Raw genomic sequence first — 72,089 nt, forward strand, 5'->3', positions numbered from 1 at the left:
TTTTCTCACGCATGCACAAGTGCCCAATGAAATTTTCACTGGGGGCCATATTTTTATAGCCACAGGGGTAAACCCAGGATTTTCAAAGGGGGGGATTCCTGAAAGGTCTCCCTCAGCAATGCACAATACAGTATATTAATATGGTAGGACATCATGCTGGGCACACATAATGCAATTTCCCATCTGACCGACAACAGGATCCATCCGGAGCCGTTTGGTTACAGATAATAATGAAGACAGCCAACACTGGTAATGAAGGGGAAAGTGAAGCGTTCACACAGCAGGACTCAGTATTGTGTTCATACCCAGGGCCGGATTTGTACTTTTTAGCGCCCAAGGCCCACTATCACCAGCTGCCCCTGGCCAATTGCATCCAGGACCATTTAGATTCCAGCTTCCAATTCTTCCTTCATCCACAGTCAAACACATGGGCATATCACGTGGTGGGAAGCCAGCCTCACACAGAGATACATAATCCTGGATCTACTGTTTACTAAAAGAGCCTTTTCATCCCCTGATTGAGTGTCAGACCCGGCCACCCCCTGCTATATACAAGCTAAGCAGGGTGGCCACAGACTGGGTCTGGCTGCTACTGCTAAAGGCTAGTGTCTATCTTTGCTTGTGCAGGGTGCAGAAATGGGACGTCCGGCTCCCGAGTCCCCACCGCTGTGAATGTTTGGCAGGTTAACTGCCAATAAAGACTGCTGCCCACAGCCCGCCCCTTGCATCCTGGTGCCCTAGGCCATGGCCTAGGTGGCCTTGCCAGAAATCCAGCCATGTTCATACCTGACTCTAAGTTCTCCAGGGCTGCTCCATGCTCTGTACACACACTGCTGCTCCATGCTCTGCACACACACTGCTGCTCCATGCTCTGCACACACGCTGCTGATCCATGCTCTGCACACACGCTGCTGATCCATGCTCTGTACACACGCTTCTGCTCCATGCTCTGCACACACGCTGCTGCTCCATGCTCTGCACACACGCTGCTGCTCCATGCTCTGCACACACGCTGCTGCTCCATGCTCTGCACACACGCTGCTGCTCCATGCTCTGTACACATGCTGCTGCTCCATGCTCTGTACACCTGCTGCTGCTCCATGCTCTGTACACCTGCTGCTGCTCCATGCTCTGTACACAAGCTGCTGCTCCATGCTCTGTACACCTGCTGCTGCTCCATGCTCTGTACACCTGCTGCTGCTCCATGCTCTGTACACCTGCTGCTGCTCCATGCTCTGTACACACACTGCTGCTCCATGCTCTGCACACACGCTGCTGCTCCATGCTCTGCACACACGCTGTAATCCCCCCCTGCGTTTGCCTATGAGCTACCCCCCTGAAATGGCTCCAATATTTTATGGGTTGTGTTTTTCTAAATCCGCCTGCTACAACGCTGCTACTAAACATAAAGGATATTGATAAAAGAGATGCGGTGACTATATTGAAAAATAATTTAAAGATGAGAAATATGCTCTTATTTAGAAAAAAAAATCAACATAAATACATCTTTGCAATATAGCAAGTCCATCCAGGCAAAATGAAACAATAGCAACATAGAAGAACTCAGAAGCAGATGTGGTGTGTGAGGAAAGGGGGGGGGGGGGGGTCTCTCCATGTGACATGACAGGTCCTCAGCAGTGCAGCCAGTGTCCCCCTGCTGTCATCCCATCGCCCCGCGCACAGTGCAGCGCTGGTAAAATGGAAGCGCATTGATTTAGAGGAGGCTTCTCGCTCTCTCCCCCGACCAATCCAATGAATGGAATATTAATAGCAGCCAATGGCCGGGTTGGCAGAGGGCGCTATATAAGCGCGATGGCAGCTCCATCTCACACACATCCCTCCAAGGTCTGGGGAAGAGTTGGCTCTGGAGTCATTCAGGGTCCTGATAGCAAATTGCCTCCAGTAACATAAATAAGCAGGTAAGTGGCCATCAGTGGGGTGGGGGGAGGCGAGCTCCTTGCATGGCATCAGGCAGGGGATGGGGGGGGCTGTCTGTCCATGTCAGCACTGGGGGGCTGTGGCTGCAGATAAGGCGTTGTGCAGATACACTGCAGAGGCTTGCATTGCAGGCTGTGCTCTTCCTGTATGGAGGCGGTGATGGGAAGTTTAGGGGCTACCCGATAGGGGGGTGCAGAGCAGCCTTCTGCCCTTGGGATGCCTCTCTGTCCTGCTGGGCGTTCCAGATCTCCGATCTGCCTGCAAGAAATGAAAATGCACACTCATCTCAATGCCACATGCTTCGGATCCGCACGGAGAGATGTGAATTATTAAACGCCCCTCTGATGTTTGCTCTGCTGCTTCACGCAGGAGGGAAGGGGAGCCCTGCGCCAATGCTGTCACACCGGCAGGAAAGGGTTAATCAACTGGACTGAAGTTGGACTGTCCTGGCTCAGCACTGCCCCCTACTGCCTATTCTGCTGTCACTGCAGCAGCCTTTTGGGATGGGGCCAGCAACTTTGAGATGAAATATGGCTGCAGCATAATGGGGGAAACCAATACAGTACTAAGAAATATGGAGGCTGATTTTTGCTGAGGCATGTGGAGGCTGTCCTATTGATCTCCTTTAAAACAGTACACATTGCTTGGCTGCCCTGCTGACCATATGCCTCCAATAGCTATAGACCCTGCACAAGCATGCAGATCAGAGATGTGTCTGACTGCATTTGCTGCATTCTTGTATCAGGTGTGTGATTCGGATACCACTGATGCATGGAAGTTCAGCAGGATTGACCAAAACACCTGGTATTGCTAAGGAAATGTATATGGCAGCCTCCATATCCCTCTCACTTCAGGTGTCCTTGAAGTCTGACTACACTACAGTAGCCATAGAGGTCAGCAGGGCTGCCAGGCAACCAGCATTGCTTTAAAAAGGAAAAACATTTGGCAACTTTCATATCCCTCTATTCACTTGCACTCTTTTTTTTTTTTTTTTTTTTTTCCCCTTCCTGGCTGTTATGCTGGTCCTCCTTCTTTTTAAAGGGAAACTCAAATTTGATTATATAAATGCCCTAAACGTACGTTGGTGACACATACGTTCTTTCAGCATTTATTATAATCTCTCTCCTTTTTTGTTTGGAGTACTGTTGACCTGAGGCTGCTTCCCTGCTGCTGAGGCCTGGAACCCACTGCTAATCGCAATCGCTAGCGATTTGTATGATCGATTTCATGAGCGTTTTCTAGCGATTTTAAAGTGTAAGCATTTTGCAGTAGTACTGTGCCTGCGCAGTCCGCTCCGGCCCACGTGGCGGTGATTGACAGTGCCGCTCGCACAGGTGCAGTACAGAGCGACCTGGAGGTCGCTCTGACGTCATCTCCGGGGACGGACCTGCGGCGAACGGCTGAAGGCAGAGCTGCGGAGAGGGACGTCCTGGGAGCTTGGAGCTGGAGGAAGCCCCTGGTAAGTAGCACTTATTTTCTTAATTATCCCCTGATGACTCCTTTAACTCTTGTCCTTTCAGTTAAGTTCACTTTTTTTTTTTTTTTTTTTTTTTTTTTTTGTTCTTAGTGTGCAGTCATTTCAAAACGCTAGCAAAATTGCTCTGTGCAGGTTTTAATGAGCAATTTACGCCAGCGTTTATATACTTTACATTGCAGCAATGCTAAACGTGGAAAATGCTGCATGTCCTGCGATTTGGTAACCTCTCCAGTGGAATTTGGCCCATCCATTAACATTAGCTGAGCGTTTAGGGAACTCGCTAGCGGTTTGAATCGCTCCCTAAACTCTCAGAAGCTCGCTCTAGTGGGTTTGAGCCCTAACTGATTGCATAGAGCAGTAGCCAGTGTTCAATGGTTTCAACACCTCGGCTAATTTAAAGGAACACTATTGTGAAAAAAGTAGGCAGTTAAAATATAACACATCTGACAGGTTTTGGGCCAGTCCATATCCTCATGGGGGATTCTCTGGGTTTTCTTTGTTTTCCACAGCATCTCCTGAACACAAGTTGCAAAGTCTAACTGAAAAAAATAGTGTGCAAGTGAGTAGGGAGGCTGGCTGGTATCCTACTATTTTCGCAGTTAAACTGTTGTTCAGGAAATGCTGTTGAAAACAAAGAAAATCTTGAAAATCCCCCATGAGGAGATGGACTGGCCCAAAACCTGTCCCATGAGCACGGATGCTTCCTACGCCGTCCTCCGTCTGTCTGCCATTCAGCCGCAATCAATAATCAACCCGATAATCTGGCTCAGTCATGCCAGTCGGCTCTTCTGGGCATGCGCTGAACCTCCGGACATAGTCACGCTATTTAATTTTGCATTAAGGCTGGGTTCACAGTAGTCAGCTGCTTAATGCATGCGTTGAGTATGAAATGCAATGGAGACTGGACATAAACTTTAATACAAAGCCTGCATGCAGCGAGTTAGAATAACACAATCAGTTACAGCACAGTACTGTGAACAGCCCCATAGAGTTGTACTGGCAGTGAGTTGACATGCAGACTTATTCTGCAATGCAACTGAGCACTGTGAACAGGGTCTCAATGTTTGATGCATTTTTTTTCCCACTCAGTGTACTAGAATAAGCAGTTTGCATGGCTGAACAGAGTGGTTAATACTAATTTTGCCGAATAGCAGCCGCCTTCAGTCATGCCAATGTGAGCGAGTGACTGTGTACACCTACCGTGTTTCCCCAAAAGCAGGACATCCCCCTTAAAATAAGACCTATCCCTTATTTTGAGCATGCTCGAAATAAGACCTACCCCTAAAACAAGCCCTAGTGGCTGTGCAAGTCCTGTCTGTCTGCCTGCCCCCCCCCCCCCCCCCGCCACTTTACCTCCTGCTGACCCTCTCCTCCTCCATAAAGACGCATCACAGTTCTTCACTGCCTGCCGACACACCATAATTCAAACCGCAGGACAGCGGTAAACTGGTGTGTATTTTTTTTTTTTTTTTTTTTTTTATATTTTCCCCCCCCCCCACCGTTGTTTTATTTCTTGCTGGCCCCGTTCTCCATTGCTCGCCGTCATTATTCAAATGATCAGCGGTAAACTGTGGTTAAGGCAGCTAGTTACACTGTAACAGCACTTCCATGAACAGGAAGTGACATCTGTTTACTTCCTGTTCATGGAAGTGCTGTTACAGTGTAACTAGCTGCCTTAACCTCAGTTTACCGCTAATACAGCGGTTTGAATTAGGACGGCGGGCAATAGAAAACGGGGCTACCAGGAAATAAAGCAGGGGCGGGGCAATCACCAGTTTACCGCTGTCCTGCGGTTTGAATTACTGGTATGTCGGGCAGTGGAGAGCGGGGATGCGTCTTTATGGAGGAGGGTGTCATCAGGAGGTAACGTGGGGGAATGGGGATCTTGCTAACAATATATAAGACCTAGCACATCTTTTGAAGGAAAAAAAATATAAGACTATCTTATTTTCGGGGAAACGCGGTAGGTGGCTGATCTGTGTGGTTGTTGAGCATTCGCTTGCTGGGCAGTTGAAAACCATCCCATGGGCAACTCAACTGCTCGCCTAATCTGATCAATCTGTTCGAATACAACCTGTACACACAACAGTGACTGTAAGGGCTACAAGAGACAAGGGATTCCTGGCACAAGCTGCTGCTGTCCATTACTCTTTAGAGTTGAAAAGTACACAGCATGCCTAGCAAAGGCTCCAGACATCCACTAATGCTCAGCATACATCCTGTACCTGTATGGAGACAAATGTGAGGCTATAGGAAGTGTTTGACTGGCCAACTTCCGGACTCAAGCAATGCAAAGAGGACTTGTGGCCAAAGTGCAGGAATTAGTGGCTCCCACTATATATTGTTCATGTAAGATGACTTTTGATTGGCTGATAGGAGCTACGAGACTTGGTTCATAACTGGTCTTTGTACTGTGTGGCTGAGCAAGTCCTTCATCTGCTGAACTTTAGCATCTTAGCTTATTAGGTGGACCTTCTGTGTGATCTTTTTCTTGCTGAGAAACCTTTACATTAATGCTGGTAGAGACTACTATGGCCCACAATCGGACCATCACATAGAATCCAACGTCTGTTGGGCTGCATCACGATGTCATTAAAGTGGACCCCTACCCTGGAACTGAATCTTACCTATATCACTAGCAGACAGCTGCAGTTGTTACCTGGCTTGTGGTGTGTGGGTTTTTTCTCTTTTAGAGGACCGTTAACCAAGGATGAACTTTATTCCAACCAGCAGCTGATAAACCAGTTGCTTGTCAGTCCGCTGATCTCTTTGGCTGCAGTAGTGGCTGATCACAAACCTGAAACAAGCATGCAGCTAATCCAGTCTGACTTCAGTCAGAGCACCTGATCTGCATGCTTGCTGAAGGGCTGTGGCTAAAAGTATTAGATACAGGATCAGCAGGAGAGTCAGGCAGTATTTAAAGGAAAAAATCCATATCCTTCTCAGTTTAGGTTTCCTTTAAGGCCTCTTTCACAGTGGGACGTTAGTCGCACGTTAGAAAATTTTATAACGCAGACTAACACACAGCAATACAACGCAGACTAACACACAGCAATACAAAGTCTGTGTGACATTCACAGTGCACATGTTACGTTGTGTGTAACGTGTAGCAATATTTAGACAGTGTTGCATGCTGTGCGTTTAGCAATACGTTTGCTGCGTTGTGTTGCACATGCTCAGTAAGGTTTGTAATGTAACGCATGCACCGTTTTCGTTCCATCACTGTGCGACGAAACCAGCGCACCAAACGCAGGGCTAAAGATTGTACTATAATGTCCAAGTTAGTCTTTCAATGCGTTGCATTAGGGGCACATTATGCGACCTTAAAGAGAACCTGTACTGAGTAAAAATATTTAACACCTGAGGTAACTTCAAATGAACATTACATAGTTACCTTGCCATCAGTACCTCTCAGAAGCTCACCATTTTCTTCTGACAATCCCTTTCAGATCTGACAAAATATTGTCAGAACTGGAATATATCAGTTGCTGTCAGTTATAGCTGAGATGAAAACTGATGTACCAGGTAATGTCCATGTTTCCCTATGGCTCAAGTGGGCGATGTTACAGTTTAGCTGTGTGCTGACCAGAAAGCTGTTATGGTTAATGGCCATTTTCAAAATGGAGGACAGAAAATTCCCTTGATCACAGTGAACAAACAGGACGCGGGACAGGAGAAAGACACTGAGGAGTAGACTACATGGAAGGTAAGTATGACTTGTGTATGCTTATTTTGACTTTAAATTTTCAGTTCAGGTTTTCTTTAACGTTGCAACGTCCCACTGTGAAAGAGGCCTAAAGGACAACTGTAATGAGAGGGTTATTGAGGCTGCCATATTTATTTCCTTTTACACAATACCAGTTGTCTGGCGGCCCTGCTGATCTATTTGTCTGCAGTAGTGTCTGAATCGCACCAAAAACAAGCATGCAGATAATCTTGTCAGATCTGACAATGTCAAACACCTGATCTGCTGCATGCTTGTTCAGGGTCTATGGATAAAAGCGTTAGACAGAGGTTCGGCAGAATAGCCACGCAGTTGCTATTGCTTAAAAGGAAATAAATATGGCAGCCTCCATATCAATTTTCATTACAGTTGTTCTTTAACGAAAGCGTTTTGGACATAGCTGCTATGTTCAAAAATGCTACGCTAGCTACTGCCGTGCCCGGAGATCAATGAATGGGAACACCGTTCTCATTCATTGATCAAAGTCATTGATCGAAGTCCCTGTATGAAAGACCGACACCGTCTATAAGACGGCTCTGTCATTTATAGAGCCCGTCCACGCATTAGTTTCATTTTGTGTAGTAATACTATGCATATGAAAGATAGGTGTGAGGACATCTTGTGGCCAAATAGTAAAACTACATCTGGATTTTTTTTATTTTTTTTTTTAACACAATTTTCCAGTCAACCTTGTAGTAACACTAAAAATGTGTGTGTGTGTGGTGTGTTTTTTTTTTTTTTTTTTTTTTTTTTTTTTTTTTTTCTTTACTAAGGGCTGGTGCACACCAAAACCCGCTAGCAGATCCGCAAAACGCTAGCAGATTTTTAAACGTTTTTTTTTATTTTTATGAGGCGTTTTGCTAGCGTTTTGCGGATTGCTGCTGCGGTTTTCAGTATAGTAGATTTCATATATTGTTACAGTAAAGCTGTTACTGAACAGCTTCTGTAACAAAAAACGCCTGCAAAACCGCTCTGAACAGGCGTTTTTCAGAGCGGTTTGCGTTTTTTCTATACTTAACATTGGGGCAGAAACGCATCCGAAATCCAAAAAAATGCCTCACCCAGGCATTTTTCGTTTCTGCAAAACGCCTGCCGCTCTGGTGTGCACCACCCCATTGAGATACATTGACCAAGCAGATCCGCAGCCGCAAGCGGATCTGAAAATGCGGAAAAAGCCGCTCGGTGTGCACCAGCCCTAAATGAAAGTAAAACAAGTGTGTGGCTAGGTTCACACCATGAGATTTTCTGGCAGATTTCCTGTCAGATCGATTATTTCTAACATGTCCGATCTGATTTTTTTCGATCGATTTCTGACCATTTTCCGTTCACTTCAATAGAAAATCGATTGGAAAATGCTCGGAAATTGATCGGACGTGTTGAAAATAATGGATCTGACAGTAAATCTGCAAGAAAATCTCAGTGTGTACCTAGCATAAAAAATGACTACATTGATTTAGCATAGTACTGGAGGGAGTTTATCTCTTGATTCCTGAGCTTCAGTATTGCCAGCCATGCTTGAGCCAGTCCCCTTGCTAGTGGCTGCAATCTTTCATGGGACTGTGGGAGACTAATTACTAATCTATTAGCTCTGTGCACTTTTCAGCATGAACTGCCTTCAAAGTCACCTTTTTGAGGGTTCTCTTCTATGTTAACCGTTTTTTTGTTTTTCCGTCTTCTCTCCCTAATCTTGCAGTGAAGTTCAATCATGCCTTTCGGTAACACCCACAACAAACTGAAGATGAAGTACAGTGTGGATGATGAGTATCCAGACCTGAGTACCCACAACAACCATATGGCCAAAGTGCTGACCAAGGAACTGTATGGAAAACTGAGGGACAGAGAGACGCCAAGTGGATTTACTGTGGATGATGTCATTCAAACCGGAGTTGACAACCCAGGTAAAAGGCAGATTGCGTTTCACTTCATCCACTCTGCCATCTGTTCTCCTTCATTACTCGAAGTGCTCAAATGCTAAACGTGACCCAAGAACTAGTTGTGTTATTAGGCTTGTGGCTTAAGAACTTGACCTTCCTTCCTGGTTATTTTGATATAAAGACGTAGAAAATTGGTCCTTGCAAGAAGTTTGTCTTTTTATGGTAAAGGTCACCAATGAGGTTTATATCGCTTTTGTTCTGACTTGCAAGGATGCAGGGACTTTTTTTTTTTTTTTTTTTTTTAGGTGAGGCCTTTTGCCTTCTCATACTGTAATGACCCTAAACCTATGACCTACAGTTCCTGACTTTTGGTGCCCTCAAGGAGCTTGGGTTCCTGGGCAATTACCCAGTTTAACAGTAAAAAACTGGCCCCACAAGAAGGGCTTAGCAGTGGAAGCAGGTCTGTACAGTAATATCAGTGTGGTTCTGATACAACCTGGACTCTGAGGAACTTTACTCCGGAGTTTCTCATGGGAGAACTTTCTTTTTTTCCACATCTTATTACAATATAATCTTGTTATGATAAACTATAGTTAGTATTTGGGTCCTAGCCTATAGATCCATTTGCAAAGTGAACACCGCTCCACTCCACCGCTTCCACTGCAGTGCTCAACCCAGGTTGGCAAGACAGAAGGGATGGTCCGCACTTGTCAGATTGAAGTCATCTTTATTAAGGACATATCCAGATTAAAATTCGACAGGCATCATAGCTGACATGTTTCGGACTCAAGCGTCCTTAATCATAGCTCAAACACAAATGGCAGTTTGGACACATAAATAGTAGTGTAAATGTGTAGTACCCGCCCCAGAACCTACCCAATTGGGGAGTGGTTACTTGTCAAGGGGAATGTGTCTGCAAGATGTCATAAACCGCCCACACATACAGATCAATACATCAAAAACATTAAAATGCATATATGAAAAACTTATGTATATACAAACTAAAAACTAGAGACCAGGAGCAGGTAGCCTGAAAAGCTCCCAAAGGAGAAAGAAGCAACCAATGACCGCCAGGACAGCTGGAAGGACAGTAGGGGGGAGCAAGACCAGTAACTTGATCATCATGAGTCTGGGGGTTAAAGAGCAGAATTCTATTTAGGTAATGGTGGCCAAATCCCATCTGGCATTTAGGCCATGCGGGACCCTAGTATTGAGCTTAAAGATCCACTCTGCCTCTTTTCTCAAAAAGTCTTTTATACAGATCTCCTCCCCTCTTAGACGGTGTTACTTTTTCTATCCCACAAAAAGAGAAGCTGGTCATGCTCCCTCCATGGATCTCACGAAAATGCCTGGCGACGTTGGTAATATGTGTGGTGTGCCAATGTGCTCCCAAGTAGTGTTCTGCCACCCTCTGCCTCAAGGGCCTGGTAGAGCACCCCACATACTGCAGGGAACATGCTCCACAGGAAATAAGGTACACCACATATCTGGTTCCGCAATTAATAAACTGTGAGATAGGAAAACTTCTGCCACTGGAGGCAGAGACGGCAGTTTTTAAATTTTGCATGGACGTGGCAATATTTACAAGTCGCCAAACCACACCTGTGGGAGCCAACCGTGGTTAGCCACGTTTTGCCTGTGACCCCTGTATTAAAAAGGCTGGGGGACAAAGCTTGTCCCAAAGTTGGAGCACGTCTGCTTGCATATCTCACTCCATCGCTGAGGATATTGGAAAGATCCATATCAGCTCGAAGCATGGGAAGATATTTTGCAATAATTCCATTCACCTGTTTGTATTCATTTTGAATATGTAGTGAAAAAGGTAGGTTTCCGGGGTTCGGGATTCTGTGGTACCCGAGGATTAACCAAATCTGTTCTAGACTTCATGGCCACTCTGTCCCTTCCCCTCTTGATGCACCACCCTGGATACCCTCTCGCTCTCAAACGGAGTTCGGCTGTGTTCAGCTCCTGTTCCATGTGGTCAACATCAGAGCAGTTACGTTTTACCCTCGTAAACTCACCCACAGGAATACCACGAATAGTGTGTATGGGGTGGCAACTGTCTGCTCTTAGGACTGTGTTACCACTAGATGGTTTGTCACTACATATTCAAATGAATACAAACAGGTGAATGGAATTATTGCAAAATATCTTCCCATGCTTCAAGCTGATATGGATCTTTCCAATATCCTCAGCGATGGAGTGAGATATGCAAGCAGACGTGCTCCAACTTTGGGACAAGCTTTGTCCCCCAGCCTTTTTAATACAGGGGTCACAGGCAAAACGTGGCTAACCACGGTTGGCTCCCACAGGTGTGGTTTGGCGACTTGTAAATATTGCCACGTCCATGCAAAATCAAAAACTGCCGTCTCTGCCTCCAGTGGCAGAAGTTTTCCTATCTCACGGTTTATTAATTGCGGAACCTGATATGTGGTGTACCTTATTTCCTGTGGAGCATGTTCCCTGCAGTATGTGGGGTGCACTACCAGGCCCTTGAGGCAGAGGGTGGCAGAACACTACTTGGGAGCACATTGGCACACCACACATATTACCAACGTCGCCAGGCATTTTCGTGAGATCCATGGAGGGAGCATGACCAGCTTCTCTTTTTTTGGGATAGAAAAAGTAACACCGTCTAAGAGGGGAGGAGATCTGTATAAAAGACTTTTTGAGAAAAGAGGCAGAGTGGATCTTTAAGCTCAATACTAGGGTCCCGCATGGCCTAAATGCCAGATGTGATTTGGCCACCATTACCTAAATAGAATTCTGCTCTTTAACCCCCAGACTCATGATGATCAAGTTACTGGTCTTGCTCCCCCCTACTGTCCTTCTTCCAGCTGTCCTGGCGGTCATTGGTTGCTTCTTTCTCCTTTGAGAGCTTTTCAGGCTACCTGCTCCTGGTCTCTAGGTTTTTAGTTTGTATATACATAAGTTTTTTTTTTTTTTTTTTTTTTTTTTTTTTTTTTTCATATATGCATTTTAAGGTTTTTGATGTATTGATCTGTATGTGTGGGCGGTTTATGACATCTTGCAGACACATTCCCCTTGACAAGTAACCACTCCCCAATTGGGAAGGTTCTGGGGCGGGTACTACACATTTACACTACTATTTATGTGTCCAAACTGCCATTTGTGTTTGAGCTATGATTAAGGACGCTTGAGTCCGAAACATGTCAGCTATGATGCCTGTCGAATTTTAATCTGGATATGTCCTTAATAAAGGTGACTTCAATCTGACAAGTGCGGACCATCCCTTCTGTATACTATCTCCATTATAGGAGCAAACCCTGATATAATAAAACTTCTGTTATAGTAAACAATTTTTTTCTGGCCACTGTTTGATGCTGACTCTGGATATAGTAAACAGTGGGCGGTGTATGCGTCATGTCAGTGTGACACCCATGGTCTGCTGCTTTCTTCAGGCTTGTTGCAAGTGAATTGATGCCTGATAACTTTTGTAAGACAAGAATGGCACCAGCGCTGGATATACAGTACTGTACAAATAAGCAGCCTGAGGAACAATGGTAACGTAAACAAGAGGATGCAACATTACCACTTCCACGTCAAAGTCCTCCAACGGGATTGTATGCACTACCAGGTACCTCCTTCCCTTAGTAGCGATGACGCTCCTGGTAGTGCGTGGAGCGCAGTACAGGCTACTTTCACTTGTAGAGCAGACAAGAGCGGGCCTACTCGCTGCAAAACGGAAGGCCCTTTTCCACAGGCAGCTGAACTGCATGACCGTGTACAATTACTAAGCAGCAGTAATTGCCAGGCAACAGCAGGCAGTTAGAGTTTGACAGTCTTTTCACTGCCTAGCAACTGCTCTTGGAAAAGGGCCCTAAGGAGAGTTCTAAGTTCTGCCCACGGAGGTATCAAAGCCACTCGCATTACAGATGTGAGTGGCTTATCATGATTGGCTTCATTTTGAAGAGAAACTTCATCATTGGCTGTGGTGTGAGCATAAAGTTTTGCAGGACACATGCTGCAAGTCCCGCCCACGGAGGGATTGAAGCCACTCACAGGAAGCCAGTGGCTGCCTTCATTCAGTAACAGCACCAATTTTTTTAGGAGCCCTGTTAACTGTCCAAGCAATTTGTCCAGCCTGGCTATACAGCCCTAAGGTATACTTAATCTTGAAGTCCACCAAATGTGCAAGTGCTTGTACTGTACCACCAATGGGAGGACAAAGTTGGTCCTTTGCAGCAGATAATGTACCAGGGCATGCGGGGCTATTTTTAGGACCATTTCTATTATAGTAAACTTTGATATACTAAACCACTTTTCCTGGTCCCTAGGAGTTTACTATAACAAGATTATGCTGTAATTTAAAAAACAAAAAAAATTCTCAGCCATCAAAGAATTTTCGAATGGGTTGTCTCAAAATGTCCTATTTAGTCGTAATCTAAACAAATCTTTCTGAAGACCTTTTTAGCAGGAAGGCATTATTTTTATTTATTAATCAAGGGGTTAGAGTTTAACTTGTACAGTTTCTCATTTTTATCCCTCTAGCACCATGGCCTTTCCAGTCATTAGAGGTCTGAGGACAGTTCTTGATATGCACATCAACCACATGGTAAAAGTCTTAACCTGTTGATACACCTAGAAGACTGGGAATGACACCAAGTGGCTTCATGCTGGCTGATGTGGTGCACACTGGGGTGGATAATCCTGGTAAACCAAAAGCATGCTGGAATTGGTTACTTTAACTGTACCAGTTGCTTGCATAAAGTAGATGGAGGCGGCCATCTTTTGAACTGAAGTGTGTGGTGTGTTTTTTGTGTTGAGAAAATTTTGGGAAATATTAGTTCTACATGAAAATCGCCAAAAAAACAAATTGGCAAATATCAGAGTGCACACAAGTTACAACATGCAGGCCCTTATGCAGTTATCATTTTCTCCTAGGAGATAATTTTTCATCTACTATTTAAAATAACTTTTAAGCACTTTGCGACTGAAAGTAGGTGAAAACGTACTATTGTAATTTTCAGTATTTTCTTGCTTGCTGGGGACTTAAAAGGCATTTTATTGACAAAATATCACCTAGGAGAAAAAATGAATTGCATATGGGCCACAGTGTGCCACGCAAGAGTGCAGCTGAAAGTCATATCCTGGTAACAAGACTGTAAAGCAACATGGTCTAAACCGTAAGACTTAACATACACATAATCCTTTAAAGCCCTAAAGCAAGATTTCCAACATTTTCCACATGGTGCCAATGGGGGAGTCGCAGCTCTGACCAGGGAGACAAGATCTTGAGAAAATGGTCCTCCTTTTATTGAGGCAAAAGGTGATCTTTTCCAGCAAGAATATTTCCTGGACCTTATTTTTGAGGGTACCGCACTGGGAAGGTGGGACTTCCATTATTTGGCTATAATGGCCTTAAGCCCAATCTACACGATACGATTCTTTATACGATTCGATTACGTTTCTATTTACGATCCAAATAAATCCGACATGTCCGATCGGGATTCGATTTGCCATCGTTTTGCAATGGTGAATTGAATCCCGATCGGACGTATCGGATTGTAAATAGAATCATAATTTGAATCGTATAAAGTATCGTGTAGATTGGGCTTTAGAGACATTGCAGAATTGGACCAATAGGGTGTTCTGGTATTTGTCTAATGAAGGGTAACCCGAGGATCCGGGGATAACCTTTCTGAAGCCAGTGAAAAAGCACTCTTCCCAGAACCGTTGGACAGTAGATCTGAATTATTTTTAATGCAACCAGTCCGTTAACTTGCATCATTACACATTTGTTTAAAGGACCACGATCGTGAACAAAGTAGGCAGTTAAAATCTGACAGAACCATCAGGTTGTGGGCCAGTCCATCTCCTCATGGGGATTCTCATGGTTTTCTTTATTTTCAACAGCATTTGCTGAACAGCAGTTGCAAAGTCTTACTGACAAAATAATGTGCAAGCGAGTAGAGGGGCTGGCTGGTATCTTACTATTTTAAAATCACAAACACTGGTCCACATGACAGCCCGGGGGCCCCAGGTCTCTCTCACTCGCTGGGGCCCCCAAACCATCATGCGACACCTAGAAGGAAGTGTGGGCAAGCCCTGGACCTCTCACCTCCAGGGAACTCACCCCACCACCTCTAAACTGAATGCCAACTGCAACAAACACAATTGCTAACTTCCAGCTAGAGCAATATCCTGCCTCTATCTTGCCAGCAGACGCCAGTCAGCCAATCTGGTGTACTGTCATCATACACCCTTTGCCTGCTGTACCAAATCTAGCAGGAATTACATAAATTAGCATTCAGGTGGGAGGCTTCGGTTGGACGCGTCGGGAAGGTTAAAGAGGTGTTTAGGAAATGCTGTTGAAAGCAAAAACAAAACAAAAAAACCCAGAGAATTCCCCCATGAGGAGATGCTGGCCCAAAACCTGTCGGTTCTGTCAGATTTTAACTGCCTACTCTTGTTTTTGTGTTTTTTGTTTTGCTTTTTGCACTAGTGGTCCTTTAAAGACAACTGACCATTAGGCCATTTTTTTTTTTACCTCTTCCTCATGCTTATTGCCTTGACTAGCTTTTTGTTCCTGATGCAGCTCTCTATCTACGCTGGTTGGGCTCTTCCCGCTCATACTGGTTCTATTCATCTACATGAAATGAATGAGGCTGCTGTTCATGCTGTGTAGGCATACACAGATTAAGACTGTGGGCTTTTTAGTATGTATGTATTCTTGGGAAGGTCATACGTGGTTACCTGTGCTTAGACTGACATCTCTGTCCCTTGGTGTTGAGGAATAAAGCTTGTTTGTGTAGGAAGTTCCACCTACTGTTGTGTGTCGAGATGATTGGTTAGATACAGTTGAAGGCTCGCCTACAGCTACATACTGAACCTGCTAGATTACCGTTGACCGTTTTGGAGTAGTCACTCCGCTGCTGCTAGGGTGAGCAGAAGACCTCTTAACTGAGGTCACTGTAATGCCAGTTGCTCAAGGTCAGTCCAATTCTGCACATTGCCCAAACTAAGGCAGAACAATTAGAATTATGCAAGATTTCAACCGGCGACTATATAGTTATCAGTACAAGCAAGGAAGATCTGTCACCATAGCAATTTATTGAAGCTCACAAAATGGCAGCCTCCACTCTGCTTAGACTACAGATGCATCTGAATTATTTTTTCCAGAGTGTCTAACATTTTGGTAATGCTTCTCTGCATTGTGAATTGATTAGGACTACCATGCATGTTCTAGCTGTAAAGCAAACCTTGATATAAAATTGTTTTTTGCTGTTCTAACATTTGTGTGTTGTCTTATAAAGATAAGTGTATGTGCTGGCTATTTGCATTTTTAGTCCTAAACTAGCCTCTGGGCAAGGTGAAATTTTCCCTTTCAAATATCACTTTAGGGTTAGGGGTTACTTGAGGCCCACTAGGACATGTTTGCCAGTAGCATCCATTGGTTATCAATTTGCAAAGCCAGGTTTTGGCAGAAAAGTTTGATTATTTTTAAAGTGCCAACATATTATGCAGGGCTGCACAACTACTGATGGGTGGGAGTGAGACTGATGGCTGGTGGGAGCGAGTTCCAGAGAGTGGGGGCAGGCATTGTGAAGTCCTGCAATCATGCGTGGGAGTGAGAAGTGCGCTGTGCAGGCCAGTATGTGCCTTTAGACAAGATCAGAGATGAAGGTTGGGCATGTACTGTACAAGGAGTTATAGGCCAAGCACAGAATTTTGAAGTCTATCCTAAGCGGATGGGGAGCCAATGGAGGGCTTTACAGAGGGGAGTTGTGGAGTCATTGCGATGGGAGGAGTTGTTGATTAATCTGGTTGCTGCATTCATTACGGATTGAAGGGAGGCCTGATAAAAGGGTCAAGGTGGGAGATAACCGGTGCATTAGTCAAGGTGAGAGATGACAAGGGGATGCATTAGGAGTTTGGTGTCAAGGGACAGGTAGGAGTGGATCCTGGAGTTGTTGCAAAATCGGTAATACTTTGGATGTACGGTATACAGTTTGTCTATCTCTATTGTAAAGCTTTATTTGGAGATCATAGCTAATGTACTCATAAGTGTTGTCCCTTAATTTTTTGTAATTTTTTTTTTTTTTAAATTTTTTTTTTTTTTTTTTTTTTTTTTTTTTTTTTTGTGTGTGTTCCTTCAGCTAGTAAAAAATGCTGATTTTGTTTTGGTGAGCTGGTCTGAAGATTGCCTAGAGCTGTACATGATTCGAACAAGAGACAGATCTTTCTGACCAGAGAAGAGATCTGTTGACTGCCCATACACTGCAGGCTCATTCACGATTGGTTTCAGCATGACATTTTTCAGGAATCTGCCACATGACGCTGCCCTTGTCCACTGTACTTCTGCGTTGGCGCTCTCCTATGTGGGTTGTGTGTGTGATGTCAAACATGTGCCCCATGTGCTATATGCCAGAAGTCATGTGGGTTGCAGTGGCTGATGGTGTGATTGGTAAAGTATCTTAATGCACAAGCACCAGGGGGCACATAAAACATTTTGGGAGGACAATGGCCCGGGGATTCCATCATGTTCGTCCACAATTATCACACGCCTTTACTACTGCACATCCGATCTACCACATCAGCCCGAGATTTCCCAGCCTGTCCGATCGTTACATTCAACCATTCAGCTTGAAATTAGTTGACTCGTCCAAGCGTGCTTGTGGCGGCACAGATTTTCTAATCTGATGGGCGATCGGCCTCCAAGTGGCTATATGTATGTCCCTGGTAAGTCTGCAAGCCTCTCTCTCCCTCTTTATGACCAAGCTATGATGTGTCCCTGCAGGCCACCCCTACATTATGACCGTGGGAGCTGTTGCTGGAGATGAAGAAACTTACACCACGTTTTGTGAACTACTTGACCCCATCATTGAAGACCGACATGGAGGCTACAAGCCAACAGACCAACACAAGACTGACTTGAATCATGAGCACTTGAAGGTGACTTTTGCCATTTTTGTCTGTCCATTGTGAGCAAATGCCTAGATTTCCCAGTTGCTTCTAAAGCCAAGATTCCATAGCAAGCACTTGAAGGATACCTGAAGTGAGGGATATGAAGGCTGCCATATTTATTTCCTTTCGGACAGCAGCCGTACAGCCAGGCAACTGGTATTATATCATGCATCAGTAGTGTCTGAATCGCACACCTGAAACAAGCATGCAGCTAATCTTTTCAGTCAGCGCACCTTCTCTCCAAACGTGTTCAGGGTCTATGGTTAAAATTAGAGGCAGAGAATCAGCAGGACAGCCAGGCAATCTGCATTGTTTAAAAAAAAATATGGCAACCTTCATAACGTCTCTCATGTCAGGTGTCATAGATGTAGAGGTTTGTTTTTTTGATTTTCCTTTTCTACAGTATCCTCTTGCCCAGCTCCAGGTAACTTGTTGCTTTATGAACTATATGAGCTACATTTATAACCTCTTGCATACCTTCATGCATAAAGCAAAGTGGTACTACACGTATTAACGGGAATCTGAAGTTAAAATAAACGTATGACATAATGAATTGTATTTGAACAGTGGGATGTGAAAAGTTTGGGCAACCTTGTTAGTTGTCATGATTTTCCTGTATAAACCATTGGTTGTTACGATAAAAACACACACACTGTTTTTTGGGGGGATTTACAGAAAGTGTGCAATAGTTGCACACTAATAAACTTGTGATTTAACAGGAAACAGATGTTTTCTGCCAAACCACTTGAAGGCATAAGCTGCTTTACCCTGTGTATACACTTATACCACAGCTTAGTGCGCACTTAATTTAGTAAAATGTGTGTAAACTGGTGCATCATCACTATGCACTGATTGCTGCTGCTGTCTGAACATCCTGTCTAAGCTAAGCTATCACAGCACACAAAGCTTTCCCCGGTGCTGAATATACAGCTCTATAGTAAGCATGAAAAAACAAGCCATACCGTTTTCTGGCTATATGGTAACCATCAGAGAAACCCTTTGAGGGTGAGGGAGGCCCCCCTCAGCTCTGGTTTCCAGCTCTTATTGCTGAGCGCAAGGAGTGGTGTGCTATGTCTCCTTTCTCTGCAATGCACCCTTTCCCACTGATGGGTACCACACCCCCATGAGTTCTTCTGGTGCTTGGTGGGTTCCCAGTAATGAGGGAACGGAGATTTGTGGTGCCATCTGATCAGCATCCCAGCAGGTGTGAAAATGGCCTCAGGGAACCCCTGCACACATTTGCTGAAGATTGTAAGGGTCATGTCACTGATAACTGAGTTATTATATAACCTATGACTAGATTTCAATACAGTTTAATGAGGTTGATTAGCATCTAGTTACTAAGACCAGTTGCCCATGTAATATGGCCCCAAAAGTTGGCATATTAAAACTATGTACCGTAGTTTGACTGTCTATAACTTGCAAGAAGGTGTCTGTTTTTCTTATGGGACCTCTTTGTACCGCTGTTTGCAGTTTGGCACATTTTGGGCTTGATTCACAAAAGGGTGCTAACTTAGTACGCCTAGAATACCCTTAGCACGCCTAAAGCCCTCTAGGACGCGCAAAGTTTCACGGTGCGTGCGAAACATTGCATCGGGTGCGCCCATAACTTCGCACTATGCAACTTTTCGGCCGCACCCGGTGCGCCATTTTCGGTGCGCCCAGTGCGATGGTTTAGTCGCACCCAGTGTGCCGTTTCCCCCGCGCAGCACAAAACTTTGTGTGCAATCAGTAAAAGCTTTTAGGTGTGCTAAGTGAGTTAGCACCCTTTTGTGAATCAAGCCCTCTGTGTTTTATTGCAGGTTTATACCCTGTGTAACAGAGTGCAAACCAACTGTGATTGTAAAAGTCATATTTAGAAGTGTGTGTGTATGTACAGGTAGTCAATGCCCGACTTACAAATGACATGAAAAAATTAAAACTCAATTTTTTTTCTTTGAAACTCTGTAAAATAATAATTTGCTGTTGCGCTATCTAGTTAGTGTATGTGTGTGTGTGTGTATATATATGTTTGTTTGTGGTGTGTGTGTGTGTGTGTGTGTTTTTAGTAAACCTCACAAACAAGCAAATTACAGCCTTGAAAGGTGTGTGTTGTTTTTTTGTTTTTTTTTTCTCTGAGAGCAGAGGGAAAGCTAGAAAAAGGTCAATTCCTATATGAACTTTGGGGCACCTAATAGACTGCCATTGAGCAGAAACAATAAAACTTTTTCAATCTACTTTGTAAATGTGTTAAAATAAAACAATGGGATGTCTAAAGTCATATTTTTTGGGAGCATGAGGATAAATAGTTTGTCTCAAGATTATTATTATATTTTTTTTTTTTTTTTTTTTTTCACCTCGGGTTCACTTTAAGAACGGATTCACGTTAAGTAAGGACAAACCTACAGTCTGTCGTTAACTGGGGCCTCTCTGTATACAGTTATTGCAATACAATGCCTCTGGAAGCTCCACTGTGGTGCAATGATGGAAGGCAACATGTCCTGCAGCCTGGATAACTGCATATGCTGCTGCGCAACACGATTGTGCAGTAGCCGCCAAATAGGATCCATCCCTTATTGGTGGGTGGAGAGGCTGGCTGCCCAGACTAAGGGTCCATTGTCACTCAGGCCATTAGCGGGTGATTCCGGCTAATCGACTATGCGCTAGCTCGCAAAGCTAATGGCAGTGATTTCACTGTTGCGATTTGCCGCTTGCAGCATTTTTCCGCAGTTCTGGAGTGATCACGATACAGTGCTTAGCGCTAGTGTTTTGCATGGGTGATTTTTATCTGCGATTAGCGTAGTAAAATCACTGTAAAAAAGCGCTGTTCGCTCGGGAGGCGTGAGTGTACAGTGGTTTTACTGCTCTAATCGTGGTAAAATCACCCACGCAAAACAATAGGGCTAAGCGCTAGCGTTTTGCGATTGCAAGTGTGAATGGGCCCTGAAGCCCCTCTTGATGATTGAGATGTATTGCCCTGACGAAGGGACCTGTGAGTGGCGAAACATTGGCTGGGTGTCAGCAACAATAAATACCAACATTTGATTTGCCAGCCTGTCTGTTTACCTTCTGGATTAAAGGGTGTGTCCTGAATATCTGGCTTGAGCACTGCTACTGTTTAGGTAATATCAGGGGTGTGCAGGGTAAACAGTTGCCTGGTACATACAAAGTGAAAAACTACTTCTGTGGTACTGTTAACCGCTTCAGATCTCAGGCTTGGGTGGCAATGCTCAGAGGTGCATAATGACTAAAGGTGCGTACACGCATGCGACTATAGTCGTTTGAAACGATCGTTCCCCGATCCTTTCAAACGACGATCGTTTGAAAAAAAGCAGCCAACGACCATGTAGTCTAACGACGGATGAGCTAGATCGTTCAAAACGAATGATCTAGCTTGGCGGATTTTTCCCAACGACGATCGTTTGCAAAAGTAGTACATTGTTGGAAACTATCGTTCATACTAGGCTTGACATGCGCATTTCACTATTTCTCCATGGAACTTTTCATTTTTATGCGCAGTAGTTACTTTTACGTGATGTAACGTTCGTTCTAACGATCTGATCGTTACACACCTTTTTTAAAACTGACTTTACTTAGGTCGTTCTTTCATCAATTAAAAGTTCATTCACAACAAACGATCGTGGTCGCGTGTGTACGTAGCTTTAGACAGCAGGTCCCCAACAGACAGCAGAAACCAAATCTGGGAAAGTACAGTTTGACTATGATGCTACCCCACTAATGGGCATTGTGCTATACCTCTCTGGATGTGTCCTCTCATTACTGTAATCACTTCAGCATTGATCAGGAACCTCCTGAATGCTTTCGAAACAAAACCTTGTTAAAGGACACCGAGGTGAAAATAAATGATTGTATCTATCTTCCTTCTCTTCCTAAAAGACTTTTTAAGACATTTTTGTTTAAATCTACTTAAGTTTTTATTCTTAATGTTTTTGCTCAATGGACCATTCATAAGTATGCCAGAGTTACATGTATGAACTATTGACCCTTTTTATCTCTTTCCTGCTCAGAAGCCATTTTCTGCTAGGAAAGTGGTTTATAGTTTGAATTTATCAGTGAGGGTCACACTGTAGTCACTTCCTGTCTGAGTCAGCCACTTACATACCTGATATTTAACTCTTTCAGAGAAAGAAAAAAGGAACACCGCATAGTTATTTGTGTGCTAGGCACTGTACATACCCGTGTCTATTTCATCAAGTCACATGTCACCTCAGGTATCCTTTAAAAAATGAGGGCTTGGACTGTAACAGATTGCTAGAACCATGGTGGTGTATTTATACCAGGTACTGAGTTTTTATTCCTAAGGATTGAAGTCCTTATAGATAATGTGGGAGGAAAGTTGTGTTAGATGAAAGACCATCCTCGCAGCATAGTTTTCTCATTCCTAGTGTTTAAGATAGTAACCCTTTAGGCTGGTTTCACACTACGGATTGACGGTAGCGGTGGGGGCCGCACCACCAAAACCAGCCTTTGGGGAATACCACACTAGTACGCGGTAATCCCTGTCTGGGAGTCAGCTAAGGAGGAATTGACCCTCATTTCCCGTGGCCGAAGTGATCACATGCACTGAAGCGTATTGCTAAAATACACTTCCACTAATGCGCAAAGCGTAAAACTTGTGCCTGTCGTTTTGAAACTCGTGCATCGCAATCGCGTCGGGTGTGGCAAAAACGTTGCATCAGGTTGGTATGAAAGGACCCATAGACTAACATTGCCCTGAATACCGCGCCAGTGTGAATGGGCCCTAAAGGACAACTGAAGCGAGAGGGATACAGAGGCTGCCACATTTATTACCTTCTAAGCAATACCAGTTACCTGGTGGCTGTCCTGCTGATCCTCTGCCTCGAATACTTTTAGCCATAGCCCCTGAACAAGCATGCAGCAGATCAGGTGTTTCTGACATTACTGACAGAGCTGACAAGACTAGCTGCATGCCTGTTTCTGGTCATTCAGACACTTCTGCAGCCAAATAGATCAGCAGCGCTGCCAGGCAACTGGTATTAAGAGGAAATAATTATGGCAGCCTCCATATTCTCCTCACTTCAGTTGTCCTTTAAGTTTTGAGGCTCCATATCAAGTGTTTCGGACCCTAAGGCACTGCAGGCAGTGAACGAGCCACTAACCCCCCTGACATGCTGCTAATGTTGTTTTATTTTTACTCTTGTGTATGACTTTTTTTTTTTTTTTTTTCATATATTTAGGGCGGTGATGACCTTGACCCCAATTACGTCATTAGCTCCCGTGTCAGAACTGGCCGGAGTATCCGCGGCTTCTGCCTCCCTCCTCACTGCAGCCGTGGGGAAAGACGAGCCATTGAAACTCTTTCCACTAAAGGTAATTTACTTGTATAAATCAGTAATGAGGCCTGAATAGAATGCGGTGTTTTTTCCTGAGCTCTCTGACTTTCCATGAGAGAAATCTGTAAATAAGAGCGGCTTGGATGTCCTGTGATGGGAGAGCTGCAGGTCTAGCGGCAGTGACTTTCACACCAGTCTAGGAAATTCTACTTCACTGTGCCTAACGCCATAGGAGCTGTTGTTGCGCTCTAATTGTGGGTGTGGCAGCAGAACTTGTGGTTTTTGTTTTTTTTTTTTTATGCTGTCTTGTGCTTGCTTACCTAGCAACTGTAGTTTCTTTTTACCATCTTTTGGGGGGGGAAGGGAGGGGTAGGGGGTCTGATTTGCAAGTAATCAGTTCTTGCGCATCATTACATTATGGAAAGACAGACTTGAAGCAAACCTGAAGTAAGATTTAGTGCTGGGACTTGGTAGAGCAGTGGTGTCAAACTTAAATACAAAGTGGGCTGAAATTGTACACTGGGACCTAACTGTGGGCCAACCTCAATGTCTAGTGGCCACCCTCCTTCCTTGTATAGTTCCCAGGTGTCTAATAGCTCCCCTCCAACCCCTATACAGTTCCCTGGTGTCTAGAGGCCCAGACCCTCCCCTTATACAGTTCCCTGGTGTCTAGTGACCCTTCTGCCTCCCCTATACAGTTCCCTGGTGTTTAGTCCTTCTCCCCCCTCCCTCCCCATATGGCTTCCTTGGTGATCAAGGGCTTCACCTCCAGTGTAGCTTCCCTGGTGGTCTAGAGTGGGCAAAATTTGAGGGCTAGATGTGGGCCGGCGTTTGACTTTTTTTTTTTTTTTTTTGCTTTCCCAATAGATTTAAATGGTAGGAAACCCACTAGTGCATTTTACGATTAGGGTCAATTGCAGGACATGCAGCGTTTCGGGCACGTTTGCTCTAAGTACTATGTATAGAATGTTTGAAAAAGCAATTTTGCAGTGATTTCGGGCCCAAGCATTTTGACTTTGAATAAAGTTAATTATACTTGCTGAGTGTGCCGATGTCCGGCTTCCGCCCGTAGCCCCGACCCCCTAGCAAATGAAGTCACAGGGGCTCCTCTGGTCCTAGAGAAGCACCTATAACCTTTTTCCATTAGGGGGCAGGGCTACAGACGGGAAGCTGGACATCGGGACACCTGGTTAGTTAAATAAGGTTCATTTAATAAAAAAAAAACAATATACAGCTTATGTACAGCACTTCAAATCAGAAGGAAACATGATCACAAGCAGCCTAGAAATCACTGCACACAGTGCTTGCATGAATTAAAAGCGATTCAGCGATTCTTAGTGGGTTCCAGCCCTTCTCGGTCCTCTTAATTCCCCCTCTGTTCAAATCCCCCGCTTTCAGGACTCCTTGGCATCCTACGGAAGTAATCCTCGTACTTGTGAGCACACACTTGCAGTACAGATCCATTTGTGAAAGCTTCCTGGGGGGAGGTGTGGGGGGAAATAATCCCCATCTCCTTGACCTATTTGCCATTTTGGCAATTGTTCTAGAGAGGGTACATGAAGAAGCATCACCGCACGGCTGCAATACAAGTCAGTATGGCTCTGATTGCCACTGTTCATAATAAGTCGCAGGTGGAAGTTGTGCATCTCTCATGTAAGTCAGTCAGGCTTCTGTTTTTAAAGGATACCAGTGAGGGTCACACTGTAGTCACTTCCTGTCTGAGTCAGCCACTTACATACCTGATGATTAACTCTTTCAGACAGAGAAAGGGAAAAAAAGGGAACACAGCATTGTTTGTGTGCTAGGCACTGTACATACCCAAGACATCATGTTACTTCTGATATCCTTTAAGAAGGCAAACTTTTTTGTTTTGCATAACCTATAGTGCTTTTTGGTCCTTTTGTTAGCCCTTTACACACTCCTAGGAGTTCTGGTTCACCATCAGCTTGCTGGGTAATCTGTAAATAGTATCAGGCTTCTGATGACGGCACTGCCGTTCTCTGCTTTTTCAATACCATGTTGCCAGGGAACAAAAAATGTTCTTTTTATTAGAATTTCAGCTTCCTTACTACACATTATGGGGTTTATTTTTAGATTCGTTTGGCATCTTCTTATACGACGTACCGGTACATGTAATAAGACTATTCAGAAATTGCACTTCTGATTGCCACATGTCTGGCCAGCATTGTGTGTTACAGGGATCCAAGCCGTACATCTGGAGTCAATCCCTTTATCTGTACATAGTCCTTATAAGGGAGAGGCTTCCTTGCGGCAGACCTATTGAATACCTGTCTGTATATGGGCATGCTGCATAGTGCATCTTGGCTTATGGTACAGAAACATTCTTTCCTTCTTATAATATGGTCTATAATCTGCTCCTGACAAGCAGCCAGATATAGTAAAGTCAATCTTGACGTCCATATTTGTATCCTCTTGTGCGCATTTAATGTCCTAATAGGAAAAGCTCCATTCTGTGATTCTCTAGGTGTGTGTTTTTTGTTTTTGTTTTTTTTAAATTCTGTCTGATTTACTAATGATCACCTTGGCTACGGAACAGCAGTGAACGTGTAAAGCTCACCTGACTTTAAAGGGGTTCTTTGGTGGTAAAAAAAACAAAAACCGACACTTACCTGGGGGGGCTTCTATCGGCGCCCTGCAGATGTCATGTCCCACGACATCCTCCGTTCCCCGCCGCCGGTCCAATAACACTTCTAATTAGGCTGCGCAGCCGTGGCGGGAGCGACCAAGCGCGTCATCGGGAGCTTACTGCGCAGGCAGCTCCCAATGCCGCGAGTGGGAGCGACCATTATTCATCTAGTTAGATGAATATTGGACTGGCGGCGGGGAACCAAGGATCGTAGGACAGTGCGGGACATGACAGCTGCAGGGGGCTGATAGAAGCCCCAGGAAAGTGTAGTGTTTTGTGTGTGTTTGTTTGTTTTTGTTTCGTCTTTTACCACCACCAGAGAACCTCTGTCAACCTGTGTGCAACCCTTTGCCTTATTGCACAATCATTAACTTCTGTCCTGACTTTTGCGGTCGTCTGTCGTGCTGCCCCTACACTCTGGAACTCCCAGCCCCACCCAATCAGGACATCTACTGCCAGTCTAGCATTTATGAACACCTGCCTAGTTCCTTTGGAACACAGTCCAGCCTGTATTGATCTGAGACCTATCGATGTGCTTTAAGTCCTATGGGAGAAAAGCCCTTCACAAATGTTGTTGTGTTGTATATTGATGATGTGTCAACAATAGCACACAAGTGATTCAGTAAGGCTGGATTCACACTGTGCACGTTGCAAAACACATTAGCAGTGTGAACTGCCGTGCACACTTAACATAGACTTTACTACAACGCCTGCATGCAGCGAGTTAGAATAACGTGATCCATTACAACACAGAAGTGTGAACAGGCTCATAGAGTTGTACAGGCAGCGAGTTGGCGAGCAGAATTATTCTGCGTGTGAAAAGGTGGTCCTTTCCTTCGGTCCCTTATGACCTTAGCAAGGGTTGCAATCTCTTGCTTCCTACTGGCAAGCAATAAGTCATGCAGGGCAGGTTTTCTGGATGACATGTTCTCCAGCTCAGAACATTAGCAAATCGTACCTGGTTCATTAAAGGAAGGGGTGTTTGCAATGAGTGAATGCAGGAACTTTAATGAGTCTTACGCCCTGTTCATACTGTCAGCGTTTACAGAACGCATAGAAATTCAAAGAAACGCAAGTTGAAAAACGCGTGTTTGTATGCTGTTTTCTTTCGTTCAAATGCTTTTTCTATTGCGTTTTGCACACACGTCACACAGGAAACAGAAAAGAATTATGCGAAATGCAGAGGGCTAACGTATGCTAAAAACCGCAATAGTAAGCGTTTTTGATACGCATCTATAGACTTTCATTGCATCCGTTTCTGTGCGTGACGTACAGAACTGCGTGCAGCAATGCGGATGAGAAACGTATGTGTCTGATATGCATACATGTGAACAAGGCTATTAGAAAACATTTAGTAGCCGTTTCTATGCGCAAAGTCTACCCATACGCGTTCTGTAAAAACCGGCTAGGAACGCACATAGGCCTTAAAAAATGACCTTTTTTATTTCAGAATGCTCTTCAGCCTTAAAGGGAAGGTCCAAGCAAAATAAAAAAATGAGTTTCACTTACCTGGGGCTTCTACCAGCCCCATGCAGCCATCCTGTGCCCTCGTATTCACTCACTGCTGCTCCAGTCCCCCGCTGGCAGCTTTCCGACCTCGGAGGTCGGCGGGACGCATTGCGTACATTTTTACGCATTCCCGCTAGTGCAGGAACATGAACACATACATTTTTACGCATTACTGGTTCAATGCGTAAAAATGTACGCATTGAACCAGTAACGCGTAAAAATATATATGTTAATGTTCCTGCACTAGCGGGAATGCGTAAACGTACACAATGCGGCCCACCGACCTCCGAGGTCGGAAAGCTGCCAGCGGGGGACTGGAGCAGCAGTGAGTGACTACGAGGGCACAGGATGGCTGCATGGGGCTGGTAGAAGCCCCAGGTAAGTGAAACTCATTTTTTTAATTTTGCTTGACCCTTCCCTTTAAGAGCAGAGATTCGCCGCGGCCGTACAAGGTCTTTATAGCTGCCCCGCCCCTTCCCTCAATCCTGTGGTACTTCCTGGAGGAGGCAGAGCTTTGTGCTGTAGCTCTGCCTCCAGTCCAATCAATCGCCGCAATGGACTGGAGGCAGAGCTTAAGCGCACAGCTCTGCCTCCTCCAGGCAGTAAAATGTGCGACTTGAAAGTCATAGAATTTGACCCCGGGATTTGGGGGGGGGGGGGGGGGGGGGAATAAAGACCTTGTACAGCCACAGGGAAGCTGCAAGCATTTAGTCTTGCAAGGTGACTTTGTCCTCCAAATCTTATACTTTTGTAATTGTTTTTTTGCATCATTAGGCTGAATTTCCTTTTGTGCGATTCCTGTCCATTTTCCCGACCGTGAATTCGGATGTGGAATTGCAGCCTGTGGAAATCAATAGGCTGCTTCCAGAATCGCGTTGAGGGTGGAAAAAAAAAAAAAAATCAGCGTGCCTGCTGCACGTTTTTTTTTTTTCTCATCGTGGCGATTAGGCAATCCTACTGTTGATCAGAGCAGATCTGTGCGCTGTTCCAAAACAAACCTGATAGCGTCAATGGGACTCTTGTCCTATAGGATAACCTCACTCTGTTCATAACGTGTGTGTGTGTGTGTGTGTGTGTGTGTGTGTCTATTGTGTTTAAGAATTTCTGGAATTTGATACGCGCAACAAATTCTAATGCAGGATATTGAATGTACATTTGGCTAAAATGTATTTGGAGATCTTCACATTCAGCTTCTGAGAAAGCAGCTAGTAGGCAGCAAAACGTGTGTCAGGCAACACAGTGGTGCATTCACCTAACTGTGTAGCCAAACTATGTAAATACATTACACAATGTAAATGAAAAGAGAATTTATTTTACACAGTAAGGATGGATCAGCTTACATTAATGTGAAATCTTTGTACAGTAGAGCCCTGGTGATCTGGAACTACACCAACCAGTCTCAAGCAATCGTAAAGCACCCTTATCCAGCATCAGCCAATCCCTGTCGCTGCCGGATAGCCCAAGACTCTACTGTATTTTAAAATGACAAAACTTAAAGGACCACTTTCGCGAAAATTGTAATATATATATATATATATATATATATATATATATATATATATATATATATATATATATATATATATATATATATATATATATATATATATATATATATATATATATATATATATATATATATATATATATATATACTCATACAAATAAGTATATTTCTTCCAGAGTAAAATGAGTCATAAATTACTTATCTCCTATGTTGCTGTCACTTACAGTAGGTAGTAGAAATCTGACAGAACTGACAGATTTTTCAACTAGCCCATCCCCTTATGGGAGATTCTGAAGGTTTTGTTTATTTTCAAAAGCACTTAGGCCTAGTGCACACCAAGCGGTTTTGGTTGCGTTTTTAGAACTGCTTGCGGATGTGGAAACGCTTGGGTAATGTATTTCAATGCGCTGGTGCACACCAGAGCGGTAGGCGTTTTGCAGAAACGCATACCCCCGGGCTGCAGCATTTTTTGGATTACGGAGGAGTTTCTGCCTCCAATGTTAAGTATAGGAAAAAAATGCAAAACTCTTGATATCAGAGCGGTTTTCCAGGCGCTTTTGTTACAGTAGCTGTTCAGTAACAGCTTTACAGTAACCATATCTGTTATCTGCTACACAAAAAAAGCTACGCAAAACGCTAGCAGATCGCTTCATAATAAGAAAAAAACTCTTTAAAAACCGCCAGCGTTTTGCGGATCTGCTAGCGGTTTTTGGTGTGCACTAGGCCATTAATGAATGGCAGTTGCTCTATACAGCTTCTAAAAAAAAAAATAAAATAAAAAAAAAAGTGTGCAGCAAGCAAGGAGGCTGGCCAGCATCTTTGTATAAATCCTTTTCAGGGAGGGTCTTACTAAAGAATAAAAGCCTTGCTGAGAATCCCCCTTGAAGGGATGGACTAGTCCAAAACCTGTTGGTTCTGTCAGATTTCTACTACCTACTGTAAGTGAAATTAACATAGGAGAAAAGTCATTTATGACTCATATTTTACTCTGGAACAAACCTACTAATTTGTAAATGTTTATCTTACAATTATTTGCGATAGTGGCCCTATAAAGGGAACCTGAAGCGATGGGTATTTAGAGGCTGCCATAGGGCTGCAGGGCTGGGCACAATCTCCTCTTTCAGGGCTCGTTCACACCTAGGGTTTTTGCGTTTTATTTATTTTTAGCGCCGGCAATTAAAAAAAACACCCTAAAATCGCAATGAATCCTTATGGGATAGTTTATATCCACTAGTTTTGTCTGCTTTCTGCTCATCAAAGCACTGCCTGTGATTTTTTTTTTTTTTTTTTTTTTTTTTTTTTTTTTTTTTTTGCTACAATGGAAGGTATAGGAAAAGCGCAAAACGCTCACAATCAATTGTGCGGCGATTGCGTTGTATGTATTCTTTTCAGGGTCAAAGAGTTAATTTCCTGGCTTGCGTCAGGAAGTGAAAAAACAAATCGCTCTGCTCTGCTTTGAAAAGCGCTTTACACAAAATCGAAGCGTACAGGTAAGCAGCGGGAGGGGGCCAAAAAAGTGCAAAAAAAAAAACCAAACTGCTGCCGTCATCGATTTCGATGTGAACTAAGCCTCAGGGCTCTTCTCCATAGTAGAGATGCGAAGTTCGGATCTTTTCAATGATCCAGATGATTCGAATTGGATCATTGAAAAGATCCGGATCTTTGATCCGAATCTCGGATCATTTTACAAGGGAAGCATTCGGGGGTGAAATGACTAGCAGGACAGGAGAAGAGGGGGGTGGACACACAGAGAAGGGGAGAAGATGGACAGAGGGCAGGGAGTGGACAGAGAAGGGAGGTGGGACGAGCGGAGAGCAGAAATGTTTGTTTGCACACAATACCCACATGCTGCAATCGTATACTTTACATATATTTCACCTATATGTCCATCTGTATACTTCCAACTCCCATTCCCCGAAGCATTCCCAGAAGTAAAGTGCAGCTGTTTAGAGCAGTGCAGGAGGATCACATTGCACAGCAATCAGTGTCTGCCCTGTCCTAGCCCAGCATGCTGCCTGTAACATTACTGAGCTGTGCCAAAAGTTTCCAATGTGTTCACTGTGCACAACTACGGAACAGACAGCCTATAATGATCAGCGCATTGCAGCCAGTATGTGTGCTCTACACACATCTGGCAGTGGCACCAATGCCCCCCCTCTCTCTCATCTACCTGTGACTGTGCAAGGCTGCCTCCCCTTCAACAGAGCCATCCATCTCTGCTCTGCTTCCAGGACCCCGCTGCCCGCTGAGAGGGGGTGTGTGGCTCCTGGCCCCGCCCCCCTTTTGCAATCCGAATCACTCATTTTGATGATTCGACTCACAAAATAGATTCGGATCAAAGATCTGAATCGTTCATGATCCGGACAACACTACTCCATAGGCAGCTGACCTGCATGCGCTCAGTGAGCAGTTGCCAGGCAGCAGCAAGCAGTTGTGAGAGTTGGACAACCTTTTTGCTGACTATCAACTGCTTGTGGAAAAGGGCCCTCAGTTTATCCAAAATGCAGAAATGGTTCTTGCATGGGTTGCTTTTATTTGCACTGCATAGAACATTTTAAAAGGGAATATATGTCACATTACCTTGTTGCTTGCTCAATAATCATAGTTCTGTATGTGTTGAATCCCCTTTTTTTTTTTAATTCAGTGAGTACCATGCCTTCTGCTAAATAACATTCTTTTGAATCTTTCTTCATCCTTGTGTTTACCAGGAAGAGGGTGTAGCGTGTAAATTGCTAGCTAAGGACATCAGAAATGAATTGGGCTATGTCTTGTAATGCTCATACATGGGGAGGGGGCAAGAAACCAGCAACAGACTTGTCATTCACTAGCTAGAGCTAGAATTAGTATGGTTTGGATGTGAGATGAATATTTCTCCTCATGAACACTGGCTTTTCTATTCTCAGCACTTTCCAGCTTGGATGGCGACCTTAAAGGAAAGTACTATGCTCTGAAGAACATGACAGATGCTGAGCAGCAGCAGCTCATTGATGACCACTTCCTGTTTGACAAGCCAGTGTCTCCTCTTCTGCTGGCTTCAGGGATGGCCCGGGATTGGCCTGATGCCCGAGGAATCTGGTAGGTATCCTCCTGTTTCCTGTGGCAGCTTGAAGTATGATGACCTTTCTGCACAGGAAATACTTTCTTAGCAAACAGAATAGGAGTCCACCAGGACTATAGCAACCTTAGCCAATCACTAATCTGCTGAAAGGAAGCTTTGACTGTCTGTCCAATGCTTGTTCAAGTTTACGTCCTGTCAGCAGCACATGGTTTGCAGCTTTCTCAGTGTATATGTTACGGCCAGAACCCGAAGTCTGGCCACTTCGGGTTCTGGCCGGTCAGAATGCGAAGTGGCCGGCTCATGCGGCCAAAGTAAGAAATGTGTGTGATTATCGGACTTTGGCCGGCCAGAACGCGTTGTGATTTCACCCGGCCGGCCAAGTCCCGAAGTCCCCCTTACTGCCGGCCAGCTGCTCTCCTCTCCCCACCGCCAGAAATCTCAGCTCCCCTCTCCTCCCCCGCTACTCAGACCTCCGATCAGGGCGACCGCACCAGCGAGGCAGAGAGAGGCAGAGCAGCTGCCAGCTCACGCGAGACCCGCAGGACCCGAACACTTCAATGCAGAAGTGTCATTGAACACTTCCGCATATGAAGTGTATGGGTCCGGGCGGGTAGCGAGTGCGCTGCGCTGCTCTGCCTTTCTCCACCTCTCTGGTCGCCCTGATTGGAGGTCTGCAGCAAAGCTCCCCCAGCCCAGCAAATCACCCCCAGCTATGCAAGGCACCCAGCAAAGCCCATAGCCCCCCCCCCCCCCGACCATGCATTTCCAGCCATCAAATACCCCCCAGCCATGCATAGCCCCCCAGCAAAGCACCCACAGCCATGCATAGCCCCCCAGCAAAGCACCCACAGCCATGCATAGCCCCCCAGCAAAGCACCCACAGCCATGCACAGCCCCCCAGCAAAGCACCCCTAGCCACGCACAGCCCCCCAGAAAAGCACCCACAGCCATGCACAGCCCCCCAGAAAAGCACCCACAGCCACGCACAGCCCCCCAGAAAAGCACCCACAGCCACCCACAGCCCCCCAGAAAAGCACCTGCATTTATGCATAGCCCCCCAGCAAAGACACCTCCCCGAAGCCATGCACAGCCCCCCAGCAAAGCACCCCCAGCCATGCATAGCCCCCCAGCAAAGCACCCACAGCCACGCACAGCCCCCCAGAAAAGCACCTGCATTTATGCAAAGCACCCAGCAAAGACACCTCCCCGAAGCCATGCACAGCCCCCCAGCAAAGCACCCCCAGCCATGCACAGCCCCCGAGCAAAGCACCCCCAGCCATGCACAGCCCCCCAGCAAAGCACCCACAGCCATGCAAAGTGCCCAGCAAAGCACCCAGAAAAGCCCCCTTCATCTATGACTAATCACCACTGTAATTTGATCTCTCCCCTGTGTCACCTGACTGCCACAGCAGAGCAGCTAATTTAAAAGCACAGGATGTTATCAATATGTCTGCTCCCAAGAAAGCAGGATGTAGACACACTGCCGATTTATTGCAGGATTTGTATCAGCTGTAACTAAGAAATGCTTTTCTTTAAAAAGATTATTATGCTGCATCTTTCAGAGCAGAGAGGAAGTTCCGAGTGCCATTCACGGTGCTGGACAGGACCCAGGATGTTCTGGGATTTGTGCGTTTTGGACTTTGGCCGACTGACTTTGGCCGTTTCTAGAACTGGCCGGCCAATGTCAGAAATTCCCAGCATTTTGGACTTTGGCCGACGTCAAATCGGCCAGTTCTAGAAACGGCCGGCCAATTCTAGAATTGGCCGATTTCTGGTTTTGGCCATAACATATACACAGATGAGGTAATGAGTTGGCAATGTGAGATTTTGTAATCTACACAGAAGGCTTGTTCTGCTGACGGGGCTTGGAGCCCCATTCACACTTGTGTGCTTTTACAAGCGATTACACCATCGCTGAAAATCACTAGCATTTTGAAAAACTCTTGTACAATGAAAAGTGTATGGAACTGTTCTCATCTAAGCGATTTGCTGAAATGCAAACACGTTGCCTGCAGCATGATTAGCGTTTCAATGTTAAGTATAAGAGCGCTGGTAAAATGCTCTGGAAGCGCTGGCCTGTTAACAATCAACAGTTTTTCCAGCGACTTTACCCATCAAACCTTGCAGTTTACCCACAAACCGCCTCTTTCCTGTGCAGATGTCATTTCCTGTTTATGGTAGACAGACACAGCTTATTGAACTAGAAATCGCAAAACGCTAGTCGCTGAAAAAGCGCTTTCTGTACAGTGGAGAATCTCTAGGAAAAAACGATGGAAAACTCCAGAGGAAAACTCAGCGTTTGCGATTTCTTTTATTTTTTTTTTTTTTCTAGTGTGAATGAGCCCTAAGGCGATTTCTTAGCATACGAGTTGATAAACCACTGAAGGCAACCCTTGAAACAAATAACCTCATGTAATCTTCCGGAATGATACCTGGATGTTATGCAGGCAAATTACTTATGTTTAAACATCAGGAGTAAAACGTCATGGGGGAAGTATAATGAGGATAATTGTATCCTAAAAATGCCAGAGTTTTTTAGAATCCTGGAGTCTATTTTTCTTTTATAGTTAAAGGTTTTGTGTAGTACTGTCACATCTGACAAATATAGTTTTTCAGTGTTCCCAGAAGCTAAAATATATGAACTCTTGACCTCTTCTATTCATCCCCTGCATTCAGAAGCTGTTCTCTGGCAGGAAAGTTTTATGGCTGTGATTTCTAATCAATGCGAATTGTGCTATAGTTTGACTAGATCCTGACTGGATAGAAGTTGTCACTTACATACCTAAAGGACACCTAAACTGAGGGGATATGGAGGCTGTCATATTTTTTTCCTTTTAAACCATACCAGTTGCCCGGCTATTCTGCTGATCCTCTGCCTCTAAAACATTTAGCCATACATCCTGAACAAGCCTGCAGATCAGATTCTGACTGAATGCCGACTTAAAGTATTCCTGTCCCATACTTTTAAGCCCTGGGTGAAAAAACTAAAAACACTACAGATAACTCCCCTACTCCAGCTCCAGGTTCCCTTCACTGTCCTTGTCAGCACTGGAAAAATGTACCCAAAGTAGGTGAGTTATGCTGGGGTGGTTTTTTTTTTTTTCCCCTAGGCCTTAGTCGTAGATTTCGTCTGACTAGACTTTACTTTTAACGGGGAGCACTGGACTGAGAGAATGGTGTTGTGACATATGTCACAGCACCGGGCACACTGGAAGGACACACAGGCAGGTCATTGTGTACAGAACATGCCTCTGTATTAATATATGATTTGACAAGCCCACCTCGGGTTTTCTTTAACCCCCTTGCCGTTACAATTCCTGCGGCAAGGGGGAAGCGCAGGTTTTTTTTTTTTTTTTTTTTTTTTTTTTTTTTTAAATCATGTAGCAAGCCCAGGGCTCGCTACATGATAGCCGCTGACAAGCGGCATCTTCCTATCCACTCTGATCGCTTTCGGCGGCGATCAGAGTAAGCAGGAAATCCCGTTCAGAACTTTTTTCTTCTAAAAATCGGCCCAGCGGGGCCTGAGAAATCCTCCTACGCAGGATAACCGGCAAGGAGGTTAAGTTGCAAGCTGCATGCTAGTTTTAGGTTTATAATCCCAGATACTACTGAAGCCAAAGAGATCAGCAGGACTGCTGGACAACTGGTATGGTTTAAAAAGGACACAAATATGGCAGCCTCCATATACCTCTCAGTTCAGGTGTCCATTGTTTCAGGCAGAAAAAGGAAAAGCGAACACAGCCTAGTTATCTGAATGCTTGCAACACCATTACTGCCGAAAGGACTGACATTGTAGTGTGGCACCGCCCTCTAATTCTCAGTACATACAGTAGTTCTGTTTGTAGCAGGATGTGCATGTCTGACCATAGATCACTCCCTTTGCCCTATCTATCCACTACCAGGTTGTCACATGCATTTTGTTTCCTGACATGCATTTAGGCTTCCTGCGTGATGACTGTAAATTTTATGAACTGTCATTTTAATAAGTTCTGGATCGTATGGTGAGAAGCATTTTACTCTCTAATGCTGGATACACACGTTGCGTTTCCGCGTCGATGCAGCGTTCGATTCGATTATTTCCGACATGTCCGATTCGCGGGTCGATGGATCGTTAGGTCGATTTGCCATACTTTACATTGCATTCGACCTAAAAATAATCGAAATGCTCGGAAATAATCGAATCGACGCGAATCGAACGCGGAAACGCAACGTGTGTATCAAGCATAAGGGCCCTTTCACACGAGCAATTGAGAGACAGTGAAAGGTCTGTCAACTCTCACAACTCCTTGTTGCTGCTTGGTAACTGCTCGCTGCTGCTTGGTTAACTGCTCATTGCTGTTTGGTAACTGCTTGCTTAACACACAGTTCAACTGCCCGTGTGAAAGGGCCTTAATACTGACTTCTAACAAGTCAGACTTTCACCAAGGCCTCTTTTCCACAGACAGTTGATAGGCAGTGAAATGCCTCTCAAACTCTCGGAACTTCCCGCTGCGGCCTGGTAACTGCTTACTGCGGCCTGGTAACTGCTTGCTGAGCACACCGTTCAACTGTTTGTGGAAAAGAGGCCTGAAACGAGCCAAACAGTCCTCATAATATTAATGTTAATATGTGCCAGTCTCTATGGTCCGCATGTGTTTACCAAGAGCCACTATGCAAAGCAGTTTCTGCCGGTGCTTAAAGGACCAATACAGCGAAAACCTTCAGCATTTTAAATTTGACGAACAGATTTTGGACTAGTCAATCACCTCATTTGATTTAGCAAATGCGATTCTAAAAATGCTCCCAAACTACCAAAATAGAGAAGGGAGACTGGCTGGTATCTTACTATTTTGGCAGTTCGCCGTAGCAATTGCCATTCAGGAAATGCTTTTGAAAACCATGAAAATCCCCCATGAGGCGATAGACTAGTCCAAAACCTGTCAGATTTTAACTGTTTACTTTTTTGCTTCAATGGTCCTTTTTTAAAGCCCAGAAAATGACTGGTTGGAGAGTCTTCAAATAGTGTAACAGTTGTCTGAGGTCTTAGTCTCGTTTGCTTGAACTAAGCTGGTTAACCCCGGATAAAGCTTTAATCTGGGCTTCTGCTCACAACAAATGCACCTTGACCCGTGCAGAAGCTCTCTGCTTCTGTGTCATCCTGATAATGGCTAAGAGACTCAGATGAGTCAAGTGGGTTTTTTTTTTTTTTTTTTTTTTTCTTACCAGGGCTTCCTCCAGCTATATATATATATATATATATATATATGTATGTATGTATGTATGTATGTATGTATGTATGTATGTATGTATGTATGTATGTATGTATGTATGTATGTATGTATGTATGTATGTATGTATGTATGTATGTATGTATGTATGTATGTATGTATGTATGTATGTATGTATGGATGTGTCCCTCTCCGCCCTGAGTGCCTCCGTTAAGCTGCAATCGTCTTCAGTATACGACTCAGTGACGTCATCGGGGGGGGGGCCTTCTGCGTGTGTGCAGAAGACTTCGGCTGCCGTCACTCAGTCAGACTGAGCCGTGTACTGGGGGTTGATTGCGGCTGAATGGAGGATTCCGAGAGGACAACGAGGGACGCATCCATGCATATGTGGCTGGAGGAAGCCCCGAGTAAGTAAAGAAGAAGAAAAAAATATTTATTTTATATATTTTTTATAGCGCCAACATATTCCACAGCGCTTTACAAAGCACAATAAGACCAGGGGAACATAGATACAACTAACAAATGTACAGCAGAGTTCCATCTCCGAGTCTCTTTAACCAACCCCCCCCCCCCCCCCCCAAAAAAAATAGCTTTACTTACCTGGGGCTTCTACCAGCCCCCTGTGCCAGCACTGTCCTGGAATGATGCTCTAGTCTTCCGCCACAGCTAAAAAAAATTTTTTTTTTTTTGACTGGCCAGTAGCCAAGCCACTGCACCTGCATGGCCCTGGCCATGCACGTCCTCGCTCACGTCACTGTCCTGCACATGCACAGGAAGGGAGATATGTTCCAGCACAGGAGGGTGACGAGAGCGAGGACGCGCGCAGGCAGGGCAGGCGAAGTGAAAATGAAACTTTGCTGCGGTGGGGGGATCGGAGCATCGTTCCAGAATGGCTGCAGGCGGCTGCTAGAAGCTCCAGTTTTTTTTTTTTTGTTTTTTTTTGTTTTTTTTTTGCCCCCCCCCCCCACTCCCCATTTAGTTAAGGTTCACTTAAAGCTCTGTGGAGGACAGAACTAGTGTTAGTGTTCAGAATCGGCATATCCAATTCGGAACACCTGAATATTCCCTGGAACCCCAAACTTCAGCACCATTTCAATACCAGACAAGGTCAGGGAGTTCACTTGTGTACTACGTGACTCCCGATACTTCCTCCGCCATTCAAATAAAAAAAAAAAGTCCAAGGTCGGCTAGCACACCAATGTTAGTATTCAAGGATATTTATTCCTTATTGCATGTGTCAACATAACATGTTGTATTGACACATGCAATAAGGAATCAATATCCTTGAATACGAACATTGGTGTGCTAGCCGACCTTGGACTTTCTTGTTCGGTACTGAGGTGTGGTGTTCCAGAGTATTCTAGTGTTGGTGGTTCAAACTTAGCATATCGAATCAGAACCACAAGGAGGCACATCCACCATCCAGAGCTGCAGGATAACAGGACCAGCTGGACTTGGTTTACTCCACTGCAGAGAGATCTTTGGAGTAGATGCCTTAGGCCTCTTTCCCACCAGGACGTTGCGTTTCAGGGGACGTTATGGTCGCATAATGTGCCCCTAACGCAACACCTAGTGGTGTTGGAGGAGGACACCAGAGTGAGCCGCGTTGTGCGGCTGTTGGTGCGCCTCTTTTGTCTCCTACCTTGCGGGGACGACGTGATCAGAACACTCCGCATCACGTGGTCCCGCCAGCCAATCAGCGGCCGCTCCAGGAAGAAAACACAGCAGAAGTGATGGGAAGTCCGGCTCTTTTCAATGAATTGATTGATTGAATCAATTCTGAACAGTAGAGATAGGAAGTCCGGCTCTTTTCAGAGAAGCTGGACTGAACCTAGTGATGGGAAATCCGGCTCTTTTTAATGAATCGATTCAATGAATCGAGCCAAACTTCCCATCACTACACGGCAGTGCAGTGAATATTAATTAGCCATGTGGCTAACGAGACTCTCCCCTCCTCCTCCTCCTCTCCAAAATAAAAAAAAACACTATACTGAGCATGTGCAAACTTGCTGCACTTTTAAATAACGTGCAGCGTTACACTGTAACGCAACGTGGGCACTGTGAACAGCCAATTGATTTTTCATTACTGTGAGTTGGGCTGCTTTACAGGCTGCTCTAAAGTGCGCCTGTAACGTCCCACTGTGAAAGCAGCCTTAAAGTGAACCTCCGGACTAAAAATCGACTCAGCAGCACTGAAAAGGCCTGGTGTTTCTTTAACCATTTACCGCCATCCTAACGTATTAAAACGTCATGCTTACCGCTATTAACAGCAACATGACGTTTTAATACGTCGCGCATTCCCGCCGCTGCTACCGCCGTGTGTCCGCCGCTACCGCCGCCATTACCGTCGGGATCCCGTGCTGGGCGATTGGGGAAGAGGACTGAACAGTCCTCTACCCAATCGCAGTGCCTGGAGTGAATGGACGTGACCGCGAACAGCGGCTACGTCCATTCACATAAACAGGAAATGTAACAGTTTAATAAAGTGTGTAAAAAAAAAAAAAAAAAAAAAAACAAAAAGTGAACACGTCCTATGAGTGTTCACCAGCGCCATCTTGTGGCCAAAAAGTATATTACACTTACAAAATACATACATTTTCAAGTATATACACATCATTAATAAAATTACACTTCCAACCCTCCCCCCCCCCAAAAAAACACTTGTAAAAAAAAAATCAGCTTAAAAAAAATAAAAAAATAGTTGCCTTAGGGACTCAGCTTTTTTTATTCTATATTTTATGGGGGAAAATTAATTTTAATTTATTACATAGGGGCTTGTAATTATGGCCAGAACAAACAGAAAAATAACCACTTATATTTCAAAATAATATACTGTCGCCATACATTGTGGTAGGGACATAATCTAAACGGTTTAATTATCGGGACCACTGGGCAAATACAACGTGTTTGTTTTATCCACAGGAGAATGTTTAATTTTAAAACTATAAAGGCTGAACACTGAGAAATAATGATTTTTTTTCTTTTTTTTTTCTGTTTTTCTCATTAAAATGCATTTAGAATAAAAAAATTCTTAGCAAAATGTACTATCCACAGAAAGCCTAATTGGTGGCGAAAAAAACGAGGTATAGATCATTTTCTTGTGATAAGTAGTAATAAAGTTATTAGGGAATAAAAGGGAGGAGCGCTGACAACTGAAAATTGCTCTGGTCCGTTAGGATAAAAACCCTTGGGGGTGAACTGGTTAACAGTTTGACAGCATCAGAACTTTGTTTCTCTTATACAAGCCTCATTTTTAGCTGCACAGAAGAAATCTGCCCGGGCTTTTTTCCCCTGATGCTGTGCAAAGCATGATGGGATTTCTGATGATGTTGTTCTCGTTCTGCTGTTTTGGTGCAATTTTTTTTTTTTTTTTTTTTTTTTTTTTTTTTTTACATTTTGAATTTGACATTTGAAGCCTAGCCTGTGCAGCTGGGAGGGGTTATCAGGGCACAGGACAGTTGGAACTGTGTCTCCTGCTCCTTGTCACCTCCTTTCAACCAAAAAGATGGCTTCCCCCATGACAAAGATGGCAGCCCCCATGAATCACAAACATTTGCCTGTTCTTTTAAAACAGGGTGGGTAAAAGATTACATTACCTATCTATTCTAATTAACATAACTAATGTAACTTGATGACAGTATGTTTGTTTAGGCTAAAGTTCCCCTTTAAGCAGAGTCCACAGGAGTCGCTTGGGATTCCAGGAGTAGTGCAGGACCAAGTAGTGGAGGGCACCGCCACTATTCTATTGCTAACACTGTGGGGGGAGGTTTACTCTATATATTTTTTCCACTGCAGATTTTTCTTCATACTTGGACAGGTTTCCGCTTCAAAGCACTGTCTGAGTTGGTCCTATTTTCTGATTACACTGAGGCCTTGTTTACATAATTGAAGCGGTTTGCAATTTTTTTTTTTTTTTTTTTTTTTTTCTGCTTTTTTTTCTTCTCCTCCCACTCCCCTGCACTTGAAAAAAAAAAGCCCAAAACACCCTAGATGTGAACAAGCCCTAAAAGGGTACACTTAGAATTTTGCCTGACTGCTGCTCATCCAGACAGGATATAACTTGACTCCAATCATGCACCTGTGAGTCTCACCTGGCTATCCTTGACTAGATAGCGACAGCTGGTGCTCCTCTCCTGCAGGTACACCACTCCTGCAAACCAACACAATCCAATATGTAGAAGACGGCACTCCACAGGCTCCAAACTTGCGTTTGACTTGTTTATTGAGCAACAGCACACACTACATGTTACATCTGATGAAGGGTCAGAGGACCCGTAACATGTAGTGTGTGCTGTTGCTCAATAAACAAGTCAAACGCAAGTTTGGAGCCTGTGGCGTGCCTATAACTTCTGAATGTAGTCTTCAGTGTGAAGAAGCTCCTGTACCTTGGAAAAGGACCTACACGTTGAAAAAAACTGTAAAGTTCTGAGTTGTTAAACATATATAAGCCTTTAAAAAAGAAATCTTAAAATTTACTGTTGCCAGCAGTATTTTGTCTGTAGGTTGGACAAGGGACTAATGCATACAATGGCTTTGTTTCCCAAGGCACAATGACAACAAGACTTTCCTTGTTTGGATCAATGAAGAGGATCACCTGCGTGTCATCTCCATGCAGAAAGGTGGCAACATGAAGGAAGTCTTCAAGAGGTTCTGTGTTGGCCTGACAAAGGTAGGTGATGAGACTTCACACAAGGGGCTTGATTCACTTAACCGTGATAACTCCTATCACGGCTGCGCTAGCATTTTCGCGCTGAAATGTTTGCGAAGATTCGCGATTGCGCATGGAAATTCACGATTGCACGCGAAAACGCAAAAAGCTAGCACAGCCATGATATGAGTTATCATGGTTTAGTGAATCGAGCCCCTTGTGTGACTAGAATATCTCTTAAAAGCGCTATAACTTTCTAATGAAATACACATTGCCTTGTATGTGGCAGGTATCTTTAGAGTGTTTCTGTCTGACTAGATTTAGACATAGCTCTTTACTTTCTAAGGTTTTCCAAAGCTGCAGAACATAAGTAATGTAACTTGGACTTTTTTTTTTTATGGGTCTAATGACTATTTCCCAGGGCTGTGGAGTCGGAGCAATTTTGGGTACCTGGAGTCGGAGCACATTTGGGTACCTGGAGTCGGAGTTGGTGGTTTCATAAATGAGGAGTCTGAGTCAGATGGGGTGGTGTGTGTGTGTGTGTTTTTTTTTGTTTTTTTTTTTTTTCCCCCCAAACCCATAACCCTGGTAAGAATTAGACGGAGTCGAGGATACGGAACCATTTTGGGTACCTGGAGTTGGGAGTCTGTGGTTTCATAAACGTCGGAGTCTGATGATTTTTGTACGGACTCCACAGCCCTGCTATTTCTACCCCTCACCTCCCTGTCTGCAGATCATAGCAAGGATTGTTTAACCCTTTAGCAGTAAATGTCTGTAGAGGCTTGCAAGTGCTTCAGGCCAATTTACTTTAGCAAATATTTATATTTTGTACTTTGTTTTATTTCCTTTCTTCTAATTAGTACTGCTGTAATGTGTATTTATTGCCAATTGTCACTAGGGGGCAGTCTGAGACAATTGCAGAGGACTTCTGCTTTCAGTTTCTATATTTTCTGCTAGCCGAGAGCGAGATCAAAGCATTCCAAGCACACGTTCTGCACAATGCATCACTGCAAATTTCAGTTATGCATAGCATTTTAGTAAGGGCTCAGCCACACTGTAAGCGCTATTCTGACCGCTTGTGATTGATTAGCGCTTTCTGAACACTTTTTTTTTAAAAATCGCTCCCATTCACTTGAAATCGTGGCAAAAATTGCAGTTGTGTGGTTTTTTTTTTGTTGTTTTTTTTTTTTTTTTGTTTCCCGCAATTTTAACCTATCTTGGTTCCTAGATGTAGAATCTACGTCCAGGAACCATGCGCGCTACCGCGGCCGATCGCGCGCGTGCACGCGCACTCCCGGCCGCAGATTCGGTAGCCAGGCAATCAGTGAATCGGGCTATGGTGCCCGATCACTGATTGCTCTCCCCCGCTGAAAAAGCGACAGCTTCTCTCGGAAGCTGTGCTTTTTCTGGCTGTCACCTTCCCCATGCGTCGCTCCTAAGCGTGTGTTACGCTTAGAGTGACGTCATGTAAACAAACTCATGGCCGCCATCTTGTGGCCAAAAAGTAATACTAAAACTGAAAGAAAAAAAAAAAAAAAAATTAACACACATTTACATTATAAATCTATTGTTTACCTCCCACCCTGTTTACTATATAAAAAAAACCAAAAAAAAAAAAACCATGTAAATATTTACCTAAGGGTCTAAACTTTTTAAATATCAATGTAAAGATGAAATGTTTTTTTATTTCAAACTTGTAAATAGTGATAGATGCAAAATGGAAAAATGCACCTTATTTCCAAATTTCCAAATAAAATATTGTCACCATACATTGTGATAGGGACATAATTTTAACGGTGTAATAACCGGGACATATGGGCAAATACAATACGTGAGTTTTAATTATGGAGGCATGTATTATTTTAAAACGAATGGCTGAAAACTGAGAAATAACGAATTTTTCCATTTTTTTTTTTTCTTCCTGTTAAAATGCATTTACAGTAAAGTGGCTCTTAGCAAAATGTACCTCCCGAAGAAAGCCTAATTGGTGGCGGAAAAAACAAGATATAGATCAGTTCATTGTGATAAAGTTATAGGCTAATGACTGGGAGGTGAACATTTCTCACGTGAAAACGACGGAACGCGAATGGGTTAATGAAAGTGAATGGGAACCATTTTTAAAAAGCGAGAATCAATTATAAGCACTCAGAAAAGTGTGCTTATAGTGTGGCTGAGCCCAAAGCGGGCTTTTTTGGTCCTTTTACTTACACACTCCTAGGAGTTCTTGTTCACCGTGAGCTTGCTGGGCAATCTGTGGCAGTGGTTTGGGGGTCATCCCTACTAAAGTACTGCATTGGCACTCATATATCCTAGGTTCTGTTCTGGAGCACACTCCACAATAGATGTGCCAAATGCTTTACTGAACCTCTTCCAGACGTCTGTGCTTGCAAGTCTTGCCATTTCACTTGAAATAAGTACTTGTATGAGATGTGTTTTTCTGCCTACACACAATCTACAGCACTTAACATCTCTCTCACCGCTGCCAATAACTAAACTAACAGGAAGTTCTGTTTTTTCTCTGCTAGATTGAATCTTTGTTCAAGGAAAAAGGCTACCAGTTCATGTGGAATCAGCATCTGGGCTACGTCCTCACTTGCCCATCCAACCTTGGAACTGGTCTACGTGCCGGTGTTCACGTCAAGCTTCCAAATCTCAGCAAGCATGAGAAGTTTGGAGAAATCTTGAAGCGGCTCAGGCTGCAGAAGAGAGGAACAGGTAACTGTCAGTGCAATGCTTTCCAGGTCCTGGTGCGGCGGTCTGTCTTGATGTTGGCAAAAGGGGAATTTGCAATACCTGCTATCTTGATAATCTTTTTCAGCCAAACCATCTTCCACAAGAGCAAGTTAGACATCCAATGGGATCCTTCTCCTGAATCCGTTCTTAAGTCAGGACACTGACTTCTCTGTCCACTGTGCCTCCTCTGTGCCCACTTCTGCCTTCAGTGTCCCCTTCTGTGCCACCTCTGCCCCTGTGCTTCCACTGTGTCCTTTGTGCCGCCCTGCACTTTCTGAGTATATTGAAGCTGGAAGCTACTCTCCTCACTACCAAAGTCCAGCACTGTGTGACCTTCCTTATAGCTCACTCTAGTGCCGCTATTTCCTTTTGCATGAAAAAACCCTACAGGCTCTGGGGCCCTAGGGCAATTGCCCCCTTTCCCTCTATGGTAGCACCGACCCTGGTAGTAGGGATTTGATTGTAAAGCGTGTTACACACATCCAATTTTACCACCTTCATGTAGTAGAAGGGCCAACAGACTTTGCAGTGCAAGCCTCAGCGTGAGCATAAAACGTTCTTTCCTTGATGATCTGTAGCAATCTCTGGTGCTCAAACAAACGAGGTGACCGTCACCACATATGATGAGAACGCTGTTTGTGTCTAATCCACGCAGAAGCTATTGAGTAAAACCAATCACACAACCATAAAAACAGTCACGTCGTGCGTCCTGTGCAACGGTGATCCAGAATAAATTAAATGAAATTGCCTTAAGGCACTGCAAGTGCCAGCATACCAATAGGTGAAGTCATTGGGCATCTCGAAAAGATTTCACCGATTGGTATACTGGCCCTTCTAGTGACTTAAAGGGATACTGTAGGGGGTCGGGGGAAAATGAGTTGGTTAGTCGGGGCTTCTAATTGTCCCCCGCAAACATCCTGTGCCCCTGCAGCCACTCACCGATGCTCCAGCCCCACCTCCGGTTCACTTCTGGAATTTCAGACTTTATAGTCTGAAAACCACTGCGCCTGCGTTGCCGTGTCCTCGCTTCCCCTGATGTCACCAGGTGCACACGGCGCAGGCACAGACCATACTGGACCTGCGCAGTACACTCCTGGTGCCATCAGCGGGAGCGAGGACACGGCAACGCAGGCGCAGTGGTTTTCTGACTTTAAAGTCTGAAATTCCAGAAATCGACCGGAGGCGGGGCTGGAGCATCGGTGAGTGGCTGCGCCAACACAGGATGTCTGCGGGGGACCATTAGAAGCCCCGGGTAAGTTCAACTCATTTTCCCCCGACCCCCCTACAGTATCCCTTTAAGGCAATTTTATTCTGGGTGTCTGCAGGAGATTTATCTTTTTTCATCAAGGAGAGCATTTTTTTATTTTACATTTTTAAAACCAGGAAAAAGTGAAATCAAGACAATCCACATTGGATAACATACATGCATAGTGGAAAAAAAAAAAATGGTTACAATAAAGGTGTCCCAACTAGTGCCACCTTGAGGTCTACTAATTCGATCAGTCCATGGTATGTAGCCAATAACATTGGCTTCAATTATCGAACACTTTTTTTTTTTTTTTTTTTTTTTTTATTGAATGTTTGATTTACCTCATGAGTAAAATCTATCTATAACACCTTAGTGAATTCAAAATTAGATTTTACTCATGAGGTAAATCATCAAACATTCGATTTGAGGCAATTGTGTCCAGAGGGACTACTTGAATGGGAGACTGGATATTGCAGCACATCTAGAGTAATAGAAGGCCCTCCAGTTGCTTCCCAATGCGATGATACGGACCGCTCAGTAGGACGAGTCTGTTTCAACCTGACGCAGTAGAATAAATTAGTATCCTCAGGCCCATCCAGGATGAACAATCAGTCTCGCCAAAGAGGAGCGTAGGCGCCTATCCTGCCGAAAAACACACCTTCACTGTGTGGCCATAACAGAGTATTGTGCCGTTTCCTTAAATTTGAACCAGCCAAACAAGGAAAGACCTTTTTTATGCTCATGTTGAGGCTTGCCCTGGAAATGTGACCATTCTATTTGTGGAATAGGATACTTTGGCTGCAGCAGTGTTTGTGGAATAGGGTGCCTTGGCTGCAGCAGTGTTTATGCATGCTCATTACTCTGGAAGCCATTGTACCTGACTTTACTATGCCAACAGATTTTGAATAGTATGGAAAGATTGTGTAAGTAAGCTTTCATACCAAAAGCCATCAAACTGGGATGTGTGTACCAGGCTCAAGGCCAGTTCTGGGGGGAGGGGGGACTTTGACTTCCACATCCCCAGAAACACACCTAAAATAGCAAAGTGGTGAAAAGAGTCAGTCACAGACTCCATGCAAATGCCGTTCTTGCCCAGATATGAACTATGGAACTTCACTGAAAAGGAGTGATACTCCAGAAATGTACGGACCCTTTTCCACTAGAGCGTTTTGCGATTCAGCAATCACAATCGCTAGCTATTGAAAAATCGCTACGGTTTGCTAAATAACATAGGAATTACAGTAGGTAATCTCCACTACCACAATTTTTTACTAAATCGTGATTGCACCGCGGAACAATTTTTTTTTGCAGCGATTTTGCTATGCAGTGCATAGCAAAATCACGATCGCAAACGTCAGGAAATCGCCGGGAAATTAACTTTTGCTGAATTGCTAGCATTTAGCATTAACGCTAGCGATTGCTAGTGGAAAAGGGCCCTTAAAGAGAACCAGAGAAGTAGAGTAGAGCTTTTATACATACCTGGGGCTTCCTCCAGCCCCATACGCACGGATCGCTCCCACGCCGCCGTCCTCCGCTGCCTGTATCCGCCGGTACAGGGTCCTGTAGTTTCGGCGAGTTGGCATCAGCACGCGGCCAATTGTTCGCATCACAGGGGCTCCTTCCATACCCGTACGCGTGCGGCTCCATACTGCGCAGCCGCATGCGTAAGGGTATGGAGGGAGCCCCTGTGCATGTGGACAATTGGCCGCGTCCGCCGGAAGTGACGGGACCCAGTACCGCCGATACAGGAAGCGGAGGATGGCGGTGTGGGAGCGATCCAGGCTTATGGGGCTGGAATAAGCCCCAGGTATGTATAAAAGCGGTTTTCATTTTCCCTCTCTGGCCATCTCTGGTTCCCTTTTAATGTTATAGAACATACTCCTTCATAAAGGTTTGTAATATTGGATTACTAATGCTCTATTCTGGACCACAGCATCTCGTGTACCCCTTTTGTACTATGCATAGTGTGATATTCTGGGGGAAGTTGTGATGTTTAGCTCATGTTGGTGGAGGGCAAAGTATACCAGCCAGTGAGTCTTTTAGAGTTAAGAATAAAATAACCCCACTTTATTGGTCAGTCAAACAATGTCCATAACAAATTAAAATAAACCACACATTGTTCAGCGGGGGTGTAATCGCAACACAAGACATACAGCCGCCTTCTTCTGTACCAACCCTACCTTGGGTTATCTTCAGGGTCACTGCAGACCTGTGTTCCTTACAATATACTGTATAATTACAAAGTTGCAATAGAGTATATTTAACATTACAAAAAAACTGCAGAAAACCGTTCAGAACTCATCATTCCCAAATTGGTTTTTATATGCTCTGTTCTATATGAATACAAATGACTGTACCACTTATTCTTTACATAAATTAATTTCCTCAAGGTCCAAAAGAGCTTAAAGAGTCTGAAGCCAAATTAACTTCCTGTTTTTATTGCCCACTTATGTTAAGCAATAAGACCATAGCTGATTTGCTGCAACAGTGCGGCAGAACAAGATATTTATCCCCCCAAAATCCTGGGGCAAAATTCCACGACTTTCCAGGTTTATCAGGAATTGGCGTGTGGCACTTAGAGATCAGACCTCCGCGATGGAACACATAGTGCTGCTGCTGCCACCTATTAATGCAGGAGGGGGAGAGCCCGGGGAGAGGGGCCCCCGCTGATGTAGGTGGCCATGCTCTCCCCTCATGCTGTGACCCCTCCTGCCCCCCAAAGCAGACCTGAGCGGGTGGGACCAACCAAATTTTCGCATGGGGGCCCAGTGATTTCTAGTGGCATCCCCAGATGTTGTACCTTTTTATCTATCTCTCAAGTAGTCTGTGTGCATATAGCTGAAACAACACAGCAATAATAACTACTCTTTTCTCCCTCTAGGTGGAGTTGACACTGCTGCTGTTGGGGGAGTGTTTGATGTATCGAATGCAGATCGTCTAGGCTTCTCTGAGGTGGAACTGGTTCAGATGGTGGTTGATGGTGTGAAGCTGCTTGTCGACATGGAGAAACGCCTAGAGAAGGGCCAGTCTATCGATGACATCATCCCAGCACAGAAATAAATGCACTTTAACGGCCATGCTTTCTAATTTATTGGATCAATAGCCTCACTGAGACCTTGGGACCCAACTCCTGCTTAGTCATGTAGAAATGTCTTCCATCTGTTCATGTTTGGTTTTTTTATTTTATTTTCTCTTGATGGCTGCAATGTTGTAAAACTAGAAATAAAACATTGGTCTTGCCTCGATATGAATTTTTATTTTTATTTTTTTTTGCTACATTTTTCTAAATTGCACCAGCGATGCCCAGCTTGAGCTTTGGGCTTGGTGCAGAGAACTTCTGTCTCAGCGTTATGGAGGCTGCTATCCTTAAATCTGAAGTGAAATCTTCTTAAAAACGAAAAGTTTCACCTGGAAAATGTATGGAGCTAGAGAATTCCTGATCTCTAGACATGCTATAGGTGTCATGGATGGAGGGGGGGGGGGGGGATTACTGGTGCCCAGAATCCCCTATCAGTCTGTTCTGTGTATGTCTCTGTCTCCCCCATTCCTGTCATTCTACCCCTCTCCTCTTAATTTTTATATAGCAGTGACGCCTTCCAGCAGCACTTTACAGAGTACATAGTCATGTCACTGAATGTCCTCAGAGGAGCTCACAATCAGGCATGGGCTCACGAGTATTTGCGAGTCCCTAAGGACTCGGATTTGTGATTTAAATGAGGCTTGATTGCCTCAGCTGTGCGGCTGGATGACTAGGGGTTAGTTACCCATAAGTCTGTCATCCACCCTGCGCTCCAAACAGCTTGCACGCGTCCTATTGGACGCGTTGCAAGCCTCACTACACGCCCTTCCTCCTTCAACGAGGTAGTGCGCAGTGGTAAGGCTTGCAACGCCTCCAATAGGACACTTGCAAGCTGTTTGGAGTGCAGGGAGGACGACGGCCTTATGGATAACTAACGCCTTCAGATCCAGCCATACAGCTGAGGCAATTAAGCCTCATTTAAATCACAAATTCGAGTCCTTAGGGATCACTGCTCACAATATACTGTAATTTTACCATAGTCCTACTCTAATGTCTGAGTGAGTGGCTGAGAGAGACCCCTGAGTGTGTGGTGGAGATGGAATCCTATTAATTATCCTTTGTAGAAGCTGGTTAAGATGGCAGAGTCTTAAACGTGTACATTCAAAGGAAATTAATTACTGCCATAAATATAGATTGGTGCTGCACAAGTATCTTTGAAAAAAGATAGGTTCTGAATTTCAAAGTTAAATTAAAAAAAAAAAAGTTATGAAGGCAAACTGCAGACCAAGCTCTTTCTCCTCTTTCCAATGATATATAAACCGCCGCCCTACGCCTTTTTAGTTTTCGCGATTTCGATTGCGAAAATAGAGAAAACTAAAAGGCGCGTAGGGCGACAATTTAGGTGTCGTCAGAAAGGGGAGAAAGAGAGCTTTAAAATGATATCCATCTTTCCATAGTTACATTGTATTACACAGGACGACTTTTTTACTGCTGAATTGAGCTGCTGACTTTGAGAAAAAGTCGCCCTGTGTAATAAAATGTAACTATGGAAAGATGGGATATCCTTTTTAAAGCTTTCTCCTCTTTCTGGCGACCCCTAAATCGTCGCCCTACGCCTTTTAGCTCTCTCTATTTTCGCAATCGAAGCCGCGGCAATTTCAATCTCAAATAGCGAAAACTAAAAGGCGTAGGGCGGCGGTTTATATATCATTGGAAAGAGGAGAAAGGGAGCCTTAAAATGATATGCATCTTTCCATAGTTTCTGCACTGCTCGGAGTCCCTTTAAAGAGAAACCATAACCAAGAATTGAACTTCATCCCAATCAGTAGCTGATACCACCTTTCCCATGAGAAATCTATTCCTTTTCTCAAACGGATCATCAGTGGACTCAGTTTGTGTTTTATTTTGTTTTTTTGTGAAACCCCTCCCACGTGATGTCAGCGCCTCACAACACTGAGGTACTGACATCACACTGGGAGTCTTGTTGCATTGTGGGGAAAAACAGCGGTTTCCAACTGCCAAAAAAAGCAAGCAGCATCTCCTTCCAGTGACATTACCTGCCAGCAGTAAGAATGTCACCATGTGATAAATGTCAGAATGTAAATCAGGGAGAGGAAAGATTTTACAAACCCTGACTACATCATTTACCGTATACATAATTGTTGTAAAAATTAAGCACTTTTTTTATTTTCACTGGAGTTCCTCTTTAACATAAAGAGTGAACTTGCAAACCAGGTACATAACAACATAAAAAGAGCAAACTGCTAAAGTACTAGGTATTAACCTCAACTAAGTTATTAGGTATTGCCTAAACTGACACTTTTTGCAAAAAAAACCCATTTACAGTATTCCCAACCATAAAAATAGGAATATAAACTTACATTTAAGCCTGGTCCACACTGCCAATTGGGTGTGTATATCAGGCTATAGGGTCCAGCGGATGGAACGTAATGGCACACAGTGCTCCGTTACGTGTAAAATATAACATTGCCTTTTATTTGCTTGACTGGTTTACTTACCTTTTTATTAGTTAGCCTGACTGGTTTTAACTTATCTTTTAACCAAGTGCAGTGCTGTATCTACACAACCAATGGCCTCCAAACAAATCGCCCAGCAATGCATGTATGATAGAAAGCAGGTTGAAGTGCCGGGAGGGGAAAAAATGCAGCCCACCCAGCCTTTTCTGGTGGCCCCAAAGCTCTCGGCAGCTGGTATTTTCATGCGGCCTGTAGGCCATAGCTGTAGAACCAAGTGCAGGGGCTACCTTGTATAGTCGCCTATATGTAATCAGTCACCACTGCCGCATTAGTAGCCACTAAAAAACAGTAGAGCACCCTGTACTGGTTAAACTTCCCCCAACAGGAAGTAAAGTGAAGTCAGAGCGGAGAAGAGACAGCGGAGACCAGGGGACTCGCATCGGCCGGATCAAGTAATGTGTGCTGGCAGCAGCAGCTCCACAGAGCTTTGCCTCGGGTCAAGTGTCCTTTCAGTAAAAGCCGGAAAATTTGTACTTACCTCTGTAATTTTCCTTTCCTGATACTACTCCACGTCGACATACTTCCTGGGTTAGCTCCTCCCCTCTAACCCCTATAGGACCCATGTAAAACTATAAATAAAGGTCATGACCCCCTATCCCCCATTCTTGTATATAGTACTCAGACACCACAAAAATAGGGAGGGTCGTATGTCGACGTGGAGTAGTATCAGGAAAGGAAAATTACAGAGGTAAGTACAAATTTTCCGGCTTTCCTGATACCTCCACGTCTCCATACTTCCTGGGATCTAACTAGTACACAATAAACCAGACGGGTGGGTATAATGCCAAATATTTATATAAAGATAGATAACAATTATTTATCAACAGATGCCAAAACCTTTCTTCCAAAATTAACAGAAGTTAACACAGAAGGATCTATTCTGTAATGTCTGATAAATGTGTTTGATGAGGACCAATTTGCTGCTTTACATATAGTTGTAAGCGAAACACCGGACGAAGCTGCCCAAGAGGCCGATACACTTCTAGTTGAATGAGCTGAAGTCGAGGGCATTTCCTCTGAACTCTTACTTCTGTAAGCTGACTTTATTAGTCTAACTACCCAAGTAGCTATTGTTCTTGCCGACACCTTGCCTTTTCTGGGACCTGCGGGACAAATGAACAGATGATCTGAGTCTCTAAAGGTTTCTGTAGCGCTAATATAGGCTCTCAGAATCCTAGCAATGTCCAAATATCTAGATGATGATCCTTCCTCTGAGTCAGGAAAAGCCGGCAAAGTCCATTCCTGGTTCAAATGCTTATATGAAACCACCTTTGGAAGAAAACTGATTACTGGCCTCAAAACTACCCTATCTGGGAAAAAAGTAATATAAGGATCATTTACTCCCAAGGCTTGAATCTCTGAGACTCTCCTACCAGATGATATTGCTATCAAAAATGTTGCTTTTAAAGTTAAGTTCCAAATAGAGCAAAGCTCAATAGGTTCGAATGGAGTCCCCGAAAGATATTCCAACACCAGCGGCAGATCCCATGAGGGAAGTATCTTCTTAATGGGAGGTCTGATTTTCATTAAAGCTTGGCAGAATAATTGGATCAATCTCTCTGATGATAATCTTCTGCCTATCAGGCTTGATAAGGCCGAAATTTGACCCCTTATGGTACTGACACTTAAGCCGATGTCTACCCCTGATTGAAGAAAATCCAAAATATGTGGAATAGAAGGAGCCATAAAATCGATTCCCTTCAACGATGAAAAGTCAATGAACTTTTTCCATATTCTATGGTATGATTTGTTCGTTGATATTTTTCTCGCCTGTAGTAAGGTGTTTACTACAGCCTGGGAGAATCCTGCTTCTGTTAGAATCTGCCTCTCAATCTCCATGCCGCAAGCGACAATATCTCTGGATTCTGATGGTTCATTCCGTTCTGTGTCAATATGTCTTGTGTCACCTGAAGTCTCAGGGGAGGGCAAAGGGACATCTTGACTAGGAGTGTGAACCACGGCCTCTTTGGCCAGTATGGTGCAATCACTATTGCATCCACTTGTTCTATCATCAGCCTCCTGAGGAATCTCAGTAGCAAGGGAACCGGAGGGAAGGCATATACCAGGGATGCTTTCCACGGACATGTCAAGGCATCCACTCCACTCGTTCCTGGAACCCACTGTCTGGATAGAAAAGTTGGTAATTGATTGTTGTGATCTGATGCAAAGAGGTCTATTTGAGGAAGTCCCCATAAGAGCACTATCTGCCTGAAGATTAATGAGCTCAATTTCCACTCGTTGTTTTTGATCATATTCCGTGATAGGAAGTCCGCTTGCAGATTCGATTTCCCCGGAAGGTAAACTGCTCTGATTGCTTTCAGATTCTCTTCGGCCCAAATCATCAGTGGAGTAAGCTCCCTCATCAGGGTTAAGCTCCTGGTGCCACCCTGCTTCTGAACGTACGCTACTGCTGCTCGATTGTCCATCTGTAAGCATAAGGCTGTATTCTTCACAATGTGAGCGAATGCTTTTGTTGCCTGGACTGCCGCCCTGAGTTCTAGTATATTGGAGACAACTTTCCTTTGAACCTTCGGCCATTGACCCTGTGCCCAGTGATGGAGACAGTGTGCTCCCCAACCTTCTTGACTCGCATCCGAAGTAATTATGCTCCATTCGTGGGGAATAAGTGAGAAGCCCCGCTTTAAGTTGTCCTGGTTGGTCCACCATAGGAGGGAAATCTTGCAAGACATTGATAACTTGATCCTCTGTTTCATTGATGACTGATTCCATTGACTTATGAAATTCAATTGGAAAGTCCTCATGTGCCACCTGGACCATTTCACCATCGGAATCACTGATGACATTACACCTAATATCTGGAGACATTGTCTTGCGGAAACATTGGGCTGGCACATCGCCCAATACATCAGTTTCTGGACACTCTGTACCTTCTCCTCCGGAAGAAAAACTATATTGTTCATTGTGTCGAATGTTGCTCCAAGATAAGTCAATTTTCTGGTTGGAATCATCTGGCTTTTCTTTTGGTTGATGATCCAACCTAATTTCTCTAGAAACTTGATGGTAAAGTCTCTGTGCTGAATAAGCTTCTGTTCCGAATCTGCAAGTATTAGGATATCGTCTAGATAATGGTGTACTCTGACGCCCTTGAGTCTCAACTCCGCTATTGCAGATACTAATACCTTCGTAAAAGTCCGAGGAGCTGTGGAGAGTCCGAAGGGCAGCGAATTGAATTGCAGATGTGTATTGTCTATACAAAATCTTAGGTATCTTTGTAGCTTGTGTTGTACCGGTATGTGAAGGTATGCGTCCTGAAGGTCGATGGACAGCATCCAGTCCTTGGGCATGATTACCAGAATTATTGATTGTAGAGATTCCATCTTGAATTTTGGTATTGATATTGATTTGTTGAGATACTTTAAGTCTATCACAGGCCGATATCCTCCGCTTTTTTTCTCCACAAGAAATAGTTGAGAGTAAACACCTCTTCCCTCTTCCGTCGGGGGCACTGCACATACAGCGTTCTGTTCCTGCAATAAACTCACATAGTCTCTCAATGTGCTTGCTTTCTCGTGGTTCCTTGAAAGATGAGTATGAATGAATCTGTCTTTTGGAGTCCAACGAAACCTCCATTTGTGTCCTGTTGAAACTGTTGAAATCACCCATTGGTCTTTTACTGTTTCCACCCAGACATCCTTGAAGACCATCAGACGTGATCCTACTTTGGATGTTAGGGTGGGCGTAATTTCAAAAGGACTGCTTGCTTTGTCCAGGAGCTGCTATATTAGATTTGAGCGATCTTGCCAAGGAAGCCTGGGAACTTTTCCAGTTGCCTCTAAACTGTTTCCCTGGTCTGTATGTTCTTGCATCTCTAAAACGAGTATTCTGCTTTCTGTTAGTTGGGAAACTTCTCCTCTGTGGCCTGTCTTGAGGAATGAGTCCCGACTTTCCTCCCGTCACTCGCGAAATTGCCTTGTCCATTTCGCTTCCAAATAGTGATACGCCATCATATGGTATCTTCACCCAATTCTGTTTGGAGCCCAAGTCTGCCTTCCATGATTTTAACCACATTGCTCTCTTCGCGGTAACAGAATTTAACATGATCCTGGAGAGAGATCTAAGAATATCCATCGATGCTTCCCCAACAAAATCAGCCGAGATTTTTAAATCTTCTATAGCTGATAATATTTCAGACTTATCTGCGTCTTCTCTAACTGCCTGTTCTATATTAAATGTCCATATTTTCAGCGCCTTTGCTACAGAAGTAAGTGCAATAGCTGGTTTGCATGTAGCACCGGCTCCTATATATGATTTTTTTAAGTCATTATCTATTCTTCTTTCCAGCACATCTTTAAAGATTGCTGAATCCTCTTTAGGCAATGTGACGTGTTTAACTAGTCTTGATAGGGAAGCATCTATCGTTGGTGAATTTAACAAGAACGGTATTTCTTCTTCTTTTAAAGGATATAGCTTGGCGAAACGATTATGAACTGAGACCTTGCTTTCTACTTTTTTCCACTCTTCCAAAATTATGTTTTTTATCTCTTTCATTATCGGGAAAGTATTCACTTTCTTTGATAAATGGGAATAATATTCCTTGTTTTGTTCTTCCTCTCCTGGAGGATCTGACCATTCCAGTGCCTCTTTTATAGCTGTGATAAAAGGGCTGGTTAATTTAAAGTCAAACAAACAGGGTGAGTCATCATCTTCCCCCCTGTCTGATTCCATTATATCCTGGTCCTCTTCCGGCTGCTGAGAGGTTGATGAATGTGCCATCACCTCTTCTCTTACTACCTTCCTTATGATATCCGATATATTTTCCTCTTTGTTTTCTTGCGTTTTAGCAAGCTGACCAAAGCATGTTTCACATACTGTCTTGTCCGGCATTGCCGGCTTTGGACATGCCCAGCACTGATTTTTTTCTGGTAACTGTCTATGAGCAGGAGATGGAGATCTGTATCTGTAACTGTGATAACGATAGCTTGATCTAGATGAATGTCTTCTCCTTCTGGAGCGTGACCTTGATCTTGATCTGGATCTAGAAGATTTATGACTCTTCTTTGATTTATGTTTCTTTGTCTTTGATTTTGATCTCGAATGTGCTCGGCCGGATCTTGCTTCAGATCCTCTGGCACTGCTTGTTCTACAAGACATAAGCAATATTTAATTGCTTTAATTTTGGAGCTCGTAGTGTATAGCATAAACAAGTTGTATGTTTATAATCCTATACTAGTCTTACCCCGAAGATGCAGGTACAGCATTATCTACTTGCTGGACAGTAGATCGTGGTCTGTTAGATCTTGAATCTGTTTTTTCCACATTTTGTGCTCTATAAAATATAAGCAATAATTTAATTGCTATTAAATATTACCTCTTTTTTTTTTTTTTTTTAAAGGTCCCTTTAAATCAAAGAAAAACCTTACCCGGATGGACCTGGATCAGTGTTTGTGGCAGGATTCACTGTGGGGAAGATATGATTCCAATCAATGATTGCCCAAATGAGGTATATATCAATATACATACATAAATATATATATATATGCCAAACATTCACTAAAACATCAACTTACTATTTAAATTACAAGTTCCTCACGACAGTCGGACCTACACCTCCTCTCTCTGTGAGGAAGCGAGGCCGACTGACTTAAATAGAGCGCCCCTGAGCGTACACCACGTACGTACGCAAGTAAGGGCACGCATGCCCACAACCAAGATGTCCGCCGTCAGACTCCTCCGAGTCCTGTTGACGGCGGGGGCATGCGCATGCGCACAGCCTACTTCCGGACGCTCCGAGCGGCTGACCGGAAGCCGCCGCCGCCATTGCCGACACTGCTACTGAGCACTACACGGAAGACCCGCAGACAAACAAGAAAGAGCCCACAGGTAGGCAAAGCGCGCCCCCAAAGGAGCACACAGTGAATCCCCTGCAAGCCTTTAGCCTGATAATATGCCTCACTGATCCTATGGAGTCTATATGCGGTGCATTTAGCAACCATAGAACTTCCCATATCTCCAGGAAAAAAGAACCTATATAGGTAATATGAAAAAAACCTGGTCTTTATAGGTAAGGCGCTCAATGAGCTGGGAATAAAGATATAAACAGGAATTATAGATAACCTACAGTAATATACATCAATAAAGAAATACAGTAACTATACCACTCCATGGATCCTATAGTGTCTGAGGACAAAAAAGAGAATGGGGGATAGGGGGTCATGACCTTTATTTATAGTTTTACATGGGTCCTATAGGGGTTAGAGGGGAGGAGCTAACCCAGGAAGTATGGAGACGTGGAGGTATCAGGAAAGGTGTTGCTCTGCTACACTGATTTAGAGCGGACTTTAACACGGAACTTCCTATCTGCCCTAAAAGATATGCAATCTAGCATAATAACCTTTACAGAAAAACTTCCACTGTATGGAGTCTCCCAGCTCTTTGAGCATCAGGATCTGCAACCAGCTCTAATAAAAAATAGCATGCATGCACAGTTTCCTAATGATAACATTGCCTTGACTGTAGACCAGTTGCATAACTTAATTTCCCACCTTGCTGCCAAGGATTTCTTATGAGCCTTTCTGTTGGTCCATTAATTTTGACCAATGAAAAGACTCATTGCTAATTTAGGGCCTGTTCCCACTACACGCAAATTGGATGCAGAAAAACTGACTCCAATGAATGCCTATGGGCCTGTTTCCACTAAACGCGATTTTTCTGATGCAGATTTTCCCATAGGCATTCATTGGAGTCAGTTTTTCTGCATCCATTCTGCATGTAGTGGAAACAGGCCCTAAAATATGGCTTTCTGTGCATTCCTCAATCAAGCGAGACTGACCGATGAAGAAAAGATGAAGAAGGTACGTTTCCACTAACGCGAATTTGCATGCTTTCCCCGCATGCAAATTCGCATAACCAATAAAAGTTAATGAGCCTGTGTCCACTTGTGAGGAAAACGGAGCGTTTTCTTGTGCAGGAAAAATCTGCACAGCAGAGGCATCTGAATTCGGACACCGCATGCGATTCGCATAGGTTTTTATGCGAATAACTATTTCTCATGGAATCAATGAAAAAGCACACAGGCACTGATGGTTAAATTCGCACACCGCATCATCCATGCGAATTCGCAGTAAAATTCGCATACAACCGCATGCGATTTCGCTCCTGCATGCAAATTCGTCCGCGGAGAATCCGCTGCGATTCCCCACCGCACTAGTGGAAACGCACCCTTACAAACATAGAAAACCACAAACGGTATTGGGACATAGACGAGGCTTAAAGGATTCATTATATGGGCTGGTTTTAGCCATTCTGAAGCATCCAGTGAAAAATCACGCCGGTTAAATAATGGCGTACGCTTCCGCCCAATATTTGTTTAAAACAATATTTATTGTTTTAAAGATTAAAATGGCGCAGACCTTGTGAACGTTATTTATCTGTTTAAATCCTTTTTGTCCTGCCTGAATGTTATGTATTGTTTTAAGCAAATTTGGTTTCTAGCTCTTAAGGGGGCTTTGCTATTAAACCTTAGGGCCCGTTTCCACTATCGCGAATCCGCATGCGGATTCGCACAGTCAGTACAAGTGGATGGGACTGTTTCCACTTGTGCATTTTCCTGCACGTTTTTCTGTGCAGAAAAAATCTGCAGGGTAGGGCCCTCAGAATTCGCCTGCGTGTGGAATGCAGGCGAATCGCACGCAATGTATTTAATAGGGAAATCGTATGCGTTTTCCCCATGCGTTTTTGCCGCGATTTCGCATAGGTACCCATGTTAATTCACACAGGCAGTGACATGGTTAAAATCACCCTAACCTATGCGAAATCGCATGCGAAATCGCGGCAAAAAATGCATGCAGATTCGCACCCGCATGCGATTTTCCTGCGGTGATTCGCTGGCGATTCCGCAACGCTATAGTGGAAACGGGCCCTAAGTTGGTGGGCAGACATATTTTCAAACGGCAGCAAAGCAGGGCTTAAAACGATAAAGAACGTTCAGGCAGGACAAAAAGCAGGATTTAAAACTATAAATAACGTTCACAATGTCTGCGCCATTTTTTAACATTTAAAACGATAAGTATTGTTTGATAATGAAAGTGAATGCGGCACCATTTGTATCACATCGGAGCTGTGCGCCATTTTTCACTGCTCCGATGCTGAAGCCCTAGGCAGGATATCCACGTTCAGCTCACCCCCATACTACTAGGTCACCATCCTGATGCTAGGTACACATGATGCAATTTTCTGACAGATTTACTGTCAGATCGATTATTTCCAACACGTCCAATCTGATTTGAGATAGATTTTTCCATAGAAGTGAATGGAAAATCGATGGGAAATCAGATTGGACATGTTGGAAATAATCGATCTGACAGTAAAATTGCATCGTGTGTACCTAGCATAAAGCATTAGCACGCCAATAGTTCCTGGAAGACTATTAGTGTGCCATTTAACCACTTATGTACCACGGGTCTCTGGCCCCTCAAAGACCAGAGCCTTTTTTATTTCTAAATTCCTGACCGAGATACAGAGCTCTGCTGTCACCACGACAGCAGAGCGAGTGGGTGCAGCGGCGACCGTGCAGTGCAAATGCGAGAGCGGCACTGCACCCAGGCAGGAAAAATAGGGCACAAACAGTAAAGATTTCAATCACTGCCGTCCGGAAGCGGTTAAATTATTTTGGGGCTGACTGGGGGCCTGTGCTAGGTGCTAACAAATTACTGGGAATGGGAATGACTGTTAGAGTGCGCTATGTGAACTGTGTAGCGCAAAATTACACTACGGTTACATCTCATGCCTTCCATTGTGTAACCAGCTGGTGTATTTAACAACAATATTGTCCTGGGTTCTTTAGTGCTCCTTCAAATAAGTGGTTCCCCAGGCAACTGCCTGCTTTGCCTATACCTAAAAATAGCCCTGGGTGGGGGAAATGAAACTATTCATACAAGGGCCCATTCCAGATTTCAGCTCACCTGTCTTCACCAAAGTTTTGAGGATCTAAAAGCAATCCTATCTGGTGAATAAATATAACTAACCAGATACTAAGTTTCCAAGTTGATGCAAATTGTTATATGCAGTGTGGAATTGGGCAATAACAGACCCAAGCTGCATGCAGTTTGCACCAAAAACGTGCATTAGGTGGGGAAAACAAGCCTCTTACTGACAGGGCTTTGTGTTCCCCTCCTATTCCATGTGCAGCCCCATCTTTCCCCCTCCTTAAGTATCTGTTTTTTTGTATTCAATTTCTGTTCAGACTCTCTTTAAAGGGAATCTGAAGTGAAAATAAACATGTGATTTGTATGTGTAGTACAGCTAAGAAATAAAACATTGGCAGCAGAGACATGTGTCTAATATTGTTTCCAGTACAGGAAGAGTTAAGAAACTCCAGTTGTTATTTGTGCAAAAGAGCTTATCTGAGCTACACTACTTTCAAAGTCACAGAGAGCTCTGTCTTCTGAAGCTTATTATCTCATGGGTCTGTCACTGTATTTTGTTTTTTCTGCAGAGTAAAGTTCAAAAGTTCAGTAGCCTGCTCTGTAAAATAATTTAGAATGTTGCGTGTAGTGTGTAAACTGCAAACATTAAAGAATGACACAATGTTATTAAGAAAAACTAACTGAAAATAAAAATATGAGACTAATTTCTTTGCTACTAATGTTCTTTTAATTATCCGTACTACAGATACAATTCATTATATGAGAATTTTTATTTTTTTTTGCTTCAGTGTCACTTTAATAATCACTTTAATCTAAATTATCTGTAATAGACTATAATTTACCTAATAGTGATAATCTCATAAGAACAGATATCATTGACTGTCAAACACTTAATTAATGCCGTTAATATGTTATCTGCAACCCTCATGCCTCGACTTGTCCTGTGTCATCCGACCGCGCTCCTCGCTGGAACAGCTCCCTTGTAGTTGGTCAAGGCTCATAATTTACATCACGCTCCGAGAACCATTAAGACGTGTTCGACACTAATTCTGATTGAAGTTTACAAAGTCATAATAAAATTCCTCTTTTAAAAACCCACACAGTTAATTACACAACATTTCCTCAGTTACACACCCCCAGGGCCTGCGAGCTGCAGGAGGAAAAAAAACCTGTTCCATAAATGAATTTCCATGCTAACGAGGCTGTGTTGTTGCTGTGGAAACCATGGTAATGTCCTCAAGGTTAACCAGCCCTCTGAATATGAATCTGTACACCTATTAATGTTTAACTACCTTGGTTGATGTAGTCTGTTCATTGTATGTGGGGCTTAGCATGCCAAAGTCTATACAGGAATGTTTGTAAAGGAGTCCCCTGCTTAAGTCAGGGCCGGGTCTAGACTTTTTGTTGTCTGAGGCAAACTTATGAGGATGCCCCCCCTCCTGATTTGGAATGATCGCACAGCACCGAAAAACGTATTCGGCTTCATTTAATGTTCTTAGTCAGCAAGGGAGCATATGCAACAACTCGAGACATGACATGCTGCAGCTCAACACAGCTGGCTGTGAGTCTGTGACAAACAAACTGCTCATCCTCAGCCAGTCGGTTGTCCTCCATTCCTCCGCGGTCAGGACAGGGGTGCCACCTCCTCCCTTCTGCTGTGCAAGTCAAATGAAACACTGCTGCTCTCCTGCCTCCCCCCTCCTCACTCACTGTCAGACTCCCCACACAGCACAACAAGCTGCTTTTCCCCAATGATGACCTCTTCAACTCACTCGCTCTCCTCTCGCTTCTCCACCTACTCTCACTGCATGCTGTTAGTGTAAACACAGTACAAACATGCTGCCCCTGTAATTTCTGCGCCTGATGCAATTGTTTCATCTTACTTCATGAGAAAACCGGCCCTGCGTAAAGTCTAGCTGTAGACCTGTGCAGGCATGGGAATGCATGTACACTCTCTATAATGCAAATAACAGCACTTAAAGTGTACCAGAACTGGATTATATGAAACGATTTATACATACCTGGGGCTTCCTCCAGCCCCATGCGCACGGATCGCTCCCACGCTGCTGTCCTTAGTCATCTCCGTCTTCTGTACCAGGTCCTGTGACTTCAGCCAGTCACGGCCAGTCTGACGCAAGAGAAGTGCGCTCTTTGCGTATCTCTCCAGCAGTCCCATATCTCTCCCACGCCATCCTCCTCCGTTTGTACTACTGCGGGGGGATTTTGACATCAGGATTAGCTCCTCTGCCTGATTTGCCCGCTCTTTGTTGGCCAATCAGAGAGTAACAGAGGTGTGGAAGGGGAGGTAAACAGGAGGGAAAGAGGCTTCAGCCAATTAGGCTGCATTAATTAAGTCTGATGGGAAGTAGAGAAGCAAAAAAGGACAACCCAGCATGCCCTGCAACTTCCTTTTTGTGTACCAAATTTTATGTGTACCAAATAAGAGTCAGGTAAACTGGAGAATGATCATTTATCAACAAAAAAATTAATAGTAATTTTAACTTTTGGATTGCCTGGTTAGCATCCTTATTACTTGTTTACCAGATAAAAATAAAGAATTGATTTTTGATTTTATACCCGACAGTTACACTTTAACTACTCCATCATGTCATGAAAGCTGTCATGCTATAAACTTTCTAACTGGATGATATTTTTGTACCATAGAAAAGGCGCCCAGGTGTAGATAACTTCAAATGTGGGTTTTGGAGGTCTGGCATTGAGAGAGGATCATTGTTAAAGAGACTCCGTAACAAAAATTGCATCCTGTTTTTTATCATCCTACAAGTTCCAAAAGCTAGTCTAATGTGTTCTGGCTTACTGCAGCACTTTGTACTATCACAGTCTCTGTAATAAATCAACTTATCTATCTCTTGTCAGACTTGTCAGCCTGTGTCTGGAAGGCTGCCAAGTTCTTCAGTGTTGTGGTTCTGCTATGAACTTCCCCTTCCAGGCCCCTCTATGCACACTGCCTGTGTATTATTTAGATTAGAGCAGCTTCTCTCTTCTCTCTTATCTTTTACAAGCTGGATAAATCGTCCTCTGAGCTGGCTGGGCTTTCACATAGTGAGGAATTACAGACAAGGGCAAAGCTGTTTGCAGGAAGAAAAGAGCAGCCTGAAACTTCAGTGCATGAGAGATGCAGGGGGAAAGAAACACACAAATGATCTCTTGAGATTCAAAAGGAAGGCTGTATACAGCCTGCTTGTGTATGGATGTATTTTCTATGTGTGGACATACTGTACATCAACCTACTTCCTGTTTTGGTGGCCATTTTGTTTGTTTATAAACAAACTTTTTAAAACTGTTTTTAACCACTTTTAATGCGGCGGGGAGCGGAGAAATTGTGACAGAGGGTAATAGGAGATGTCCCCTAACGCACTGGTATGTTTACTTTTGTGTGATTTTAACAATACAGATTCTCTTTAAGCTTTCTGTCATGCTGCCCCTACCCTTTGGAATGCCTTGCCAAACTTAATCAAGACAGCTCCAACCCTGGACACATTTAAATAAAAAATGAAAACCCACCTGTGTAGTTTGACATTTACGATCACATAACTTTTTCCCATGCACACATCACTACGTGATGATCTGAGACAAGCTTATGCCTTTTGGGTCCTCAGGGAGAAAAGCGCTTTACAAATGTTACTTGCTGTTGTTAAACATCTGGTGATCTATATCACTGGCATTTTTTGGACATCTTCCAAATCTTTCTTAACTGCAAAATAATGAATGACTGTGGACAGAAGTGGTATGCACTAGAAGGTCAGATGCTAAGAGATTAGATTACACAAAAGAGGCCATTCTTTGAGATTGAGGAAGTATTAGCTATAGGAACAGCTAGATCTCATCTTTCAAGCAAGAAGGAGGTCTGGCTCAGTGCGCTCTAAAAAAGAGAGCCTAATTTCAATGGATATTGACCTCAGTAGAGGGAAGCCACTGGATAATCTTGGGGCTTGTTGGATTCTTCTCCCACCTGTGTACAAGCGCAGCCGCACTGCACAGACGCAATAACGGGCAACGCCTGCTCAGTAGCACGGAGCCACTCGTGTACGGAGAAAAAATCCATCTTAGGGTCCATTTCCACTAGCGAATGGGAGACAGATGGATGCAATGCAGCTACGAATCACTTTCGCTCCCATTCGCGTCACTTGTCACAAGTTTATAGGAGAAGACGGCAGGCGGATGCGGCCGTGCAAGTTCTCTCATCGCTCCGCATAACCAGCACGCAATGGAAACTGTTCCATAGCCGTGCATTGGTTACAGTACAGCCACAGTGCGATGTATCTATGTAGCCGCATCGCACCACGTGTAATGGAAACGGGCCCTTAGCGTCTGCGCATTGTGGCCACCCTTGTACACACATGGGAGTGTGGCGGTGGAATATATTCAGAGGGTCCCAGTGCTGGATCGGTGGGGTAACTATTCAGGGGCTTCTCTCTACTGAGATTAGTATCTATCTTTTGCATTACTTATCTTTTTCCTCACAGGTAGTCAGGTACACTTTAAAGTGTCTGGATAGTGTAATGGTTAAGGGCTCTGAAACAGGCAACCTGGGTTCAAATCTTGACTCTTCCTGTGCAGTCAGCCAGCACCTATTCAGCAAGGAGTCTGTGGGCTAGACTCCCTAACACTGCTACTGCCTACTGAGCATGCCCTAGTGGCTGAAGCTTATATTGCATTTGCCAGGAGACGAGCACAATATAAATGTTATTTGTCTTGTCTAAAGTGAACCTGAAGTGAGAGAGATATGGAGGCTGACATATTTATTTAATCGTAAATACTAGTTGCCTGTCAGTCGTGCTAAGCTGCTTTCTCTAGTACCGTAAGTGACTGCATAGTGTACTGGTTAAAGGGACACTTAAGGCTAGATAAAAAAATGAGTTTTACTCACCTGGGGCTTCCACCAGCCCCCTGCAGCTGTCTGGTGCCCTCACAGTCGCGCTCCGATCCTCCTGTCCCCGCCGGTGGCTACTTTCGGTTTCGGCGACAGCCGCCGACAGGCTGGGAACGCGAGTGATTCTTTGCATTCCTGGCCACAATAGCAGTATAGAGGGCGCTATTGTGGCAAGGAACGCAAAGAATCACTCGCGTTCCCAGCCTGTTGTCGCCTGTCGCCGAAACCGGAAGTAGCCGCAGGCAGGAACAGGAGGATCCGAGCGAAACTGCGTGGGCACCAGACAGCTGCAGGGGGCTGGTGGAAGCCCCAGGTGAGTAAAACTCATTTTTTTAGGTAACCTTAAATGACCCTTTAAGGGCACTGCCTTTAACATGGGAGACCAGGGTTTGAATCCTGGCAGGGTCGGTACCTATTCACTCAGTAAGGAGTTCCAGGCAAGACTCCCTAACACTACAGGGTGGCCTCTTGAGCGTGTCCCACTGGTTGCAGCTCCTTTGAGTCTGATAAGAGAAAATCACTATACAAATGTTTGGATAATTATTATAGTACTCCAGGGGCGCCTCTAGCCTTCTTGTCACTCCAGGCAAGAAATCCTGTGGCGCCCCCCCCCCCCCCATAAAAATAAAACAAAAATCATATACATTATAGAACACTTCACACATGATATAAGCCATCAGAGAAGGATAACTATGAAATGGGGCCCTGAGCAAGATAACACTTTGCCCTCCACTGATGGTCACCTGGCTCATTTAGTTAGATTTGGTGGGGGCTAGCAACCACCAGGCCCCTAAACTCTCTCTAGACCCTAGGCAGCTGCCTAAGTTTACCTTGTAGATGATCAGCATTGTATGCCATACAGCACATGCTGCCAGTATGCACCTCAAATAAATACAACACCCACACTACAAGTTCCAATGTCAGACACATTGCAAGATTGGATTATCAAGCAAGACATTCTTCCTTTCAGAATAATTTTTCACAAACATTATGAGATATGCAGATATGTTACCACCTGTTGGGGTAGGACTGGAATGGGTATATCATGACATTGAAGGGCTGATATGGTAAGGTGGTTTAAGGCACAGTGTACACCGAGCGGTTTTAGCAGCGATCCGCCAACCACATCTGTCTGTGAAAACGCTTGGCTAATGTATTTCAATGGGATGATGCACACAAGCGGTTTGAGGTTTTTAGCAAACCGCAAACGTGCCTCCTGCTGCACATTTGCTGTTTGCAGAAGCGATTCTGCCTCAATGTAAAGTATAGGAAAAATGCTGACCGCTCTGAAAAAACGCTAGATCAGAGCAGTTTTCCAGGCGTTTTTGCTACAGAAGCTGTTCAGTAACAGCTTTTACTGTAACAAGATTTGTAATCTGCTTCACATAAACGCTCAGCATGTTTAGAAAATGTCTCTAAACATGCCTAGAATCGCTCTGAAATCTGCTCCAAAAACCGCTAGCGTTTTGAGGATCTGCTAGCGGTTTTGGTGTGCACTGGGCCTAAGAGTTTGATTCATAATCCATTCTGGAGATAAGCACAGTGTGTTTGTAGTGTAAGTGATACAAGAGAAGAGAAGTAGAATGGAGGGAGGAAGGGTAGTAGAGGGTCAGAATTGATGACATGGATGAGCAGATATCTATGAGTAGAATAGAGGCTCAGTGGGTAGCACTACTGCATTTTAGTGCTGAGTCCTAGGCTTGAACATTGGCCAGGGCAAAATCTGCATGGAGTTTCTGTCTTCAGACACTTCAGACATTTCCTGCATCCTAAAAAACATACTAATAAGTCAACTGGTTTACCCCAAAACAATCCTATATTGAAAATATTAGACTATAACTGTGGTAGGGATTAGATTGTGAGCTCCTCTGAGGACAGTCAGTGACATGACTATGTACTCTGTAAAGTGCTGCAGAATGTCAGTGCTATATGAATACAAATCCACAATCGTCACCGCACCAATGGATTTTTGCAAGATGTGCTGGAATCGTCTTTGGAGTAACAAGACACTGTTAGGTAGTTTCTTCAGATTTGCACCATCTAAAATTCTTTATTAAGTAATGCTCATTAAAAAGTTACATGATAAAACGTGGGTATCTGTAAGGATGATGACGCACAGGCGTTTCGGGCTGCCTCAGTCCTTTCTCAAATCATGACAGACCCACAATCTGTCATGTGTCATGTGGGTCTGTCATGATTTGAGAAAGGACTGAGGCAGCCCGAAATGCCTGTGCGTCATCATCCTTACAGAGATACCCACATGTTTTATCATGTAACTTTTTAATGAGCATTACTTAATAAAGAATTTTAGACAGTGCTATATGAATACATAATAATAATATGGTAGGACATTACAGTTTGACTATAGTAGGGATTAAATTGTAAGCTCCAGTGAGCAGTCAGTGACATGACTATGTACTCTGTAAAGTGCTGAAGATGTCAGTGCTACATAAATACACAATAATAGTTCCAAATGCTACTGGCTCCCCTGAAGAGTGCTCATACTAGTGTACATAGTTGTGCACATTGTTCCCCAAGTAGCAGTTGTTTGGTCAGAGAGACAGTGGGAGAGGGAGCATGAGCAGAGGGTGAGGGCGAGCAAAGTTAAGCTCCACACTCACCACAGTGACTGCAACAACACAGGAAGATGGATCCAGCGAGGTGTCCCCTCATGACAAGCGTCCAGCGATTCATCTTTCTGCCAGCGGGTATGCGAGATGTCACGTGACATTACAGGACGGGCGCGAACGAGAAGCCAAGCGACCGCAGTACTTTATAAGGTGTCGTCAAGGATCTCAAAGATCCGGTCCTCAGTGACGGTCACTTTTCACCACACAACGCTAAGGGATGTCACGACATCGTGTAAATGACTACTTGTCGCTCAAAAAAAAAAAATGAATGGACATCGGGAAAATCGTTGGAAAAATCGTGAGGTGGGTACATAGCATTAGAGAGAGGGCAAACAGACAGCATTAATGGAAATACATTATTATGCCATCTTCAATTATAAGTAGTGATGGATCTAATTACACACATTGCTTACATGTCCATTATCATTGTTTGAGCTTTAGATGCTGCCCTCCTATTCACTCTCTCACAATGAAAGACAAAACCTGCAACCCCCACTGTGTCCATTACACACTTCAAACACTGTCCTTGGGAACTCAGGGAGAAGTGCAGGCTGTGTGTGTCCCAGTCAGCGGGAGAGAGCATCAGATGATCCTACTGCTCCATAGCTAGTCATGGCTGGAGAGCGTCCTGACATCTAGACATGCAGGACATTCTAGCAGAGCACACAGGCTGTCTGCAGAGTTTACTGTTTGTTTGTTTGTCTTGCTCGCTCTGCAGACTCTTTGGGGGTAACATTTGGGGGTAGGGCGCTGTCACCTCTGTACACTGAATAGTGAGGGACTGTCTCCAATCTTTCTATGAATCCTTATTAGATGCATTCCTAAAAACACTTGTGAGAGTAGAACAGAGTAACCAAGCAGCTCAGGGTGACCCAAACTACTAGGAATGTATAGGGGGATAAAAGGAACCAAAAAGCCCTCCTACTAAAAAAGCAAAGCTAGGTGTAATTGCCTTCTTAAAACAGAGAGTAGAAAACTTTCTCTACATACCCTTAAATGGCAGTCAGTCACTCAGGCTCAGAAAGGTGGGGGCAGAGAACAGTTATAAACCAGACACCTTCTTCTTAGGGAGTATCTATAAATCTGAACTCTGAATGATTCTTTATCCCTGACTTAGCAGAATGCTATTTGTGAAAAGAGCAGAGTATCCAAGATGCGCAGGGTGACCCAAGCTACTAGGAATGTATAGGGAGATAAAAGTTACCAAAATGCCCTCTTACTAAAAAAGCAAAGCTTGGTGTAATTTGCCTTCTTAAAACAGAAGGAAATCTATTTCTCTCCAGTCCCTTACAACGGTGTTTCAGGACAGGAATTTTTATTTCCCCTTGGACTGACAGTAATTTATTGCGCCTTCCCCATCAAAGCCGCTCCAAGCCGCTGCCTGGGTGGTCAGTAGGTTAAGGCGCCCCTGTAGTACTCTTATGCTGGGTCACTATGAGATTTTATGGTCGATTTACTGTCAGATCGATTATTTCCAACATGCCCGATTTGCTTTCCGAGCATTTTACGATCTATTTCCTATTCAAGTTAACGGAAATCGATCAGAAAGCAAATCGGACATGTTGGAAATAATTGATCTGACAGTAAGTCGACCATAAAATCTCATAGTGTGTACCCAGCATTAGACCCTGAACAAACATGCAGATTGGATGTTTGTGACTAAAGTCTGACTAGATTAGCCATAGCCACATGCTTATTTCAGGTGTGTGATTCAGATATTACTGAAGCCAAAGAGATCAGTAGGACTGTCAGGGAACTGACGTTGTTTAAAAGGAAATAAATATGGCAGCCTTCATATCCCTCTCACTTCAGGAAGTCATCCATTACTTGCTTTAATTTGACATTGTTGTATCATTGAGAATGAACAGGAAATTACTTATGACCTACAGTGTCCTAGCCTTTGCGGGGGTGATATATGATATGAACTTATCACACTATGGTTTGCTCAGGCAGTGTTTGATTCCTAATCGGTCTGTTTCCTAGCAGCCTATCTAAAAAATGTTCTGCACCACTGAAGAGTCTAGCACAGCGGACAGGAATGAAGGATTGCTTCCCAGAAGGAACACTTACTTAGGACTGCTTCTTGCCAGTTCTGTTAAAGGGACCTTGTAGTGATGATACAGTAATGAAACTCAACACAGTCCCACCTAGGAATGTACACAGAGATGGATTAAGGAGAACCATAGACGACCTAAAAAAGAAAAATTATTCATACCTGGGGCTTCCTTCAGCCCCCTGCTGGCTGATCAGTCTCTTGCTGTCCTCCCCCGCTGTCTCCATGCTGTCTCCGCTGTCTCCATGCTCCACTATGGCTTCCGGTAAGTCAGTGAGTCAATGCTCGCGCGCCCCATTGCACTCCTGTTGCCGGGAGCTTTCTGTGCCTGCGTAGTACTACTGCGCAGGTGCAGAATGCTCTCAGTCACTGGAGCGTGACCGGGGAGCCCGCCTGGGCGAACTGCGCCTGCGCTGACTGCCACCGACTGGCTCGCTTACTGGAACCCATAGCGGAGAAGGGAGACAGCGGAGCACTGCAGGACTAGGGACTGATCAGCCTGCAGAAGGCTGGAGGAGGCCAAAGGTATGAATACATTTTCTTTTGTAGGTCATACACGGCTATGGGATTCACTGCCTCCTGCACAAAAAAATGCTGCAATGTCGGCCGAATCACTAAGGCAAGCGATTCGGACGGTGGCAGCATTATCCCCGTGGCAGAGTTTCCCTGTGCGATTTGCTTGCGGGGAAACTCTGCGGATTCGGCCCGATTTCCGAAGCAGTGGAAACGGGCCCTCAATGGACAATTGAGATGAGAAGAATATGGAGACTGAAATATTTATTTCAAGAACAAGAACAAAACAAGAAAAAACAAAAAGCGCTCCTGTGGTGCATTAACCTTATTTACTTATTTTTGCAAGCACAATATATTGCACTTTTAAAAAGTAGTTACAGCGCGTGTTAGAGGCCGCCCACGATCTGTTCTCCTTCGCTCGGTCTGGCCAGGGCCTGGGATCGCTGCAGCTGATTCCGCGTTGTTGTACGGTGGAGCTGGAGATCAGATCTGATGAAGGCGTGGTACACGCTGAAACCGGTAGTGACACACAGAGAGGCAACCAGCGTGACGAGTTGACACCCCCCTCATCTCCAGCTCCACCGCACAACAACGCGGAATCAGCCGCTGCGATCCCAGGTCCTGGCCAGACCGAGGGAAGGAGAACAGATCGTGGGTGGCCTCTAACACGCGCTGTAACTACTTTTCAAATGTAAGTGCAATATATTGTGTTTGCAAAAATAAGTAAATAAGGTTAATGCACCAAAGGAGCGCTTTTTGTTTCTTGTTTTACTCAGTAACTGGTATTGTTTAAAAGGACATAAATATGTCATCCTCCATATTTTTCTCACTTCAGTTGTCCTTTAAGCCAAAAGATTAAGCTGGCCATACATCTGGTGACTTGACGGCCAATCAACCATCCAATTTGATTATTATAATCGAATTGGATGAAAATCAGTGCCGCTAAGTGCATGCCCGACCGATAATGCGACCAATTTTGGTCGCATTCTTGATCGCGCATGCTGCAAGATGTTGCTCGTTCGAGTGTGCGGTGGTAACAGCCCCCCCCCCCATTGCGGTCAGAACCCCGACCTCCTTTCTAATTAATCCGCGCTAACAAATGTATCCTCTAGAGGGGGCCCCAGCAGAATGAAGACAGGCAAGCGGCTCCAGCACAGCAGCCAAGACAGGTAAAGTACAAGTGCTGCTTTCGTGCCCCCGCTACAGGATACATTTGTTAGCGCGGATTAATTAGGAGGGAGGTCGGGGTTCTGCCCACGTGGGGAAAGGGGGTGGCAGTGCGACCACAATGTTAAGGCAAGGGGAGGCTGGGGCCCCAGCAGCGCTCGGGGCCCTGGGGCAATGCTCCCTTGCCTTAATGGAAGCGCCAGGCCCTGTACGTATAGCATGTACTGGGGCCCACAGCTTCTTAGCTACACCACTAGAGAAGTGGATGCGCCCGGAGCAGCGGAGGGACAAGTGGAGTCCGCGGACAGGTAAAGTATACATTTACACTAGGCACTGGGGACACTTACTCATACCTCCCAACTTTTTGAGATGAGAAAAAGGGACACTTAAGCTACACCCCTGGCCACGCCCTCACCATGCCTCTAGTCACGCATAACATAAAGATTTCATAAGAAACATATGTTGTTTTATAATTCAAACCACACTGCTCCTTTCTATCCTGGTTCATTTTCCTTCATAGTAACATTTTTAAATTAGTATTATATCAATTCAATTCAAAGGTTGGGAACAAAGTTTAGAGTCAATCAAACACATTTTT

At 44.2% G+C, this 72,089-nt stretch overlaps 1 protein-coding gene across 1 annotated transcript; it reads left to right on the plus strand.

Moving 5' to 3' along the window:
* The first annotated feature begins 1,811 nt into the window (after positions 1 to 1,811).
* On the plus strand, positions 1,812 to 49,038 carry CKB (creatine kinase B). Its single transcript, XM_068254346.1, has 8 exons — positions 1,812 to 1,919; positions 8,833 to 9,037; positions 17,775 to 17,929; positions 23,140 to 23,272; positions 31,802 to 31,973; positions 41,709 to 41,832; positions 44,337 to 44,526; positions 48,675 to 49,038. Exons 2-8 carry the CDS (start codon positions 8,845 to 8,847, stop codon positions 48,851 to 48,853), a joined length of 1,146 nt encoding a protein of 381 aa, XP_068110447.1. The 5' UTR covers positions 1,812 to 1,919; positions 8,833 to 8,844; the 3' UTR covers positions 48,854 to 49,038.
* The last annotated feature ends 23,051 nt before the right edge of the window (positions 49,039 to 72,089 follow it).

Source organism: Hyperolius riggenbachi, chromosome 9, assembly GCF_040937935.1.
Source record: "Hyperolius riggenbachi isolate aHypRig1 chromosome 9, aHypRig1.pri, whole genome shotgun sequence".
Taxonomy (NCBI): Eukaryota; Metazoa; Chordata; class Amphibia; order Anura; family Hyperoliidae; genus Hyperolius; species Hyperolius riggenbachi.

Coding starts and splice junctions, on each gene's coding strand:
- CKB (XM_068254346.1), top strand. CDS start 8,845: ATGCCTTTCGGTAACACCCACAACAAACTGAAGATGAAGTACAGTGTG. Junction 9,038..17,774: donor AACCGGAGTTGACAACCCAG/GTAAAAGGCAGA, acceptor GTGTCCCTGCAG/GCCACCCCTACATTATGACC. Junction 41,833..44,336: donor TCTGTGTTGGCCTGACAAAG/GTAGGTGATGAG, acceptor TTTCTCTGCTAG/ATTGAATCTTTGTTCAAGGA.